The sequence below is a fragment of the Onthophagus taurus genome, chromosome 4, assembly GCF_036711975.1.
Source record: "Onthophagus taurus isolate NC chromosome 4, IU_Otau_3.0, whole genome shotgun sequence".
Taxonomy (NCBI): Eukaryota; Metazoa; Arthropoda; class Insecta; order Coleoptera; family Scarabaeidae; genus Onthophagus; species Onthophagus taurus.
This window is the reverse complement of record NC_091969.1, coordinates 2,469,415-2,541,503: the sequence shown is the minus strand read 5'-3', so window position 1 is coordinate 2,541,503 and position 72,089 is coordinate 2,469,415. Positions and strand designations below refer to the sequence as shown.

Below are 72,089 nucleotides of genomic sequence, written 5' to 3'. Positions count from 1 at the left end.
TACCTCCATACTTTTAGATTAGATCAGAGTGAAGGAACACAAACATTAGTACGCCTAGAAAAAATGTACTTAAGTAGTCGCAAATATTGGAAAATTAATTGTATTGTAATTTATTTAATATTATTTTATTGTAATTAACAACCTTCACGATCTCAACAATGTCAAATGAGAAAATATGTATATATCTTAACTTCTTTCTGAATTCAAAATAATTTCTGAAGTTGTCAAAAAGCCGAAACTAGTCAGACTATTGTATTTTTTTAAATTGCAGACCAGTTCAAACTACGAAGAAAACTTTTTATATTTTTCCTTTAAATTGTATTATCCCTCAGTTCTAGTTAAAAGTTGAATTCCTCTTGCATTATGTTAATTTTAGAACACAAAATTTACGTCGAGAAATTTTGCATAGAACCATAATTTGTCATTTTGAACAACTTTTCTTAATAAAATTTCGAATGATCATGAACAAAAAAGTTACTTTACCTGAACTAAAAATAGTTCTTTTCACTGCCAAGGCCAACTTGATTTTCAAAAAATGATAATATTCTTAAAATTCTGTTCACATCAAGCAGGGCTTAATTCCACATCCTTAAAGTAAAATTCAAAAATATGTAGGTCATTTACCTCTTGTAACATCTGTCCTGGGACATACTGTAAATATATACTTTGAGGAATTAATACAAGAATTATGCAAGATAAATATAAATTTTTGCTAGTTTTACAAGCGTAAATATAAAAGTGACATTTTAGTTTAGATAATTGTGATTTCACGTTCATTGTAGAGAGATAAGTTTAAAAAATACCAAAGGTCTTATGATAAAAAATAGTGTATTTGAAAAACTTAGCTAATCGGTGCACAAGCTGTTTCGGTTTCTATGAAACCTTCCTCAGGCATGACTGAAAAATCAATAATAGAAAAAACCATTTTGCAAATGACAATGTTTAAACTAGATACCGTCAATAACGAAGAATCAAACTAGAAGGAGAATACATAATCAGAACACCAAGCGACTTCGGGAGTAAGAACGTAATGTTTTAATAAGTTACAAAAGATTAAAAGCCAGAAGGGCGAGTTGAAAAATTAAAGAGAACTGTAAAAGAAAGGAAAGTTTAAAATTATATTTAGAATTCAGTAAAGCGGCTTTCAATTACCTATTTTTCATTATAAAAAGATTGTAAACAACAAAATGTCGCAATAAAACTTAAAATATTACCATCAACAAAAAGAACGCAAATTAAAAAAATTCAAAAAGTAAAAACGCGTTATAGCGTGAAGCGCAGTAAGACGACTAACGTGAGTTTTATTTAAGGTTATGTAGGCTATCTGTGTGGTGTTGAAACTGTGAATCATATCACAGTACGAAACGATCCAGATTTAAAAATTTAAAAGGTTTAAAAGATGTGAAAAGTAAATTTTGTTAAGAACTGTAGGCTAAGCGATAAAGTAGATCAGATTCAGTCAGCTACACGTATTTTGGGAAAAGTCGATGGTTATTAAATTCTGTAATATCATTAAACAAAGAATTGTTGTTACTGTCAATTTCACATTATTAAAATATCACTCGAGATCACTCGAGACGACGCGCAATTTCACAGAACGATACACCCTCAATGTGCATAAGCACAAACATTCCTCGCTCAAACTCGCTTAAGTAACGCGATCGCCCATCCATTGCGCACAGAGTACGATAACAATGTGGTTCCTCACACCACACTAAAAACGACCGGAATTTTCCATCCACTTCGGTTTCCATAGCGACGGAATGTTCCACTTGGAAGGGTGGCTCAGACAACAATGCCGCGAATAAAAAAGTCGAAACTCCCTGAATAAACTCGTCTACAGTAATCCTTTGTGCTCCGCAAATATTATGGACTTATCTTCACGCGTTCAGATTATACAGGGTGTGCTCGTGAATTATTTCCAACAATGTCTATACAGGCAAAATAGAAAAGTTTTGTTTATTTCCAAAAATTCAAAATAACGTACAAACAATAACAAATAATGAACTCTAAACTATTAATGTTAGCGAAAAAAAGAAATAACCAAAAAAAAACAATCATCAAAATTATTAGAACCCGCGAAAAATTTAATTAATTTTAGTTTATTAAGAAAATTTAACTAATAACATTAATCTAGATATCCGAGATCGTCAAGTATCTCGCAGTACCTCGAATTATTGGAGATGTACAATAGTTTTTCGTTTATTTGTTTTATTTTGTATGTAAATTTAATTTACAGTAATAATTCGAGTTATTTGACGATCTCGGATATTTAGATTAATGTTATTGATTAATTTTTATTACAATTTTACGCCATCATAAAGAAAGAATACATTGACATTTAAAAAATTTAAGTATTATTCGTTACTCATTTGTTTTCTGAATTTAAAACAATTGAATGGAGTCTAATTAAGGCAAATAAAATATTAAACAAGTTTTGCATAAAATGTTTTTTTATAAAGTTGATACCTACAAAGATATATACTATATTTCATACATAATGGGCACCCATTTCATACATAATTATATTTTTAAAAATATTCCTGACCTTTTTCCCCGATGTAATGTTCTAGGTTCTAGTATCGATGATTTTGTATCTTAACTTTCCGCAGCAACGACCTCTGGTGCGAGGGAAAGGTAAGTATGGATGATGTTATTTTAGAATTTGATGCTTAATGTTTCTTGTAGGAAAGCAACACACCGAAGTGGATGTTTCCAAGATGGCAGAACGAAACGTTTGGTTGAACGAAATTTCGCTCTTAGAAAAATTACCAAATAAAATTGGCTCTTACTAAAACCTGCATGAAAATAATAAAAAGAAATTAGGAAAAGAAGATAAAACAGTTTTAGTATTTAAATTAGATTAAATGGGAAATTAGTTTAGTATGTATATATATATTTTTTAAAGAGTAAGTTAATTAAAGTAGTTTGGAAAAGAGAGAAAGAATGATTACATGAAAGGTTAAAAGAAATAGCAAAAGTTAGAAAAATACACGCTTACCTCTGATGTTCGAAGTTTAAAACCAGAAAGATGAATTTTAATGTAAATACACTAAAAATCCGATGACTTGAAACGTGAAAACACGATTTCAAAAGATATGCAGTGGTGATGAACCCAAAAATGCCTCAATCACCTTACACCACAGTGTATCGTAACTGGTTACTCAAGAAGAGACTCGAGAGGTAAGCCACAATGCTTTTAAATTAAATTTAAAGGGCCCAAAAAATACACCTGCTCGCTCAATATACACATGCACAAAAGAACGAAAAACGAAGAAAAATCAAGAAAAGGAAAAGAAAAATCATCTGAAAGGATAAAAGGGATTTAGGGAGTTGCTGAATCGAGATCGTTGCTAAAAAAATCAAATTAAACAAAAATTAATAAAATTAATTCCAAATAAACACAAATATTTCAATAACCGCCTATATGCAATACAAATTTCCCACCAACATAAAGAAAAGATAACAAATACCTAACATAAATTCCGAACAAAACTCAAGTTACCTAAAGTAAAAAAAAAAATTGAGCTGTAATAATACCTCCCTTTACTAACGAAGAAATTTTCCCAGAAAATTTCTTTTGAAACTCGATTTGTCATAGTAGATATTGATGGATTTCAAAATTCGAATAGACCATATGAGGGTGTACCGGTGGGAAATAATTTGCTTCCGTGGATAAACATAAAAAAAAAAACTTTTGTGTGTAGTTCGAGGACGAACTATTGTCAGGATGGCCGAGTTGTAGCATTAATTTAATTTGATTTTAAAACGCTGATTTTTATTAGTTTGTATATTAATTATTACGCGGCATGCCTTGTGTCCGTGTCCGTTAGAGTCGACATTATGTTATGTTTTATGGTAGTTGTAAGTTTTACATTAGGCGTATGAAAAGTTAATTAAACGTACATTCGAAGAAATTGTGTTTAAATGCACACCTAATCCTAATAAGAGGCTCTCTAAGTCTTACACGTTTAAAATTTTTCTGAGTCGTGCCTTGTCTATGATTTCTGGGAAGAGTGCAATTTCGACTAAAGTGATCTTCTTGTCCACAATTATAACAGCTAAACGACTGTCTTGGCGAATTCCCTTCGGTTAATCTATTACTTATGAGGTTTATAGAATTAAATTTCTGATTTCCTTTAAACTGCGTTGTTTTTTGTCTTTGTTGATTTCTACAATTTCTTGATATGTGACCAATTTCTCCACATTTGAAACATGTAATCGAAGATTCCATCACCCGAACCGATTTGAATCGACGTCTCAAGGCGAATTGATGACTCTCTTCTAGAGTCGCAATTTCCGCCGCCTTCTCCAAAGTCAGACTTTCTCGCATTAATATAATTCCGATGTTTTGAGAAATCTCTCTTCGCAACCCCATCCTAAATTGATTAAGGACGCTTTCGTTAATTTTCTTTTTAATACCTGGCAACTCGGCATCTGTCGCCCTACTTTGGTTATCCTCCAAAATTTTATTAGCTACCAATTTTATTCTAGTCTAGAATTCGGACACAGTCTCATTAGGTACCCGGAAAGTGCGATTCAATTTGTTGTATGCTTCACCTGGAATTCTTCGCGGCTTGAATCTTTGGATAAATTTTTCTTTGAATTCAGTAAACATTACCATTATTTTCAATGTTGTATCACTTTTGTTATATCGATACGCCTCTCCGGAAAGTCGATATTTTACGATATTCAATGTTTCTTGTTCTGTCCACCTATCTAACGTGGTTCTTTGCTCTATTCGTTCAAAATATAATTTCACGTTCCTTTGTCCCGACAACGCTTCTACCGTTGCTGCGATCATCCCGAGTGACACGGGGGTAACGGTCATAGCTTGTATGGCGGCCTCTGCCATGATAATAACGGTTAGTAATTATTCTGATTGGTACGAAATTAAAGGTTCGAAAATTATACAAAAACTATAATGTCCCACTTCTGACACCAATTTGTAAGGAGCGGCTCTACTATGTTGTATGGGCGTGCTAAAGGCGTATGCGACAAGCAGAACTTGTCACGCCGGCTTCAATTTAGGGAGCAAAGTTAAATGAAATTTATAAAAATAAAAGAAATCTAGTTAAATTTAAATAATAAATTAAATGTATTAAAATCAAACCAAAACAATAGCAAAACAATAAAATACAAACTAAAATTAATTAAATTAAAATGAAAGATGAGAATTGTGGAAACGTAATGGTCGAATTTGTTGGTTTGAGGTCAAAGGCTAAAAGGGTCGCTGATGGGCGGATTACCAAAAAATTCAAAGGAGTTAAGAAGGCCGTTGTTAAACATCACATCTCTTTTCAAAATTATTTAGATTGTCTAAATTCGAAATTGGTATTATTTAAACAACAAACATTATTTAGAAGTTTTAACCGCAGAATATTTACTGTATTACAAAATAAATTGGTTCTTTCACGAAATGACTCCAAGCGATATATTTGTGATAACGGAATTAATACATTAGCTTGGGGTCATTATAGCATAACGTGTTAAGTAATGTTAATACAATTTTAAGTAAATAATTATTGTTTAATTTCATATAGATTAACTATATTAAATAAATGTAATGTTAAAAAACTTAAAACAGTTAAATTTATTGTGAGGTGCAAGTAAGTTAAGTAAAGTTCACTTAACCTCGGTGATTTAATAATAGAAACCGCTTTATTCGCATTTTATGTAGCAATAACACCTGTTATTTCTAGAAATTTGTTTTTTCAAGAAATCTGATATGTAATCCGATGTTTCTCTGTATGGAAATAAATATGTAAACAGTAGTTATATTAGAATATTTATGTTTTACTTAACAATTAAATGATAAATGTGTTATCATATAATTGTTATTTCTATTTTTACACCACCGAATTTCTCCGCTAGATGGCGTTACACGAGTTATGCAACCAACAACTCACCCTTGTATGACGTACTCTTCAGGATTTCTCCGATGGATGATGTTACACATATATATATACTCAAGGTTGATAAATATATTCATGTACCTTGTATATACTATCTCCTATATCGCTGACTCAATATTTAAGCAATGAGAGGAGAGCGTTTGCATCAAAGGCAGACGGAATGATGTATTTGTCTGTCTTTGTCATGGCCCAATGTCGCGAAAGCGCTTGCACGAATCGTAAATTTTAAAGTGTTTGAAGTGTTTCGCTCGTATTTTATACAGCTTTAAAATGCAATTATTGTAGATGGTTTTCTTTAACTATAAATTATCATTATAGTTAAAGTTAATTATCACTCAATGTTATTGTTGTCCAAATATCAAGTAGCGGTAGACACGAAAGAAACAATTAAACTTTTTTTGTAATAAACATCTACTTCGTTATTTGGGCAAAAATAACATCGATTGTAAAACAATTCATTCATATTAAAAATCATTGAAAATATGATATCACCATCGTGTGAGAATGTTCTAAAACATATTGCTGCCAAATATTTTGAAAGTAGTACCCATAGTGTGACGACTTCTCTACAAAAAGAAACGACAACACAATCGAACCCTTAAAAATAAGTGCGCAGATCTGCAACACCTCGGCTTCCCAGTGAAGATGGGGTGGGTCTGAATTTATAAGGCGCCACGCAGTTTCAGTTGCAGATCGCTCTAACTGCCAAGAGGGTTGGAAAGGAAAAGGTTCGACGACACCAACATATAACACAAAACAAGAAATCGGCAAAATCATATACCAAAGAAATAAATTTACTAAAAAAATAAATGGTAAACAAAAAAAATAAATGTAAATATAAAAATAAACCAAAAGAAAATATCGAAAATCGGGTAGTAAGTTAATCGGGTAGTGTAAAAATATAAAGGGGGTGGCTACGTTTAGTAGTTTAGAAAAGTGGGTTGAAAGTACAAAGAGGGTCAAAACGTGCCCTATTATGAGTTAAACATATTCCCCAAATTTCGTTTACCTATCGTTTAGGGTTTTTGAGAAAAAAAAATTAAACCAAAATTTTCAGCCATTTTTGGAGGTGTGTAGCTCCTTAGGGGAGCCAAAGTCGCCCATGGTTCATATATCAAAGTATATCATATATATGTATATCATATTATCATATATATATCATATATATATATATATATCATATCATATGTATATCATATTATCATTCAGATACATCCAGTATATGGTATTACACGAGTTATCGAGCCAACAACACATCCGACAAGTCGCTCATGCTGAATACATTGGAGTGTGACGTCACAGGGTTGGAACTGCCCATGCGCTTATTCCTGCGCCAGAACCGGCATTAATACATTACTGTCAGGAATCGTAAATTTCTCTACTTAACTCAATTAAAGTTTGTTTAAGATAACGTAAATCAGAAGCACCAAAAACTGTGTCTAAAATTTCGTTAACTGGTTTGCCAGTGTTATCTGGAAAATCGGAAGAAAGCGTGATCGAATTCTTGACAAAGATAACGTAACGAGCGAAGTTAGAAGTTTGGATGCAAGATCAAACCGTCGCCGCGTTCAAATGTCTAAGCACCGGTCCGGCATTTGAGTAACTCGATGCTGAACCGTAGTTAAACACTGATGGTGTCACATTTAACACTCAAGTACTATACTGGGGTGTTTAGATACCCAGACACCAGTTTTTGCTTCATATCTTTTAAACCAATTTTTTTCAATTATTTGGTTTTAGATATTCTTCTACTACATTATTGTCATTCATAAATCAGACATTTTTTATTTTTAACCATTTTTGAGAAAAGCAACAGTTGGGGTGGTCTGATACTCCACTAGAGCAATTGCGTTACACTTTTTTAAAGGGAGAATTATATTATAAGTACGAAGGCTTTCACGGCCGGTGTTAATTGAACTAAAATTATCGTTTTTCTTAAAAGACGCCCGGCAAAATGCGAAAGTTTCCAGTGTTAGTTCTAGTTTTAGTTCTAATTTTAGTTCAACGAGAATTATATTATTTAGTATTACATCTATGTGAATCAGTCACACTCTTTACTTATTGCGACGTCCTTTCCTGCTTCGGTCCTAGGAAAGGGGTCTTGGTGCCCTATTTTTTATGTTCGGGATGTTAACGGTCTCGGGCGCTACTTTATGTTTACAGAGTTAAGGAACTCTTTCGCCTCCAAGTAGCTTTTGGGGGTTACAGTCGGAGATTCAGGGTGTTTTAGAGAGGGTCAAAAAAATAAAAACATGCGGTTCATAAATTAAGAAATAAAATCAAAATTTATTAATAATAAAAAAAATCAACATAGGAGTTTACGGAGGAAGGTAAAAAAAATCTTTATTTAAATATATAATCGGTAAATGTCTGGCCTAGTGCAATCTTGTGGCACTCGTACTTCGGACGTGATTGAAATAATTATTCATAAGGGAATAATTGGTCTGGATGAAGTGCTACGGAAAACTCGCGATAGCACCAGGTCGGAAAGATGTTGCGGAAAACTCGCAGCAACACCAGGTCGGGGAAAGTATTGCGGAAAACTCGCAGCAGTACCAGGTCGGAAGAGTGTTGCGGAAAACTCGCAGCAACACCAGGTCGGGGAAAGTATTGCGGAAAATAAAATCAAAGTCCCACAATTGTAAGACCAAAACGAAACTTACGATGAAACTCGGTTATTTCCAAAACTCGGAGATTTTTCGGTGAAGTCTGGCGAACTTCTTGAAGACGGTTGATGACGGCTGAAGACTCTTGAAGACTGTCGAAGACTAATCCAGAACGGTCGAAGACTGATCAAGACAGTTGAAGACTGATTCTGACAGTTGAAGACTGGTTGAAAATGAAATTTTGACCGGCTACTTATACTTGTTCGGGGTGAAAACTGGATTTTTCCGAGGGGGGGATCGTATTGAAACAAGTTATCAAAACTAAATTATAATGAGCGGGGCTAATTAATCACAATAGCAAAATTTTAACGGCGCTATCGGATGCGGGGTACAAAATTAACTAAATCCCTTTTTTGAACGGATAAAATTGATTAAGGAATAGCGGAGTGATAATTAATTAAAAATAATTATCGGAAAAATTTATAACATAATTCAAAAGATACCCTTGTTTATGTGGAAATTTACAAAAATATAATTAACAAAATCGGTTAGCGTTTACGGCACTTACCTACATAAACGTTTTCCCGACCGCGTGTTTCACGTTAACTTCGATTAATCAGTATTAATGAACGCGCACTTCAACACAAAGTAGCTTCAGCAGTTGGGCGGTGTCCGGGGCAATCCTATACGTGTAGTATTTTCCATGGATGACCATCAGGAATGAAGTAAATTAATTAATTAAGATGCGGGATGATTTTGGTTAATAATCATGTTAATCATAATCGGATCGTCTTTAGAATCATTCAACGGTTATTTCATGATACTAGTAATTGTTTGAAATCGGTTTGATTGTTCTACGATTTCTAATTCCGCATCATAAAAAAAATAGTCGCTGTACGGTAGCTGAACGGTAGCTCGCTGGCTGCTGAAACTCACACGGGACGGTCGGCCTTGTTTACAGTAACACCCTGATTACTGATTACTGATACTTCTTCGTATTTTACTTCGTTGCGGTGTTATTTAATTATTTTAAATAACAATTTTCAGAAACCATGTGCTTTCGGTAATTACGTCGTTTGGCGATTTCCACTAATTGCTTTTGTTTATTTGAAATTCGGTCAGGAAACGTTTTCAGAAAAAGGTTTAACGGTTTTAAATGAATTAATATGAAAATTTGAAGTTTAATTAAGGAAATTAAGAAATTAAGGAAAATGCGAATAAAGTTGCATAAGTGGGTGGTGATAAGGTATCAATTTTTGGATTTTTCTAAATCGGGCGGAAACTGTAGGAGGTCGGGGTAATGTGGGAAGTATATTCGGATGTTATTAATTTTTCGGAATTAAAAAAAAAATGTTACTTCGTTACATTATTAACGAAGAAACGTAGTTTATTTTTAATTATATTATTTGTATTTTTTTACAATTAGATGACTTATTTCTTTTCAACTAGAACATTTCTTTCGACTGTTTATAATTAACGCGCTCGTACTTCTGCGTCGAGACCATAAGACCGGTACAATATTGTGCTGCTTAAGTTTTATGTGTCGAGAATATTTGACTACACAAATCGTACATACGTGATTCTCCGGTGTTTTGCATTCTATATAGAGCGACTGTAGCGTACACATAGAAATTATAACTTTTATCAAATTACCTTATTATCATAAATTACCTTTGTTACCATTTTTGTTGATTTCGATGTAAATATCATTCGATTATAAGCAACCAACCAGACAACACGTCTGCCTTTGCATTTTAATTTTTAAAAACAGTTAAAATTATTTAATTACTACAACTCTTTAGCGACCAAGAGGTTCTACTTCATTTATTCGCCAATCTTTGTCTTCGCAGATATTTCAGTACTTCCTCACACGTTGTATCTACAACACAAACAGGATTCTACTAAATTCCTTTCGGCTGCTAAGGGAAATTCGATAAATACTAATGACAAAAAATTATTAACGTGATCATTAAATCTTAGAAGAAATTACCCTTTCATATTTATTATAGCCGATGTTAAAAAAACAATTATCTGTGCCGATTTTTTACATAAATACGGTATCTTATTAGATATTAAAAATCGTCCTTTAATTGATTTGGAAACCAATCTATGTTCAATACGTTTAATCCAACGAACTAATTCAACTTCACCAAAACTATTTTCTATTGAAACGAAATTTAAACAACTTTTAAAATGCTACTCAAAATTAATTTCTCCCCCAGATTTTTCTTCCCCAGTGATGCATTCTACAAATCACCATATCATTAAAAATTTAATATTGCTAAAAAAAAATTTGAAACTATCGTATCTTTAGGTATTTTTCATCATTTTCGTCCACAGCTTCTCCATAACATATGGTCCCTAAAAAAGAGTCCAATGGTTGGGGACCCTGTGGAGATTATCATCATCTAAATTTTAACTGTTCTTGATCGTTACCCTCTTCCTCACATACAAGACTTCAACTTGCATTTAAATAACTGTACAGCACTGTTTCTTTAAAAGAGCTACAAAGATTCTTAGGTATGATAAACTTTTATCATATATTCATTCGTTCATTCATTAGCACCACTGTATAATTTAACACCTGGTCTAAATTCTAGTAAAGACAAATCAATCTCTTCATGTTCAAACAAACATGAACTATCATTCACTCAAGAACTTCTTACTTTTACGATAACACTTGCGCATCCATCTATTCATGCGTCGCTTTCGTTAACTACTAATGCTTCAAATATAGGTATGGGAGCAAGGTAAATCGAACATTGTGGCAGACACATTGTCACGAATCAATGTCGATTGCCTTGAAGATCAATACCCAAACTTACAGATGATTAAAAATGCTCAGGACCAAGATCAACAATTACCTTATTTAATCAACAAACAATCAGCTTCCAAATGCAATTATAACTAACTTATATTTTTATCTGAAACAAAAATTGCAGGCTAAAATTTAGTACTTTGGTGCGACATTACTTTGACATCCCCTAAAATATATATACCTTAAAAATATAGAAGAGTAATTTTTAATAAATTTCATTCTTTAACTTATTCAGGTTTTCGTTCTACATTACACAGTGTTAAATCTCGCTTCATTTGGCCTCATATGTCAAAGGACATACAATTTTGGACAAGAATGAGATGTCTCCAGTAGCAGAAAACAAAGATCCATCAACATACCAAATCCCTTGTTGAGAAAATATCCATTCCTAAAGGACGATTTCAGCATATCCATATAGATTTATTAGGACCTTTAGTATCTTTAGGATGTTCTTATGTCCTCACAGTAATCGACCGCTTCACACTTTGGCCTGAAGCTTATCCTATAAATGATATTTCATCTTCTTCAGTAGCAAACACTCTTCTCCGTGAATATCTTTCCAGAATCGGCATACCACAATCTATCACACCCTTTTACAATTTTACAAGCACAGGACTCTCAAAACCGCCATAACAGCCATAGGAAATGTCGATAGGAGGAATCACGAACCACCAATAATCCTGTTGGGACTCTGATTCTCTTTAAAAGAAGATCGGCGTTGTTCTCCCGCTGAGTTAGGCAACTACTTTGTCTTCCTGGAGAATTTTCTATAAATTCACATCATTCTGTTGACACAGAACCTCTCCTATCTAGTTTGCGCAATACATTTTCAAATTTAAAGCCTGTACCAATTTCATTCCGTTCTACTTCTAAACCTTAATAATCAACCTTAAGAACCGTACATAAGAATTTGTTAAATACTAAATTTGTGTTTCTAAAGTTAGAACATCGTCCATCCCTCTCTCTGCAGTTAGAAGGGCCCTTCTAAATTATAAAAATATTGAAAAAAAAGCTTTATTATTTCGCGAAATAACAAAAACTTACTTTTAGTATTCATCGTTTACAACCAACATTTTCTTTAAACGACAACGTCATTAATTTTTGTGACAATGTCACTATTAAACAGAAAATACATAGTCACCTGTCAGTTTTGACAACCTTATTTTAAAATTGTCATTTTGAATTATTTACAGTTTACATGTAGCGTACTTATCTATTAAAAATTATTAGTTTTTTGTAAAAGATCTAGTTTACGTTATTTTGGTTAGTATGATTTTATTTATAAGTACGAAGGCATTCACGGCCGGTGTTAATTAAACTAAAACTAGAACTAACACTAGCACTATCATGTGGCATCCGAACGTCAAACATTTTTTTCAAAAAACGCACGGGTTAGCCCGAAAGTTTCTAGTTGTAGGTCTAGTGTTAGTTCTAGTGATAGTGCTAGTGTTAGTTTTAGTTTTAGTTTAATGATTTTGTTTATTATTTTCATTATGTTTTTCGATTTTGTCAATGAAATAGAACATTAAAAATCAATACGTGTTTATGGCATTGTTAGAGTTGGAAATATTATTTATAATGAATACTAACTCCACAACGGCTTACAAAAGCAGAATCATTTTTCACATAAATTACACCAAATAGTGGTCATGTTTGTTATGAAATAATATTGAATTATAAAGAACATATTGAAATATGTTCTTATTTATACTGTAGTTAGAAACGTGGTGTTACATCTCTCCTTTTTTATTTATTTTTTTATTGATATTGTAGTAATTCAGGCTGATACGAGTATCTGATAGTATCTGATTTCATTTTTAATGAAAAAATATGACTACGTTTTCACCTGTCAGTTGAGAATCGATATTGCTCATGAAATTATCGATAAAACTTCTTACAAAGACTTATTAATGCGATCTTTCACTTAATCAATAATAATCTATGCCGTAATATTTCTAGAAAGTAATAAAATTTCCATATCCATTCCAAAATCTTATTTTAAAAATTCACCGATAATGATAAAGACATTTAAAACCATATTGTTCCTGAAATTGAAGAAATTAACCAACAAATCGATAATAATATCTGATAATCATTATTTTTGGAAAAAAGAAAACATATTTGAACTATTTTGATCGACATTGCATGTCGTTCCGAAATTTTACATAAATTATCTTTTAACGTACTTTGTATAACCAAAATTTATATTATTTTTGAAATAATCCACGATTGTCAGTAGCATAGTCGCTACGCATTTGATAGAAAATTGAAGTACCGACACTTGAAAAAATAACAATAACAATCAAAGTTGAATCGTAGAAGAAGACGCACCCTTTTGTTGTGAACGCGTTCGACAATGAAAATATACTAAAAAAAAAAACATAACCCCGATCATAGTGAAGAAGAAGAAGAAATAACCTAATGTGAGTTTGAATATTAAAAAAAAACTAGCAATTAAAAAAAAAACTAATTTAATCAAGTGTATAAAATTGTTTATTAAAAATTCGTGAACATTTAAAACACTAACTGAGACGATAATCAGAATACAAAAAGGAAGAATAAATTAAAACAATCGATTTGGATTTGGACATCTAGCGTGAGAGTGTGGAATCACCGAGGATTTAAGTTGATAGAGGAGGCGTATATAGAAACCATTATTTGAAGGAGAAACAATTTACTTGTAATTAAGATAAGTCATTGATTAATTTTTTTTGTTGTTCATTAAAAATTCGAATTTTGAAAATTTTATTTTGATTTAGGATATTCAGTCCGAGTTAACAACATCAAATGATATAAAATTTAAGTTCGTATTAATAATTAAATAATTTATTAAGTTGTTTTTTTTGTTTTTTTTTAATTAAATTTTTAATTCATCGATATATATATCATCAATATTCAATCGTTCACCAATACAATATATTTTCATATAAGTACGAAGGCTTTCACGGCCGGTGTGAACCTTCTTCAGAAACTGGTTCGAAGTCACTTCGAGTTTCTGAAGAAGGTTGCAACATGGCATCCGAAACGTCAAACCTTTTATTAAAAGACGCACGGCAAAACCGGAAAGTTTCTAGTGTTAGTTCTAGTTTTAGTTCTAATCTTAGTTTAATATATTTTCAAGTGAAAAAATCGCAAAGTGGACAGTTGGCGGCACACTCAAAAATCGGGTACTTTTTTCATTTACTTCGCGATAAAAAGAAAACCGCGGAGCCGAAAATTCAAATTCACATTCAATGGTACGTAGAAATGTTTAGTAATTACAACAAACTTTACCGCAATCTTTTTCATCAAGCGGTTGCGAAGATATCGATGTCTAAAGTGAGAGGCCTTGACTTTCAGCACGGATAGTAGTGTTCGTGATTTTTATCGGTGTGCATTGGTTGTAGTAAGTCTTAACGTAATTTATTTTAATTTAAGGATTATTATTTGTTAAATATGAACAAAGAATGTGATGTAATGACAACGAGAACATAAGTTTAATACGACAAACCATGTCAAAAATATTTAAGAAAATGTTTAAAAATTGCGAAGGCATATATATATCTTAGCCATTTATGGGTTTAGACCAGAAATTTTTAAATGATTCGTCATAACTTTTAGTCACGTAGTATTTGTGATTAAAAATATCCAAACACTTACAGAAACAGCCTGCATACGCGGTGTAGATTTTGAAATTTCGCACCACAAAGCTTCCCTTTTGTTTGAAATTCTCGTTGGCATAAATCGAATCTTTTACAGTTATTTGTTAATGTTTTTTTTAGTGAATTATGTTGGCACTCAATATGGCGAATGTTAGTAATTATGAAGTTATGTGTGTTATATTAAATATATTAAAACCATACATGCTAACTTGTGAGTGCGGGAAGTTAGCCCCCTATTTTTTGATTTTTAAATATTTTATTGTTGTAGATTGTTCTAGAGTTGTTCTACATTGTACCAAATCGGCAAATCGAAAAAATAAAAACTCCGCGAGAAAACCGAAAAAACGGGTTTTTTTACTAGCCCCCCATCTTTGGAAAAATCAAATTTTCTTTGTTGTTCTGGGTTGTTCTAGCTATTGTTCTAGAAAATCAAAATTAGGGGATACAGCATTACGAAGTTATAATTAAAAATAGGTTTGGCCGCCCAAATGTCTAGTTGATTGCTGTGACCATAGTTTTTCTATTATCAGTTCCATATAACAAATATATACTTATTATAGCTAACGCAATCTGGAACAGCTATTATTTTCACTAGAACAACTCTCTAAAGGGCACTTTACTCTTTGAAAATTAAAATTTTTGGAAGTTTCAGTCAGTAATTCTTGTGACAGCGGTTATATATTACACAATAAGAATTAAAAAACATAGAGCAATCTAAAATAATTCAAACTTTGCCGATTCAAATTGTTCTAGATGTGTTTTGCGTTTAACACGGACATTAATTTTGCAAAATCACATATTTTTTGTTACTCTAAATTGTTCTTGTTGTTCTAGGTACTTAAAATGTTTATTTAATCACTGCGGTTTTAGTTCTTTTAAAGTTTCATATTAAAAATTACTACTTACAACAATTAAAACAATTCAGAACAGCTGTTATTTTCACTAGAAAAACCTTAAATTTTATTAGTTGTTGTGATATCGGACAGGTTTTGTTGAATCAGTGAACCCAACCGTTAATATAATAATAGTTTTAAAAAATTAAAAAATATGGAATAATCTGACCATCTAATTTTCTAAAAATCACCTTTCTATTTAAACTTATAATAATAAAACATAAGATGCGATTTAAAGTGTATTTTATTTTGTAAAACTAAGTAATAAATTAATAAATAAACTAACAAAACAATACCTATTCTTTCACAAAAACTGTACAAAAAATTATTCTAAAGTAAAGTATAAGTAAATAAATTAAATCATCTAAATGGACTAATATCACGGAACTCATTTACACACATATATGCACATTTGTGCATTTATTTCTGTTGCTTCTTCAACCTGTATGGATTTTTTTCTTAAATCATTAAATAATAACTAATTGTTGGGCACAAATGCCGTGTAGTATCCTACATCACTCAAAGAGTGAGTACCTTCGTAGCTGATGATACTTGCGAGGATATAGACTTTGTTCTGGAGTTGTAAATTGCGGGGGTAATCGAGTACGGGAAGTTAGCTCCCCATTTTTTGATTTTTAAATTTTTCATTGTTGTTCTAGATTGTTCTAGAGTAGTTCTACATTGCTCCAAAGCGGCAAATAGCAATAATAAAAACTCTGCGAGAAAAGCCAAAAAAACAGGCTATTTACTAACCCCCATTTTTGGAAAAATGATTTTCTTTGTTGTTCTAGTTGTTGTTCTAGAAAATCAAAATTATGGGATACGGCATTACGAAGTTATAACTAAAAATAGGTTGGGCTATTCATTTAGAAATCATGTTGAGAATGTTTGCACATATTGCTTTAGTTTCCTAAAATTATTTTTAAAAACCGGTTCTAGTAAAGCAACATATAAAAAAAGAGCTGAACTATTAACAGGCATAAATTATTTTGGAAACCAGAATATTGCTGGCCTGATAATAGTGAATGTTGTGTCAAATATTACGTTTCTTTGCACACAACGATTTAAAGAAGAATTTAGTTATTGTAGCACTAAAAACTGCAATAATGCTTTAAACGTTACTTTCCATAAAAACATAATTTTACCAATCGACATTGACATCGTAACAATATTAGGCTATGTATAGCTAAACCAAGTAATAGAAAACTACATGCAAACCCTAAGCAACAATTGCAAAAAATGTGGTCTGTTTATAGAAACAACGAATGGAGAGAACAATAAAACAAAATTGAGTGATTACGTACGCAATTTGTAACTCCACAACAAATTCTATATCCCCGCAGGTATCATCAGTTACGAAGGTACTCAAACTTTGAATGATGTAGGACACTACCTGGCATTTGTGCCCAACAATGCCAATTGGAAATTATTTAAAGACTTACGAAAAGAATCCGTACAAGTTGAAAAAGCTACTGAAATAAATGCTTAAATGTGCATATATGTTTATAATTGAGCAAAGTGATGTAACCGTATTATTCCATGATATTAGTTTATTTACATAATTTAGTTTATTTAGTTATAGTTTACTTTAAAATAAATTATTGTACTAATATAGTAATACTGATCGAATAGTTATTGTTTTATTTCTTAGTTTAGTTTATTTATTAATTTATTAGTTTATACAAAATAAATACACTTTAAATCGCATCTTTTGTTTTACTATTATAAGTTTAAAGAGAAAGGTGAAACTTGTGATTTTTAGATAATTATGATGGTCAGATTATTCTATATTTTTTTAGTATTTTAAAAGTATTATTATATGAAACTTCAAAAGAACTAAAACCGCAGTGATTAAATAAACATTTTAAGTACCTAGAACAACAAGAACAATTTAGAGCAACAAAAAATATGTGATTTTGCAAAATTAATGTTCGTGTTGAACGCAAAACACATCTAGAACAATTTGAATCGGCAAAGTTTGAGTTATTTCTGATTGTTCTATGTTTTTTAATTCTTATTAAAACTTCGAAAAACTTTAATTTTCAAAGAGTAAAGTGCCCTTTAGAGAGTTGTTCTAGTGAAAATAATAGCTGTTCCAGATTGTGTTAGCTATAATAGGTATATATTTGTAATATGGAATTGATAGAAAAGCTATGGTCACAGCAATCAACCAGACATTTCAGCGGCCAAACCTATTTTTAGTTATAACTTCGTAATGCTGTATCCCACAATTTTGATTTTCTAGAACAATAACTAGAACAACTAGAACAACCCAGAACAACAAAGAAAATTTCACTTTTCCAAAAATGGGGGGCTAGTCAAAAAACCTGTTTCTTCGGTTTTCTCGTGGAGTTTTATTTTTTCAATTTGCCGCTTTGGAACAATGTAGAACATCTCTAGAACAATCTAGGACAACAATAAAAAATTTAAAAATCAAAAAATTGGGGGTAACTTCCCGCACTCCTAACTTGTATGTTTAAAATAGACGAAATGCTAAATAAATGTTAATAATAAGTAGAACATTTCGTTTTATGTAATAATAACGTGAATTTAAATTTACCGCCAAAAATATCCAGTGATATTTTTTAATGATATTTCTTATTCTAAATCTAAGTTTTGTATTCAATCCTCCTAGTTTAAAACGAAAGTAAAAGTAAGAATAAACAATGCAACAAATGTCAACAAATCAATGTCAACAATTTATTACAATTTTGAATAAACACATTTATTCATCGCAGATATTAAAATTAAATATAACTATTAAAATTTCATAGTAATATTTTATAGAAAGATAATAAGTGTAGTTCTTTACATTAAGAGGCAGAATTAATACTTTGATAATTTCTTGCAGTTTATAGAAAATATGGGTAGGTTTTATTTCCTTTTATGAGAACAACTCGAAGTTTCTGAGGGCGGGTTTCCGGTTTGTCTGGCGACAGCATGGCGGATGCAAGGTCCGTAAAGCGTATTGTACAATGCGCTTTACGAACCTTGGGCGGATGTAGAAACTGTTAACACGACCCGTATCGATACTTCAATACAAAATCTCGTATCAAAGTTGTAATTAACAACTTTCAATGTAAAATAATGATAGAACCTAATTTTACACTTAATCGAACATTATTCAAGTTTTTCAACAATTTATTCTAGTATTTTCGCTGCTATAAAAGTGTACGTTTTAGCATACAAAGAACAATGTTAATTTCTAAGCCACTCCCCTGTATTACATCGTCAATCCTACCCCTATATAAACCGCAGACGCTTGGCCTTCCAATTCAGTCACCTCACCGATGTTTAGTGTTTGTGTTAAGTTTAGGTTAAGTTTACCCCGCGGAGATGTTTACAACTTATTAAAAATTCTCTTCTTATATCGAAAATTTGTGAGTAGTTTTGGGTTTTATATACTTCATTTTAGTATTTTTTAATTCAGTTGTTCATTGTGACGTTACTGTCAATATTGCCGGCATTGATGAACGAGTTCAATCTATTCAATTCAATCATTAGGGTCTATTGCTTATGAAAATTATATATTTTTATTTGTTTCCAAGATAACAAATATGTATTTATTTTATATACAATTCATTCTGTGTTAACATTCGTATCAATTAGACGTATTTATCTTTGAATAAAAATATGGGCATTTTTCAAGAATCGCTCGGTCGCATAAAAATCGATTCTTTTTAATTGAAGGCAAAACAAAGAAAAAGTGCGGAAAAGTAAAAAAATCACTTTAAAGTTTTGATGTGACGTCACGTTTTGTGACTTCATCAACCATGCTAACCATATATTTTCAAAGCAACACCGTTACACATAAATTTTGAAAAAATTAATATATTTTCGGGTGAAATAACCTTGGGTTATAAATTTCAGGTTAGGTTGGTTTTGTTGACAAAAAAAAACCGTCCACACGAACAGGTGTATGGTAAATAAAGACTTTTAGTCGTTGTATTATATCCGAAAATATGCGTTATAAATATTATTAAATTAATATTAACAAGTTGTTAATTCTTTCATTAAATTTGAGACAATGATTTAATTTTTACTTACTATATTCGAAATCAGATTTTGAGTTAGTTTAATTAACATTTAAACTGGTGTGAATTTCCGAATTGTCGGGTTGGGTACCGGTTGGGTTTGATGCAGGTGGTAGGTGTAAATTCCGGGTTGGATTAGGTCTGGATTAGGTTAGATTGGATTTACTTCAGAATTTTGTATAGAAATTGGATGTTCAGTTATGTTAATTAACATTTAAACTAGTGCGAATTCGCTAAATGTCGAGTTGTAAATTACGGATTGAAGGGTCCATTGAAAGAAAACCGCTAACATTTAGATCCACGCCAGTAGACAGACGGTAAATAAAGACATTTCAGTCGTTGTAGGTTTTTGTATCACTTGACAGACAGTCTATTGATACAGTCTATCTAGGTAGTGCTATGCATCGAAAACTTAAGAAACTAGGGTATTTCATCCGAAAATATATGTTGTAATCTCTACAAGTTAAGTAAAAATAACTTTACTTTTAAGTTTATTAGATTTATTTTGTGCGTGGCTATAAAATAAACAGACAGTCCTTGCAGAACGAGCACACCGAGGATTTTCGCATTGGAATCGACATAATTTTCAGAGATTTCTGTGCAGATCCCGGAGTCACCGAGTTTACATTCAAACCGAATTTGAATAACGTTGAGCGGAAATACATCCACGAAAAGTGCCGCCGTTTGGGTTTGAAATCAAAATCGAAAGGAAAAGAGCCGAATCGAACCTTAACAATGTTTAAAAACGTAACTTCAAATCAAGGTACATTTGAATTTAAAATTGGTAACGACGCTAAGAGTAAATTGAAGCATTTCGTGATGAATAACTGTAACGGGCCCACTGCTACGTTTAACGACCTTCATCAGGTTGTTATTACGAATGGAAGTGAGGGTAATTTATGCTTTGGGGATCCCCCTTTTGTCAATGGCCCGAGTTCGTATGAATTTGCTGATTTTAGAAGTAATCTTCCCGTTTTTGAAATGAGAAATTTTATTTTGGAAACGATTGAAAGGAATTCCGTTACGATTATTTCCGGAGAAACCGGTTCGGGAAAAACCACCCAGATTCCTCAATACCTCTTGGAATACTCAAATTCACTTAATAAACCTTGTAGAATTATTTGCACGCAACCAAGGAGAATTTCCACCGTTGCTGTAGCTGAAAGGGTTTCAATTGAAAGAGGGGAACGAGTTGGCGAAACTTGTGGTTACCAAATAAAATTAGATTGTTGCTTAGGACCCACAACTTCACTAATTTATTGTACAACCGGCGTTTTATTGCGTACATTAATGAGCGGATTCGCCGTTTTGAAGAATGTATCTTACATAATAATCGACGAAATCCACGAAAGAGATAAATTTACCGATTTCGTTTTGATCAGTCTTCGAGAATGTATAAAACAATTCCCGAATTTGCGTTTAATATTAATGTCGGCTACGTTGGACGTGGAATTATTCGAGAATTACTTTGGGAACGTCGCTAAAGTTGAAGTCAAAGGAAGAACATATCCCATACAACATTACTTCCTCGAAAATATATTACTTGAATTAAATTATGAGTCTGAACAGATGAAATTGATTCAGAAAAAAAATAGCAAACAAAACAATGAAATAGCCGAAAGTAATAAAATTAATGAAGTTGTAGTAGTCGATCAAGATGTATTAAGAGAAATGGATGAAGCTTTATTGCATTACATTTCAATTCCTAACGAAGAAAATTTCATTCAAGTCTTACATCTTATTTTATCCGAAGAAGTTTCTGTTAATCATCAGCACAGTGGTGCAGGATACACGCTTTTGATGGCAGCTGCGGCTAATGGTCATATTGAATTTGTTGAAAAATTACTAAATTTAGGTAAAAAATTATTTTTATATCATTTATTTATACTCTCACTTCCGTGAGAAAGACTGATTATTAATTATATATACAAGAATATTAAAAAAAAAATTGTTTAGGTGCTGATGTATCATTAAAATCACAACAAAATTGCACAGCAATCGATATGGCTGAACAAAACTGCCATAACGGCGTAGTAACCCTGATTCGATATTTCGAATACATGAAGAGACAAGTTCACAATGACGTTTTAAGTCTGTACAATCAAACGATTCTTGAAGACATAATCGACCACGATTTAATCGTTGCGATCATCACACATATCCATCAAACTGAGATTAAAAACAATATGGGGGTTCTCGTATTCCTTCCGGGTTACGAAGATATCATGCTTCAACTTGAAGCTTTATCTGCATCTCCTGTTGGAAAGTTTCTCAAAATTTGCGTATTACACGGAAGCATGATGGTTAATGCGCAACACGACGTTTTCAAGCGATCGCAACAACGCAAAGTGATTTTATCAACGAATGTTGCTGAAACGAGTATTACCATTGATGATATTGCCCATGTTATTGATACTGGGAAGGTTAAACAGAAATCGTACGATTCGGTGAGAAAAATTTTGATTAAATAAGTTTTTCTTGATTTATTTTCTTTTGGGGTTTAAGTTGAATGGAACATCTACTTTGGAAACTACATGGATTAGTATTGCTTCTTTAAAACAAAGAGCCGGGAGAGCTGGAAGATGCGCTCCAGGAAAATGTTATCATATATTTTCTAGGACGCGTTATGAGTCGCTTTTAATAAATACCATACCGGAAATACTCACGGTACCTTTACATGTAAGCCTTTTTTTATAATTTTTAATCAAACCGATTTTCCTTAATCTAATTTTTTTGACATTTTAAGGAACTTTGCCTCCAAACCAAACAACTCGCCCCACACGGGATGAAAATAGCCGATTTTCTTTCAAAAGCCCTCGAAGCCCCAAACACTCACGTTATAGTGAATGCGATAAACGATTTAGTTTCGCTTGGAGCTCTCGATTCTAACGAAAGCCTAACCGTTCTTGGTTCTCATTTACTTCGTCTCTGTATCGAACCCCATTTGGGTAAAATGCTAATCTATTCGGTAATTTTTAAATGTCTCGATCCCGTTTTAACCGTCGTTGCTACTTTGACCCATAAAGATCCTTTCGTTTTACCAACGAAAGGTTCCGAAAAAGTCGAAGCTCTGAAACGAAAGAAATCGTTAACTTGCGGGACGTTCAGCGATCATATGGCCCTGTTAATGGTGTACCAAAAATGGCAGGAAGCGAAATTAACTAAGACGGAAAGGAAGTTTTATCGCGAATATTACGTTAGTCCGAGTTGTATGGATATGATTTCGGCGACGAGATGCCATTTGGTTAGCTTGTTAAGGCAGTCTGGTTTGGTGCCGGTTTCCAGTGGCATTAGGAATTTAGTACAATTTAATAGAAGTTGGCCAATTGTTAAAGCAGCGCTATGTGCGGGGTTATATCCGAATGTTGTGTTTTCGCATCACAATAAAGTGGTTTCAAGGTATATACACTCACTTTCACATGAAATACATCACCCATTAAGAATTAGGCTACAATTTTGAAATTTCGGTAAAATAATGCTTTTTTATCAACTAAGAAACGATGAAAGTTTAGTTGAAAAAAACAAAAATTAACATTTTTCAAGAAAAAGCTAGTAGTAGGTTGCATCTCCACGCATGGCTATGCATGCATTAACTCTACCCATGCTCTCAATTAAGGGGGGAAGTACATTTAGACGCGATAAAATAAGTTTGATACCCACTACTATTTAGTGATGCTTTGTTTTATAAAAATATGTATTCACATATTCTAAAACTTTTATAGGCGAACGGCAAATAGTGATCAGATAGGGGAACTTACGGAGTGAGCGGTTCCGTTTCAAACATTCTAGTATTCGCTAGAGTGGTTAGAATTACTTGCGAATGCTTTTAAATTGTTCCCAACATCTTCTATGTGAACCAAAAAAAAGTTAAAAAAAAAATAAGCATTTAAAAAATACAGGTGTTTTAATATAATGTTAAAACTTTTTAAGAAAATATTGATATACAGTAAAACCTCTTAACCCAGATATGCCCATACAAATTTGGTGGTTGTTTATGAGTAGATGTTCTGAGAGGTTAGTGTTTAAGCTATAAATAAACAAATTTTGTAAAACAAATTAAAAATGTATTTTGAAAAATACAAAATTCAAGCCGTATTATATAGTATAGTTCTGCTTATCTTGAGGTATGACGTAGTGGTCCCTGTGATCAAAACGAATATACATCTTCATTATGTGACATATGTCCTCTTGAAGTCGTTTGTTTTTTATTCTGCAATAGCAGTGTGGTGGCAATTCTTCTTCTAAATTTTAGCTGATCAAGTGTTCCATCACTTCTCCTATGTAGTTGCCAGGCGTTGTGGACTGACATGTCAATACAATGCGCTATAAGAGGAAAATACTGTTTTTTCTCTCTGACATACCGTATTTTCTCGAATGTAATCCGCACCTTTTTTACAAATTTTATGTGCTCTAAAATCAAATGCGGATTACAATCGGGTGCGGATTAGATTCGCAGTCGTATAGTTGCAATTTGGAAAATAGTAAAATAAAATCACATTATAACAATAACACTTTATTAAGGGTTTTAGAACGATATTTACATTTTTATGTATCATTTTCTTCCCATATTACGTCATCTTCGGATTATACAAAACTTCTTAAATGATGTTATAATATTGTTTTCAGGGATCGTTTTCCATGTCGCCTACACTCACTGAACAAGTTCAGAAGCTCCTTTAATTGCTCCCGGTTTTGTTAATTCTCGAGTTTGTTAATATACATATACATACACAGGTTGTAGTATGGATGTTATTCCACCAGGTATTATTATTGTGACAAGAAGTCTAAACCAAGGGCAATCATCTATGATTAATTAATATCCTTATTTAATAATCTTCCTGGTCTACGACTCCATACTTGTCTTAATCATTCCATCATCAGCTTTTCAATTATCCATCCTTTTTGTTGTGCCCTAACTAGGACCTCATTCGGGAAGTCTTTCAGATTTCAGAATGGTTTTTTTCTCAATAGTAGTAATGTCAGCAATTTTTCCCTATCACTTGTTACTGCTAGCATCAATGTGATGCGCAATTTTTCGCAACCATTCGTTTATAAAGAAATTTCCCACACACCTCTTCTTTCCAGTGTGTAGTTGGGTGGCATATCCAGATATACTACCATTTTGTTGACATTTACAGTTTGAGACAAATTGAAATTTTCTTGAAAATCATTAGGCGCTTTTGGGAGCTAGTATTAAAAATTCTTTAGTCCCTCTTTTCGTTTTTCTTGAGAGAACTAGAAAACTGCCTCGTCAATTTCATGAAATCGTCTCTTCTTTGGCCCGGTAAATTTTTTGCACGATGCCTCACAGTCTCCAATAGCTACCTGGTCTTTCCGCAACAGCTGCAACGTTACTCTCGTTATCAGCAAAAATTGTACCAGCTTTTCGATTTCCTTAACGCTAACTTAATAACATCTCTTTAAACTTTGCTGTATAGAAGAACCTTTTAGATTTTTGCTACATTTTTTTATAATTACCCTATTATATGTATAATTATTAATTAAGCACACACCACGTTCGAGCTACTACTAGGGCAGTATATGAACGGAATTCGTGCTAGGCATTACTATTTATTTTTAAAATTATATTTATTTTCCAATTTTTTCTGGCTTGGTAAATTTAAAGTCTAGTCTAATAAAAACTCGTCGTAAGCAAGGTTTCTTTAGGTGCATCAGCGTCAGTCAACGGAAAAAATTATATTTATGGTTAACAACAAGCATCGCATCGTTTTGGTGTTGTCGAATTGCTCAAAGAAAGATGCGGATTACATTCGCAAACTAAATTTTTTTACCACTATGCATTTTTAAAATCGGGGTGCGGATTAGATTCGAGTGCGGATAAGATTCGAGAAAATACGGTATATACGATAAAGGCTCAAATTTTGATCATATCTGTCGACACCTCCCATATTGGCGTTGTATAAATTGACTAAATGTTACCCGAATAATTTTCTTTTCTTTTCGAGAAAATCTTTTTGCAGAATGAATTGGATTCACCCCTGCTGAATTTAAACATAAAGTGACAATACTATTGTCATGCCATTTTACAACAATTATATTTTGGACATCAACATTTTTATAATCGTAGCATCCCCTTGGCTCTTTCTTAATTTTTTTAGAATCCATCAGAGGATTAGCTGGTATACTGTTTTCACGAATGGTGCCTGTGTCTCTCAACTTCAAAGTATGGTACCATGGCTTCATCAATGCAATGCATATACTATTTTCTAAAAAATTTTTATTCAGATGTTGGAATAAAGGCCTCACCTTTGCGAATTTGTCTCTTGCTTCTATTTTAGTAGTATCTGCAAGATGAAAATGGGACATAATATATTCAAAATTATTTCGACTTATTGCTTTAGACACCAACACATTTTGACATTTTGTCTCTTTCATACTCCCAGTACATTCTCCTTCTTGGTACTTGCATGTATCCACTGAGTAATAGTACACGTATAAATGCTTTTATTTCTGTTTTCTCTATTCTTAGGTGGTGATTCTTCTGATTTGCATAACCATTACTTTCGATTACTATTAGATCCAGTATTTCATCATCAAAGAAAAGTGAAAATAACTCCAAAGCACTTATATCGTTATCATTTTCATCTACTTGGCCATTAAAAATTATATTATTACGCTCCAAGTCGTTATCCGTCCATTTATAACTTTTCCTTTTTTTCGTATTTTTTCGATCGAATTTAAATTCGTTGAAACTAAAATTATTTTAAACCTATTATTTCTCTACAATTTGCAATAAAGGTGTGTTCCTTAATGTGGCTCTTAGTGATAATCCCGTTTTATTCCCACAGAAGTAAAGAGACGGAGTTATAAAAACCGGGAAGACTTGTAGATTGTTATCTATAACGTACTTGTTAAAGGTTTATAACTTTTACAATTTAAATCATTTGAAATTAAAACTTCATAGAATCAAGAGGTTAAACAAGATATTGCTATAAAAATAATCGATTTTTTTGATCACGTGATCATGCGTGAGTTACTTTAATCACGCGTGAGTCCCGTGGTTCATATGTATAGTAGTAGGGAAAAACGCTATTTTAACGGAAGTACTTAGAATTTCGCCTTAAAATTTTCCTATCACATTCTTAAGATGTTCAGGCAACTTTTTATGGAAAAAAGATTTCCATAAAAAGAATTTCCGCTCTTAAGTGGTCGATGTTCTCCTCGGGTATCTCGTTCCATGCAAACTCTAGATTGTGTCGAAGGTCATCCAGATTCTCAGGAGGCCTGGGTACTTGTCTTAGTCGCCAACCCATCATATCCCAGACATGTTCAATTGGCGACAATTCCGATGACCTTACAGGCCAGGGCAAAATCTGTAATCCAACCTGTTCCAGGAACCTTCTTTTTAACTACAGCAGTATGGGGTCTTGCATTATCCTGTTGTGTGGCATTCTGCAACGTCTTCATGAAAGGTACTAACACCGGTTCCAGAACGTTGTCGATGTAACGACATGTAAAGGTCTTTGCCCACTACACCGTTCCATACTAGGACCATAACAGGAACGCGTCATATATATGCCCGTATGCCACGCGTATTATGCCCGTGTATGCAAACTGTAGATGCCCCGTTCGGATCTCGTTTAGTCACAGTATAAAGTAAATCAGTAGTCTCACTTGCCATATATGGCGTCCTCAGTCTTGCTAAAGTAACGCAAAAACAGCGACGACGGTATTGGATTCACGATGCTCTAAAAGAACGAAAAGCTGAGGGAGAATACTGGACATTATTTAGACACTTAATTGATGATGAAGAAAATTTTTCAGTACTTTCGAATGTCATCATTTCAAATTTCCTTCCAGGCTCTCTCTTTCCTTTGAGTATCCATATCAATTTTGGATGTTGAAAGTTATATAAAAATTCGTATTTACGAACACATTTCATTAGTTTTTCGTCCACCATATTTAACAACCTGCTGAACCTGCTGCAGTGTTCTAGCGCGAAAGGAATAGTAAAACAGATGTTTGCGTAACCACGCGGTTGGGCAGCCTATGCACATCGGTGCGTGCCGTGCACCGAACGTTTCGGCACCTGCAAAATATTCCTCCCTGGGAATTGCTGTCGGGTCGGGCATGGCACGGTACGGCGTTAGTCGGTGCCGGAACGGTCCAGTGGACATTGTCTCATGATAATTCATACAAAGAATATTTTTTTGCATGTGTCGATACGGTTACGCTCATAGTATATATACGGTGTAGTGGGCAAACACCCACGTCCAGCACATATCAGCCCCCAAACTATAACCCCAGGTGTTAAGGCTGTGTGGCGTCTTTGAACGAACTCCAAATGCCGTTTTTCCCCTCGATGTCGCATCCTTCTACTACTATCATTCATCCATAAACAAAACCTTGATTCATCACTGAAGATGATGTCATTCCAATTGATGAACCCACCCTTGCCGTTTTTGACACCATGCAAGTCTGGCTGCTTTATAGGGAGGTGTTAATGGAAGCCGATGGTAAGGACGGTATGAATGAAGCCCAAAGGAAGAAATTCTTCTGTAAACAGTTGAAATCGACAAGTGTCCCTTCAAAGCTCTCGTCCAATCCACAGCAATTGACCTTGTTGTTTAAAATCGATCCCTGGTAGCCATCCGCCTAAGGAGTCGGTCTTCACGTTCGTTGTTTCTTCGGGCGGGTCTTCCAGCAAGACGGCGCCTCTGAATACCTTCTTCTGATCATAAAACCCATATCTGAGCAACTGTAGTGTGGTCCCGATTCATCCTTCTCCCAATTTCGGAGTAAGAGACCCACCTCTTTGATACCAAAATCGACGACCGACGTCGCATTGGGAGCATTGCAAGGCGTCTACTTGGCAGTTTGACAATCAAATTAACTTACAGTACTAGGAAGAAAATATTGAAAGTTGAGTTTTTTCGGCGGAAACTTTCATCGTTTTTTAGTTGATAATAAGGCATTATTTTACCGAAGTTTCAAAGTTGTAGTTCAAATTTTAGTGGGTGGTACATTTCATATGAAAGTGAGCCTATTAAATAATAAATTAAATAATTTAATAAATTATTATTTGATAGAAATGAAAAGAGGGTTTTAATGCATTCGACTTCGTGTCTTCGAGGAACCATGGAATACTCATCAGGATTATGGTTTGTTTTTGATGAAATGTCAAAACTTGGGAATTTGTGCAATTTAAAAGGAGTTACTGCTGTTACTCCATTAACTGTAAGCTAATTATTGGTATTAGACACCCAAATAGAACTAAAACAACTTTTTCTATTTAAAAATTAGATTGTTTTAACCGCTGGTTCAACTTTGCGATTTGATCCGGAATCGTCAATAATGGAAATCGATGATTCTTTAAATGTGAACTTGGGTGGCGATGTAGTGTGGAAATTTCGACTTGCTTTAAACGACATGATTCAACGTCACGTCACGCAACCATCTGCTAAAACTACAAAATTCGAAACGGATCTTCTCGGACTTTTTAATTATGTTCTTGTAATCGAAGAGTCTTATTTTAATCTTGTTCAACCGTTTGAATTTGGAAAAAGGCCACGAGTCCCACCAGGAAGCAATGGATATTTGCATTTTAACACAAACGGCGAATCATCGAACGACTTCGATCCAAATATGGAACCTAATTTCGGTGATAATGTTGAAAGGAATCAGCAGGTTCTTAAAAGAAATTTTAATGGAATTCCAAATGATGCTGATGATAATCATGATCATCAAAGTGGTAGTTCGAAACAATACCAACCTTGTTTGAAAACTGGTTCTTCTAAACGACAAGGTTGCGGACCACATTCAAAACAGCCTGAATTGAGTCATACCAGCGGGAATGGAGCAAACGTTCCAAGCACATCTCAAGATGGTGTTTTTAGTGATCATCGCCGTTTTGGTATTCCAACGAATGTGTTGATTGATATGACAGCGACTATAGGACCAGTATATCGTTTTGGTCCGTCGTCGATATTTTATGTTATCCGTCCATTGGAATTGAGCAATATCATGATTAGTTTATCGCAAGGAATTTGGAATTTCGCCCCGCAAACTGAGCGGAAGGTTTTTAGGAGCTTCTTGGTATATATAATTAAATTTGATTTCATTTATTAATTAATTTTTTTTTTTTTTTGTAACCTAGGAAAATCAAAAGACTTTTCTTCTATACAACGTTCTAGGAACTTCGGAATTTCAAGCTTTAGCCCAATTAATGTCTACTAATGACGGTCAATATAACACACCTGCCAAAATTAATTGGTTAAGTACACAAGGAGTTACATACGATCAAATCAGGTGAGTTTCCTATTAAATATATTGATAATTTTTTATTGTTTAAATAATTTTAGGGGATTTTTTCCAAATGGGATCAATTACTTCGTGGATGGGTATCAAATTAGTAGGGAGATTGGCATAAAAATAGCCACGTTGATGATGGAACGTAACGATCAACCTAACGTTTTCGCACGTCCAATTTTGTTTAGGGGTCTTGATATTTAAGAATAATTTTTAAAGTAAATCTTTTTTATTACCTCATCTTATCCGAACAATATTCTTTTTTCCAAACACTTCTTTTAGAATTTTCTCATTTTGATCGCATTTCTTTTAAAATTATTTATCTACGATGTTCGTACAGTTCCTTTAACAAAAAACATTTTAATAAATTATCCTTTTCTATGTTAGCTTAATAATTGTTACGGTTTAATTATTTTTAACTTAATTTTTTTGCATTTTTTTTTGTGCATGTAGTTTATGTCGTATTGTAAATGTGTTTATTAATGTGTTAAATCCTGATCATGCCACATCATCTCCGCACCATTATCCACATCCGATTATGAAATAAGAAGATTAATTTATTTATTAAGAAGTTACAGGTAAGTTAGAATTAATTTAGTATTAACGTTAATTAATGTTATTACTTTCTTGTAAGTATTAAGTTTTCTTAAAACTCCAGTTGCTTAACTAATATGTTTTCTTTTTTGGGTGATTTTTTCAGAGTTTCCTGAAAGAAGGAGTGGAGGTTATAAGAAACCACGTTGGAGAGGTGGATGGAGAGGAAGAAGAAATAATCATCAGTGGTAATTTTTGTTGTTTGTTGAATTAACTATTAAAAAATGACTTTTATGTTTTATTAGGGTTTATTTATTGATTAAAAAATACTTTCTGATAAAAACTAATTTCTTACTTAAAAAATTTATCATATTTAATAAAATTTCCTTTATAAGTGTTTACAGGTACACAAGATATCAAATATTACAGTAATTAATCTCCTCAATTACCTTTTAGTGTGTGAAAACTTTGAAACATACTTGAAACAATTTGAAGCACTTAACTTCATATTAAATCACTTTCTGTTAGCAGACGTCAGTTACATAATGTCTATAACTATAACAACCATTTTCTGAGTCAGTAATTTTTGCAATTCCCTACTGGGAATTTCATATAACGCGCAATATATGAATGCAGTAACCATAGTTACGAAGCTACTATATGCTTGCACTGTGCCATTGGGTAGTTTTGCATAAGAAAAGTTTAACTTGGAAAAAGGTGAGCCGCACGTCTCTCAAGACGGCTAAACCCGAATGATTCTAGTTCTAGGTCTTGTGTTAGTTCTAGTGATAGTGAAATACTAGAACTAGAAACATTCGGGTTTAGCCGCACGTCTTTCAAGACGGCTAAACCCGAATGATTCTAGGTCTTGTGTTAGTTCTAGTAATAGTGCTAGTGCAATACTAGAACTAACACTAGACCGAGAACTAGAAACATTCGGATTTAGCCGCACGTCTCTCAAGACGGCTAAACCCGAATGATTCTAGTTCCAGGTCTTGTGTTAGTTCTAGTGATAGTGCTAGTGCAATACTAGAACTAACACTAGACCGAGAACTAGGAACATTCGGATTTAGCCGCTCGTGTCTTAAGACGGCTATGCCCGAATGATTCTAGTTATAGGTCTTGTGTTAGTTTTAGTGATAGTGGAATGCTAGAACTAACACTAGACTTAGAACTAGAAACATTCGGGTTTAGTCGCACGTCTCTCAAGACGGCTAAACCCGAATAATTCTAGTTCCAGATCTTGTGTTAGTTCTAGTGATAGTGCTAGTGCAATACTAGAACTAACACTAGACCGAGAACTAGGAACATTCGGATTTAGCCGCTCGTCTCTTAAGACGGCTATGCCCGAATGATTCTAGTTATAGGTCTTGTGTTAGTTTTAGTGATAGTGGAATGCTAGAACTAACACTAGACTTAGAACTAGAAACATTCGGGTTTAGTCGCACGTCTCTCAAGACGGCTAAACCCGAATAATTCTAGTTCCAGATCTTGTGTTAGTTCTAGTGATAGTGCTAGTGCAATACTAGAACTAACACTTCACCCAGAACTAAAAACATTCGGATTTAGCCGCACGTCTCTCAAGACGGCTAAACCCGAATGATTCTAGTTCTAGGTCTTGTATTAGTTCTAATGATAGTGTAAAACTAGAACTAACATTAGACCTAGAACTAGAAAGTATCGGGTTTAGCCGCACGTCTCTCAAGACAGCTAAACCCGAATGATTTTAGTTCTAGGTCTTGTGTGTGAGTTCTAGTGACAGTACTAGTGTAAAACTAAAACTAACACTAGACCGAGAACTAGCAACATTCTGGTTTAGTCGCACGTCTCTCAAGACGGCTAAACCCGAACGATTCTAGTTCTAGGTCTTGTGCTAGTTCTAGCGATAGTGCTAGTGCAATACTAGAACTAACACTAGACCGAGAACTAGAAACATTCGGATTTAGTCGCACGTCTGTCAAGACGGCTAAACCCGAATGATTCTAGTTCTAGGTCTTTTGTTAGTTTTAGTGATAGTGGAATGCTAGAACTAACATTAAACTTAGAACTAGAAACATTCGGGTTTAGTCGCACGTTTCTCAAGACTGCTAAACCCGAACGATTCTAGCTCCAGGTCTTGTGTTAGTTCTAGTGATAGTGATAGTGCAATACTAGAACTAAAACTAGATCGAAAACTAGAAACATTCGGATTTAGCCGCACGTTTCTCAAGACGGCTAAACCCTAATGATTTTAGTTCTAGGTCTTGTGTGTGAGTTCTAGTGATAGTGGAATGCTAGAACTAACACTAGACCGAGGACTAGAAACATTCGGGTTTTAGACGCACGTCTCTCAAGACGGCTAAAGCCGAATGATTCTTGGTCTTGTGTTAATTCTAGTAATAGTGCTAGTGCAATACTAGAACTAACACTAGACCGAGAACTAGAAACATTCGGATTTAGCCGCATGTCTCTCAAGACGACTAATCCCGAATGATTCTAGTTCTAGGTCTTGTGTTAGTTCTAGTGATAGTGAAATGCTAGAACTAACACTAGACTTAGAACTAGAAACATTCGGGTTTAGCCGCTCGTCTCTTAAGACGGCTATGCCCGAATGATTCTAGTTATAGGTCTTGTGTTAGTTTTAGTGATAGTGGAATGCTAGAACTAACATTAAACTTAGAACTAGAAACATTCGGGTTTAGTCGCACGTTTCTCAAGACTGCTAAACCCGAACGATTCTAGCTCCAGGTCTTGTGTTAGTTCTAGTGATAGTGATAGTGCAATACTAGAACTAAAACTAGATCGAAAACTAGAAACATTCGGATTTAGCCGCACGTTTCTCAAGACGGCTAAACCCTAATGATTTTAGTTCTAGGTCTTGTGTGTGAGTTCTAGTGATAGTGGAATGCTAGAACTAACACTAGACCGAGGACTAGAAACATTCGGGTTTTAGACGCACGTCTCTCAAGACGGCTAAAGCCGAATGATTCTTGGTCTTGTGTTAATTCTAGTAATAGTGCTAGTGCAATACTAGAACTAACACTAGACCGAGAACTAGAAACATTCGGATTTAGCCGCATGTCTCTCAAGACGACTAATCCCGAATGATTCTAGTTCTAGGTCTTGTGTTAGTTCTAGTGATAGTGAAATGCTAGAACTAACACTAGACTTAGAACTAGAAACATTCGGGTTTAGCCGCACGTCTCTCAAGACGGCTAAACCCGAATGATTCTAGTTCTAGGTCTTGTGTTAGTTCTAGTGATAGTGCTAGTACAATACTAAAGCTAACACTAGACCTAGAACTAGAAACATTCGGATTTAGCCGCATGTCTCTCAAGACGGCTAAACCCGGATGATTCTAGTTCTAGGTCTACTGTGAGTTCTAGTTTTATTTCAATAAAAATATGCAACATAGTGATATCTCATGTTAACTAGCGCTACCTACCACTGTCACTAGAACTAACATTAGAACTAGAAACATTCAGACATGTTGCATTTTATGTGGGACAAATTTTCTTGTTTAGAGTCTTTTACTTCCAACTTCTAAGTCAGTTAGGCATTAAAAGAGCAAATTTTCCATTATTACAGTTAATTATCTTCTATTGATTGTTGTAGTCTTCCATTAAAAAAAAGCATAAAAACAATTACGTTTGTTTATTTCGCCAATTTAAATTACAATAACACTTATTTATTATGATAATTGTTTACAGTTCATTTCGACTTACTTAAAACACTACATATTATCTAAAATAGCGAAAGTAGAAAAAGAACTTCACCAAAAAGCCCCCTTCTTGGCACCATTTCTTATTTTAATTCAATCACTGTCATCGTCATTTCTTGCCCTATTCAACGGCCTTCTACTTTCATCTTCGGAACCATAAATAACATCTTCGTCGGAATCATTAATCATCGAAAAGGTTGGGTTATCTTTAGTTATAATTGATTCTAAAACGATTTTTTTTAAATCAATCGATTACAAAATGAGATTTTTAATGTTTACCTTGAATGGTTTTAGTATTTGGAGAATAAACATAGGTCATGGCTTAAACGTAGAAATTTAATAAACCGTAAAAAGACATGAATTGAACAGAACTGTTGTAATGGGTGGACAATTGGGCGACGAAGTTATCTTCCAAAACTCCGATTCCAAATCTTAAAACTGTTATTGTTAAGCTTATCGATAAAACCACCAACATTAGTAGTGTCAAAAATTTTAATCTCATATCGAAAAATGGCATTGATCTTAATTCACTATAAGCTCTTAGTAGTAACAATAGTAAATAGGCGATGTAAATTCCGCAAAATGTAAAAAAGATTACTTTTAATGTCTAAAACAAAACATAATGGCACTGATTTATTTAAATAATCAACGTAAAAAAGGAGATGTGTAAAATAACACATTTTCTAAATCGAGTAAGTAAAATGTTCATATTTTAATTCATAAATTTCTTTTTGATTTTCTGTGATTAGTTATGTAAAATTAATGGAGCAACAGAAGTACAAAAAGGAGGCAAAAATGGATTACATTGCAACCAAAGTATGTCATTTTACTCATCTTTTTCTTAAATAGATGTAAGTGATAAACATGAATCACTAATTATTTCATTTAATTAAGTGGAGTGGTCTACACTCAACTGATACAGACGACTTCCATATACAGGTACGTTTAAATACACTTAACCGCAAAATTAACGCACCGTTTATATATTTCGATTTATTATAATTAAAGTCAAAATTATCATACATTTTGTAAAACATATTAAAAATAGAATACATAAACAGAATTATTTCGATAATAACAATAAGTTTGACTTAAATGAATTGTAGGAAATAAACGAAAACTAAAAATAAACAAAATCATGTAAAATATATGTGCTTTAACACGTATAATGTGGTTTCTCGAATGTTACATGTGGAATATCTTTCATTTGGCCTTCTGTACATTCTGTCACTGGCCTTCTGTTACGACGATCAGAACTTACAAGGCAAAACGAAGCATCAAAAATTGATCCTCCACCGCATTTATAGTTCATGGCCTGCCTTGGTCACGTCGTCTAGCATAATTGTTGGTCTCTACAAATCTCTGCAAAACCCTACCGACCGTTGTATGAGCCACGCCAAGTTACACATTCATCACGATTTAAATTTCGTCTAGCACGCTCCATTATGTATTGCACGAATGACAGTTATCTTATCAATTGGTAAAACAATTAAAATGCAATGCCTACTTTTATTTTAGAAGTGAGGCTTATTTACTTAAAAAACAAGCCCCTCATGAAAAGCTGCTATGATTTCAAAATTAAATAAAGAAGACTGACAAATCCTATACAAAAGGCGTAATTGAGTCAATAGAAATATAGCCAAATTAAACTATACTGAAGACTGTCGCTCTTCGTTTAGCAATTTAAAAATCTTTGAATGTTTGAAATATACAATGTTACTTCATTGTCAACTAAAAAAAAATGGTGATTTTCACAATTACAAAACTAGGAGGGGGGGTGACATCCGACATGATGCGTTGAGACTGACCAGATCTAGGAACGCCTATAAATATTATGGAATAAAATTTTTTAATAGTCTGCCTGGTAGTTATAAGTATTTAACATTTAAAGTTTTTGTAACTAGGATTAAAGATGTTTTATTGCGTAAAGCCGCAATTACAATTAATGTTGATGTATTGTACGTTAATGGATTCAGAAAAAAACCTCTATCCAATAACGTGAAGAAAAACATACCTAGCAATTTAAAAATCAAAAGTTGATAATCGCTTGAAATTGAAGATGGCGTTGGAAAAAGTTTATTTGCAGCATGAATCAAACCATTTAATTTGATACCTCGCTCATGAAAATCGAAATGTAAATGACAGAGTTACAGCTTGGGGCGTTTTTTATCTGACACCCTGTATAATATTTCTCGAAATAAAACTAAAAGTCAGAGTGGTGCGTTAATTTTGCGGTTAAGTGTATATCACAGTTACAATATTTTCTCTTTATACAGGGTGTTTTAAAACAACGTTTAAATATTTATAGGGGTAGTGCTACAGTAGAAAACAAGTCGAAAAGTGTTAACCAAGATGGGTCCGAAAATCAACCGTTTTCGCGTTACAGGATGTTCAAATTTTTTGGGACGCTAGGTTTTTTCTTTTAAACTGTAACTACTACAGATTTGATACTTGGGAAATCGATACAGTATGAAACTGTCTCTTTTTGAGAGTAGTATGATGTTTCCATTGCTTCCAGTTAGTATAAGTTATTCCATTACAAAACGTTATGCCATTAGTTACCAAAATTTGGCCATTACAAGGAGTAGGCTTTGCCTTACGTACAATCTGCTAAGATACATTAATTTGACGTTTTGTTGAAATTACGAAATAACCAAACTCCAGTCATTTGATTTTGCGAAATGTGAAGTGAAATCGTTTGCAATGGTCTTGTATTCAAATGCTGAAATGAGCGATATGGTGTTTATGTACGGCCGTGTCAATGCAAATAGTTTGAGAGCACATCGTTTCTATGCTGAAACATTTTCCAATCGCCGGCTAACAGGGTTGCCAAACAATTCGTGAAAACTACGGGCTATTTGAAAGAGTTCGGGCTTCCTTTGAACGTAGAATGAGAAACTGTATTGATGTTGCAGGTCGACATTTTGAACATCTTCAGTAAAAAGCTTCGTTTTGATTAATGTTAGTATTACGTTGTGTCAATTCAATTTTTCTAATAATTTATTTTTTAAAATGTTTTCTTTTTCGGAAACCTTAAGGAGTACAATTCCTTTTTTCGAATTAATGTTGTTTAGAATTAAGCTATCTGACTAATTGTTAAATAAAATTTTTGAATTTTCTGAAAAATAGTGGTATTTATTTTCACTTCCGGTCTAACCGGAAGCAATGGAAACATCATACTATTCTCAAAAAGAGACAGTTTTATACTGTATCGATTTGCCAGGTATCAAATCTGTAGTAGTTATAGTTTAAAAGAAAAAATGTAATGTCCCAAAAAATTTGAACCCCTATACCCCTATAAATATTTAAACGTTGTTTTAAAACACCCTGTATACATTGTATATGTGAGTGAAATAATCTGAATCAGAATGAAATAATTATTGATTAGAGTAAACCATACAGTTATTGGACAGTTAAGGGATTTTTTGTAGTTACTTATCTGATTTCGTAGATAATACACGAATTACATTTTTAATTATTTATTGCAAAAAAGTACAAATAGTCATTGGGCGGTAATGTTACAGTTATTGGACATATGTTAATTGTAATACATTACTGTTGAAACTTGATTATACACACAATGCGCTTATTTAGGATAAATTTTTTCATCTTCATCCAATCCTTCAAGTTATATTTTGACACCTTGCTGTTGTTTCTTGTCTTACTGATTTTGCAAGGATCATTATTAATGTTCTTATCCTGGCCAGTTTCAAGTTGTTAAAATTTGTCTGTATTTAATAAGTTTTCATCATAGGAGTTCTTATAAAGTTCATTTTCTGGGCTCTTCGCTGTAACAATTATGGCATAGATAAGTATTCATATCAGGAATAAGAATTCGATGAGATTTTGGAACGTATTTCTTATGGAAACTATGTTTAGGTTCCTAACACTTCAAGTTGATCTTATTTTGACACGTTTTTCCGTAAACAAAACATTTGAGTTTAGTATCTCTTTATGTCTTCGTTTCTCCTCTTTTTATCGTTCTGTTTCTATCTGTAATGTAATATTCTTTTTTGATCAAGTCTGTTTAATATTGTACATGTTTTTTTTGCTCCTTTTTCCGCATTGACCTTCCCTATGGACGGACATATACAGGGTCATCCACGACGATCGTTCATTAGAACTTTACAGGGTTCTAGCTAAAACAAAAATTTGAAAATTCAGATTTAAGTATTATTAATTGCGTTCTCTTCGACTAAAATATTTTCAGATTTCTAGCAATTCCGGTTATACCGGAAGTCGACACCTACTTTATTTTTTTAAATGGAACACCCTATATATTTTTACATATTTGGATTTGTCTATTTTCAAGGTTTATGAATAACTTTACTTTTTGCAATTTCATTCGGCCGTTCTCGAGTTATTCGAATTTTTCTAGAAAAATCTGCTCCAGCAGACATTTGTTAAAAAAATCAGAGAACACTCGATTTTTGGGATATCAATTTAGGATTCAGAACATGCGTAAGCAACATGATGGAGTATGTTTTGGTGCCGAGTACGTCCGTCTAGAACGTTTGGTTACTTTACTTCGGCACGATAACTTTTCGAAATTTGGAAATTTCATAACTTCATTTTTTTAAATGGCACCCCCCATATTTTATTACTTAGTCGTCTTGGGTGTCTCATTTTACATCTTTTATATCCCATATGCTCTATACCTAACATTTATAGTTTGGAAGATAATTAGGGTTTTTTGAAAAATGCACACATATCATATCGATATTTAACCTAGTGTGCCATGAATAGCTAGTGTGACCTAGTGTATAACCATATGAAGTGGCCTTTTGAAAATTTACAGACTTCTGATGTTTGATGCCAGCTTTTTAGTCAAATATTTTCAGGTTCCGGGTACTTGCGGTTACACCGGAAGATGTGACAACTTTCATATTTCAAATGAAACACCTGTATTTCATTACATTTTTGAAATTTTTGTTCAATTTTTTTAGGCCATTTGTAGGTTGCAGCCGACACGTATATGGCATTATTTGGTTACACTCTCAACAGAAATAAACCATAGCTTTAGCAAATGTCAAACTGTTTACTCTTTCCTTACTGATCCTCTGATTACACTCCAACAGAAATAAACCATAGCTTTAGCAAATGTCAAACTGTTTACTCTTTCCTTACTGATCCTCTGATTACACTCCAATTACACTCCAACAGAAATAAACCATAGCTTTAGCAAATGTCAAACTGTTTACTCTTTCCTTACTGATCCTCTGATAATACATAACCACAACAACATTCCACAACACCAAATTTTTTTTCCGGCGGTAAACTAGATGATTTATAAATTATAAAAAGTAACGTTGTAGTTGACATTTTTGATTGAAAAATGTAATAAAACTCAGGGTGTTCCATTTGAAATATGAAAATTGTCACCTCTTCCGGTGTAACCACAAGTACCCGGAACCTGAATATACTTTAGTTAAAAAGCTGGCATCAAACATCACAAGTCTACAAATTTTCAAACTTCCACTTCATCCGGTCATTCACTACATGACGGTATTCATGACACACTAGGTTAAATATCGATGTGTGTGCATTTTTCAAAAAACTCTAATTATCTTCCAAACTATAAATGTTAGGTATAGGACATATCGGATATAAAAGATGTAAAAAGAGACACCGAAGACGACTAAGTAATAAAATATGGGGGGTGCCATTTAAAAAAATGAAGTTATGGTACTTCCAAGTTTCGAAAAGTTAACGTGCCATAGTAATGTGACCAAACGATCTAGACAGCTGTTCTCGGCACCAAAACATACTCCATCATATTGTTTAAACATGTTCTGAATCCTAAATTGATATCTCAAAAATTGAGTGTTCTATGATTTTTTTAACAAATAACCGCTGGAGCAGATTTTTCTAGAAAAAATCGAATAACTCGAGAACGGAAGAATCAAATTGCAAAAAGTAAAGTTATTTATAAAGCTTCAAAACAGACAAATCCAAATATGTAAAAATATACAACAGTTGGGATGGTCTGATACTCCACTAGAGCAGTTGCGTTACACTTTTTTAAAGGGAGAATTATATTATAAGTACGAAGGCTTTCACGGCCGGTGTTAATTGAACTAAAATTAGCGTTTTTCTTAAAAGACGCCCGGCAAACTGCGAAAGATTCTAGTGTTAGTTCTAATTTTAGTTCAACGAGAATTATATTATTTAGTATTACATCTATGTGAATCAGACACACTCTTTACTTATTGCGACGTCCTTTCCTGCTTCGGTCCTAGGAAAGGGGTCTTGGTGCCCTTTTTTTTATGTTCGGGATGTTAACGGTCTCGGGCGCCACCTTATGTTTACAGAGTTAAGGAACTCTTTCGCCTCCAAGTAGCTTTTGGGGGTTACAGTCGGAGATTCAGGGTGTTTTAGAGAGGGTCAAAAAAATAAAAACATGCGGTTCATAAATTAAGAAATAAAATCAAAATTTATTAATAATAAAAAAAATCAACATAGGAGTTTACGGAGGAAGGTAAAAAAAATCTTTATTTAAATATATAATCGGTAAATGTCTGGCCTAGTGCAATCTTGTGGCACTCGTACTTCGGACGTGATTGAAATAATTATTCATAAGGGAATAATTGGTCTGGATGAAGTGCTACGGAAAACTCGCGGTAGCACCAGGTCGGAAAGATGTTGCGGAAAACTCGCAGCAACACCAGGTCGGGGAAAGTATTGCGGAAAACTCGCAGCAGTACCAGGTCGGAAGAGTGTTGCGGAAAACTCGCAGCAACACCAGGTCGGGGAAAGTATTGCGGAAAATAAAATCAAAGTCCCACAATTGTAAGACCAAAACGAAACTTACGATGAAACTCGGTTATTTCCAAAACTCGGAGATTTTTCGGTGAAGTCTGGCGAACTTCTTGAAGACGGTTGATGACGGCTGAAGACTCTTGAAGACTGTCGAAGACTAATCCAGAACGGTCGAAGACTGATCAAGACAGTTGAAGACTGATTCTGACAGTTGAAGACTGGTTGAAAATGAAATTTTGACCGGCTACTTATACTTGTTCGGGGTGAAAACTGGATTTTTCCGAGGGGGGGATCGTATTGAAACAAGTTATCAAAACTAAATTATAATGAGCGGGGCTAATTAATCACAATAGCAAAATTTTAACGGCGCTATCGGATGCGGGGTACAAAATTAACTAAATCCCTTTTTTGAGCGGATAAAATTGATTAAGGAATAGCGGAGTGATAATTAATTAAAAATAATTATCGGAAAAATTTATAACATAATTCAAAAGATACCCTTGTTTATGTGGAAATTTACAAAAATATAATTAACAAAATCGGTTAGCGTTTACGGCACTTACCTACATAAACGTTTTCCCGACCGCGTGTTTCACGTTAACTTCGATTAATCAGTATTAATGAACGCGCACTTCAACACAAAGTAGCTTCAGCAGTTGGGCGGTGTCCGGGGCAATCCTATACGTGTAGTATTTTCCATGGATGACCATCAGGAATGAAGTAAATTAATTAATTAAGATGCGGGATGATTTTGGTTAATAATCATGTTAATCATAATCGGATCGTCTTTAGAATCATTCAACGGTTATTTCATGATACTAGTAATTGTTTGAAATCGGTTTGATTGTTCTACGATTTCTAATTCCGCATCATAAAAAAAATAGTCGCTGTACGGTAGCTGAACGGTAGCTCGCTGGCTGCTGAAACTCACACGGGACGGTCGGCCTTGTTTACAGTAACACCCTGATTACTGATTACTGATACTTCTTCGTATTTTACTTCGTTGCGGTGTTATTTAATTATTTTAAATAACAATTTTCAGAAACCATGTGCTTTCGGTAATTACGTCGTTTGGCGATTTCCACTAATTGCTTTTGTTTATTTGAAATTCGGTCAGGAAACGTTTTCAGAAAAAGGTTTAACGGTTTTAAATGAATTAATATGAAAATTTGAAGTTTAATTAAGGAAATTAAGAAATTAAGGAAAATGCGAATAAAGTTGCATAAGTGGGTGGTGATAAGGTATCAATTTTTGGATTTTTCTAAATCGGGCGGAAACTGTAGGAGGTCGGGGTAATGTGGGAAGTATATTCGGATGTTATTAATTTTTCGGAATTAAAAAAAAAATGTTACTTCGTTACATTATTAACGAAGAAACGTAGTTTATTTTTAATTATATTATTTGTATTTTTTTACAATTAGATGACTTATTTCTTTTCAACTAGAACATTTCTTTCGACTGTTTATAATTAACGCGCTCGTACTTCTGCGTCGAGACCATAAGACCGGTACAATATTGTGCTGCTTAAGTTTTATGTGTCGAGAATATTTGACTACACAAATCGTACATACGTGATTCTCCGGTGTTTTGCATTCTATATAGAGCGACTGTAGCGTACACATAGAAATTATAACTTTTATCAAATTACCTTATTATCATAAATTACCTTTGTTACCATTTTTGTTGATTTCGATGTAAATATCATTCGATTATAAGCAACCAACCAGACAACACGTCTGCCTTTGCATTTTAATTTTTAAAAACAGTTAAAATTATTTAATTACTACAACTCTTTAGCGACCAAGAGGTTCTACTTCATTTATTCGCCAATCTTTGTCTTCGCAGATATTTCAGTACTTCCTCACACGTTGTATCTACAACACAAACAGGATTCTACTAAATTCCTTTCGGCTGCTAAGGGAAATTCGATAAATACTAATGACAAAAAATTATTAACGTGATCATTAAATCTTAGAAGAAATTACCCTTTCATATTTATTATAGCCGATGTTAAAAAAACAATTATCTGTGCCGATTTTTTACATAAATACGGTATCTTATTAGATATTAAAAATCGTCCTTTAATTGATTTGGAAACCAATCTATGTTCAATACGTTTAATCCAACGAACTAATTCAACTTCACCAAAACTATTTTCTATTGAAACGAAATTTAAACAACTTTTAAAATGCTACTCAAAATTAATTTCTCCCCCAGATTTTTCTTCCCCAGTGATGCATTCTACAAATCACCATATCATTAAAAATTTAATATTGCTAAAAAAAAATTTGAAACTATCGTATCTTTAGGTATTTTTCATCATTTTCGTCCACAGCTTCTCCATAACATATGGTCCCTAAAAAAGAGTCCAATGGTTGGGGACCCTGTGGAGATTATCATCATCTAAATTTTAACTGTTCTTGATCGTTACCCTCTTCCTCACATACAAGACTTCAACTTGCATTTAAATAACTGTACAGCACTGTTTCTTTAAAAGAGCTACAAAGATTCTTAGGTATGATAAACTTTTATCATATATTCATTCGTTCATTCATTAGCACCACTGTATAATTTAACACCTGGTCTAAATTCTAGTAAAGACAAATCAATCTCTTCATGTTCAAACAAACATGAACTATCATTCACTCAAGAACTTCTTACTTTTACGATAACACTTGCGCATCCATCTATTCATGCGTCGCTTTCGTTAACTACTAATGCTTCAAATATAGGTATGGGAGCAAGGTAAATCGAACATTGTGGCAGACACATTGTCACGAATCAATGTCGATTGCCTTGAAGATCAATACCCAAACTTACAGATGATTAAAAATGCTCAGGACCAAGATCAACAATTACCTTATTTAATCAACAAACAATCAGCTTCCAAATGCAATTATAACTAACTTATATTTTTATCTGAAACAAAAATTGCAGGCTAAAATTTAGTACTTTGGTGCGACATTACTTTGACATCCCCTAAAATATATATACCTTAAAAATATAGAAGAGTAATTTTTAATAAATTTCATTCTTTAACTTATTCAGGTTTTCGTTCTACATTACACAGTGTTAAATCTCGCTTCATTTGGCCTCATATGTCAAAGGACATACAATTTTGGACAAGAATGAGATGTCTCCAGTAGCAGAAAACAAAGATCCATCAACATACCAAATCCCTTGTTGAGAAAATATCCATTCCTAAAGGACGATTTCAGCATATCCATATAGATTTATTAGGACCTTTAGTATCTTTAGGATGTTCTTATGTCCTCACAGTAATCGACCGCTTCACACTTTGGCCTGAAGCTTATCCTATAAATGATATTTCATCTTCTTCAGTAGCAAACACTCTTCTCCGTGAATATCTTTCCAGAATCGGCATACCACAATCTATCACACCCTTTTACAATTTTACAAGCACAGGACTCTCAAAACCGCCATAACAGCCATAGGAAATGTCGATAGGAGGAATCACGAACCACCAATAATCCTGTTGGGACTCTGATTCTCTTTAAAAGAAGATCGGCGTTGTTCTCCCGCTGAGTTAGGCAACTACTTTGTCTTCCTGGAGAATTTTCTATAAATTCACATCATTCTGTTGACACAGAACCTCTCCTATCTAGTTTGCGCAATACATTTTCAAATTTAAAGCCTGTACCAATTTCATTCCGTTCTACTTCTAACCCTTAATAATCAACCTTAAGAACCGTACATAAGAATTTGTTAAATACTAAATTTGTGTTTCTAAAGTTAGAACATCGTCCATCCCTCTCTCTGCAGTTAGAAGGGCCCTTCTAAATTATAAAAATATTGAAAAAAAAACTTTATTATTTCGCCAAATAACAAAAACTTACTTTTAGTATTCATCGTTTACAACCAACATTTTCTTTAAACGACAACGTCATTAATTTTTGTGACAATGTCACTATTAAACAGAAAATACATAGTCACCTGTCAGTTTTGACAACCTTATTTTAAAATTGTCATTTTGAATTATTTACAGTTTACATGTAGCGTACTTATCTATTAAAAATTATTAGTTTTTTGTAAAAGATCTAGTTTACGTTATTTTGGTTAGTATGATTTTATTTATAAGTACGAAGGCATTCACGGCCGGTGTTAATTAAACTAAAACTAGAACTAACACTAGCACTATCATGTGGCATCCGAACGTCAAACATTTTTTTCAAAAAACGCACGGGTTAACCCGAAAGTTTCTAGTTGTAGGTCTAGTGTTAGTTCTAGTGATAGTGCTAGTGTTAGTTTTAGTTTTAGTTTAATGATTTTGTTTATTATTTTCATTATGTTTTTCGATTTTGTCAATGAAATAGAACATTAAAAATCAATACGTGTTTATGGCATTGTTAGAGTTGGAAATATTATTTATAATGAATACTAACTCCACAACGGCTTACAAAAGCAGAATCATTTTTCACATAAATTACACCAAATAGTGGTCATGTTTGTTATGAAATAATATTGAATTATAAAGAACATATTGAAATATGTTCTTATTTATACTGTAGTTAGAAACGTGGTGTTACATCTCTCCTTTTTTATTTATTTTTTTATTGATATTGTAGTAATTCAGGCTGATACGAGTATCTGATAGTATCTGATTTCATTTTTAATGAAAAAATATGACTACGTTTTCACCTGTCAGTTGAGAATCGATATTGCTCATGAAATTATCGATAAAACTTCTTACAAAGACTTATTAATGCGATCTTTCACTTAATCAATAATAATCTATGCCGTAATATTTCTAGAAAGTAATAAAATTTCCATATCCATTCCAAAATCTTATTTTAAAAATTCACCGATAATGATAAAGACATTTAAAACCATATTGTTCCTGAAATTGAAGAAATTAACCAACAAATCGATAATAATATCTGATAATCATTATTTTTGGAAAAAAGAAAACATATTTGAACTATTTTGATCGACATTGCATGTCGTTCCGAAATTTTACATAAATTATCTTTTAACGTACTTTGTATAACCAAAATTTATATTATTTTTGAAATAATCCACGATTGTCAGTAGCATAGTCGCTACGCATTTGATAGAAAATTGAAGTACCGACACTTGAAAAAATAACAATAACAATCAAAGTTGAATCGTAGAAGAAGACGCACCCTTTTGTTGTGAACGCGTTCGACAATGAAAATATACTAAAAAAAAAAAACATAACCCCGATCATAGTGAAGAAGAAGAAGAAATAACCTAATGTGAGTTTGAATATTAAAAAAAAACTAGCAATTAAAAAAAAAACTAATTTAATCAAGTGTATAAAATTGTTTATTAAAAATTCGTGAACATTTAAAACACTAACTGAGACGATAATCAGAATACAAAAAGGAAGAATAAATTAAAACAATCGATTTGGATTTGGACATCTAGCGTGAGAGTGTGGAATCACCGAGGATTTAAGTTGATAGAGGAGGCGTATATAGAAACCATTATTTGAAGGAGAAACAATTTACTTGTAATTAAGATAAGTCTTTGATTAATTTTTTTTGTTGTTCATTAAAAATTCGAATTTTGAAAATTTTATTTTGATTTAGGATATTCAGTCCGAGTTAACAACATCAAATGATATAAAATTTAAGTTCGTATTAATAATTAAATAATTTATTAAGTTGTTTTTTTTGTTTTTTTTTAATTAAATTTTTAATTCATCGATATATATATCATCAATATTCAATCGTTCACCAATACAATATATTTTCATATAAGTACGAAGGCTTTCACGGCCGGTGTGAACCTTCTTCAGAAACTGGTTCGAAGTCACTTCGAGTTTCTGAAGAAGGTTGCAACATGGCATCCGAAACGTCAAACCTTTTATTAAAAGACGCACGGCAAAACCGGAAAGTTTCTAGTGTTAGTTCTAGTTTTAGTTCTAATCTTAGTTTAATATATTTTCAAGTGAAAAAATCGCAAAGTGGACAGTTGGCGGCACACTCAAAAATCGGGTACTTTTTTCATTTACTTCGCGATAAAAAGAAAACCGCGGAGCCGAAAATTCAAATTCACATTCAATGGTACGTAGAAATGTTTAGTAATTACAACAAACTTTACCGCAATCTTTTTCATCAAGCGGTTGCGAAGATATCGATGTCTAAAGTGAGAGGCCTTGACTTTCAGCACGGATAGTAGTGTTCGTGATTTTTATCGGTGTGCATTGGTTGTAGTAAGTCTTAACGTAATTTATTTTAATTTAAGGATTATTATTTGTTAAATATGAACAAAGAATGTGATGTAATGACAACGAGAACATAAGTTTAATACGACAAACCATGTCAAAAATATTTAAGAAAATGTTTAAAAATTGCGAAGGCATATATATATCTTAGCCATTTATGGGTTTAGACCAGAAATTTTTAAATGATTCGTCATAACTTTTAGTCACGTAGTATTTGTGATTAAAAATATCCAAACACTTACAGAAACAGCCTGCATACGCGGTGTAGATTTTGAAATTTCGCACCACAAAGCTTCCCTTTTGTTTGAAATTCTCGTTGGCATAAATCGAATCTTTTACAGTTATTTGTTAATGTTTTTTTTAGTGAATTATGTTGGCACTCAATATGGCGAATGTTAGTAATTATGAAGTTATGTGTGTTATATTAAATATATTAAAACCATACATGCTAACTTGTGAGTGCGGGAAGTTAGCCCCCTATTTTTTGATTTTTAAATATTTTATTGTTGTAGATTGTTCTAGAGTTGTTCTACATTGTACCAAATCGGCAAATCGAAAAAATAAAAACTCCGCGAGAAAACCGAAAAAACGGGTTTTTTTACTAGCCCCCCATCTTTGGAAAAATCAAATTTTCTTTGTTGTTCTGGGTTGTTCTAGTTATTGTTCTAGAAAATCAAAATTAGGGGATACAGCATTACGAAGTTATAATTAAAAATAGGTTTGGCCGCCCAAATGTCTAGTTGATTGCTGTGACCATAGTTTTTCTATTATCAGTTCCATATAACAAATATATACTTATTATAGCTAACGCAATCTGGAACAGCTATTATTTTCACTAGAACAACTCTCTAAAGGGCACTTTACTCTTTGAAAATTAAAATTTTTGGAAGTTTCAGTCAGTAATTCTGGTGACAGCGGTTATATATTACACAATAAGAATTAAAAAACATAGAACAATCTAAAATAATTCAAACTTTGCCGATTCAAATTGTTCTAGATGTGTTTTGCGTTTAACACGGACATTAATTTTGCAAAATCACATATTTTTTGTTACTCTAAATTGTTCTTGTTGTTCTAGGTACTTAAAATGTTTATTTAATCACTGCGGTTTTAGTTCTTTTAAAGTTTCATATTAAAAATTACTACTTACAACAATTAAAACAATTCAGAACAGCTGTTATTTTCACTAGAAAAACCTTAAATTTTATTAGTTGTTGTGATATCGGACAGGTTTTGTTGAATCAGTGAACCCAACCGTTAATATAATAATAGTTTTAAAAAATTAAAAAATATGGAATAATCTGACCATCTAATTTTCTAAAAATCACCTTTCTATTTAAACTTATAATAATAAAACATTAGATGCGATTTAAAGTGTATTTTATTTTGTAAAACTAAGTAATAAATTAATAAATAAACTAACAAAACAATACCTATTCTTTCACAAAAACTGTACAAAAAATTATTCTAAAGTAAAGTATAAGTAAATAAATTAAATCATCTAAATGGACTAATATCACGGAACTCATTTACACACATATATGCACATTTGTGCATTTATTTCTGTTGCTTCTTCAACCTGTATGGATTTTTTTCTTAAATCATTAAATAATAACTAATTGTTGGGCACAAATGCCGTGTAGTATCCTACATCACTCAAAGAGTGAGTACCTTCGTAGCTGACGATACTAGCTATTCATTTAGAAATCATGTTGAGAATGTTTGCACATATTGCTTTAGTTTCCTAAAATTATTTTTAAAAACCGGTTCTAGTAAAGCAACATATAAAAAAAGAGCTAAACTATTAACAGGCATAAATTATTTTGGAAACCAGAATATTGCTGGCCTGATAATAGTGAATGTTGTGTCAAATATTACGTTTCTTTGCACACAACGGCAATAATGGTTAACAAAAACTGTAACGGTAACAAAAACTGCAATAATGGTTTAAACGTTACTTTCCATAAAAACATAATTTTACCAATCGACATTGACATCGTAACAATATTAGGCTATGCATAGCTAAACCAAGTAATAGAAAACTACATGCAAACCCTAAGCAACAATTGCAAAAAAATGTGGTCTGTTTATAGAAACAACGAATGGAGAGAACAATAAAACAAAATTGAGTGATTACGTACGCAATTTGTAACTCCACAACAAATTCTATATCCCCGCAGGTATCATCAGTTACGAAGGTACTCAAACTTTGAATGATGTAGGACACTACCTGGCATTTGTGCCCAACAATGCCAATTGGAAATTATTTAAAGACTTACGAAAAGAATCCGTACAAGTTGAAAAAGCTACTGAAATAAATGCTTAAATGTGCATATATGTTTATAATTGAGCAAAGTGATGTAACCGTATTATTCCATGATATTAGTTTATTTACATAATTTAGTTTATTTAGTTATAGTTTACTTTAAAATAAATTATTGTACTAATATAGTAATACTGATCGAATAGTTATTGTTTTATTTCTTAGTTTAGTTTATTTATTAATTTATTAGTTTATACAAAATAAATACACTTTAAATCGCATCTTTTGTTTTACTATTATAAGTTTAAAGAGAAAGGTGAAACTTGTGATTTTTAGATAATTATGATGGTCAGATTATTCTATATTTTTTTAGTATTTTAAAAGTATTATTATATGAAACTTCAAAAGAACTAAAACCGCAGTGATTAAATAAACATTTTAAGTACCTAGAACAACAAGAACAATTTAGAGCAACAAAAAATATGTGATTTTGCAAAATTAATGTTCGTGTTGAACGCAAAACACATCTAGAGCAATTTGAATCGGCAAAGTTTGAGTTATTTCTGATTGTTCTATGTTTTTTAATTCTTATTAAAACTTCGAAAAACTTTAATTTTCAAAGAGTAAAGTGCCCTTTAGAGAGTTGTTCTAGTGAAAATAATAGCTGTTCCAGATTGCGTTAGCTATAATAGGTATATATTTGTAATATGGAATTGATAGAAAAGCTATGGTCACAGCAATCAACCAGACATTTCAGCGGCCAAACCTATTTTTAGTTATAACTTCGTAATGCTGTATCCCACAATTTTGATTTTCTAGAACAATAACTAGAACAACTAGAACAACCCAGAACAACAAAGAAAATTTCACTTTTCCAAAAATGGGGGGCTAGTCAAAAAACCTGTTTCTTCGGTTTTCTCGTGGAGTTTTATTTTTTCAATTTGCCGCTTTGGAACAATGTAGAACATCTCTAGAACAATCTAGGACAACAATAAAAAATTTAAAAATCAAAAAATTGGGGGTAACTTCCCGCACTCCTAACTTGTATGTTTAAAATAGACGAAATGCTAAATAAATGTTAATAATAAGTAGAACATTTCGTTTTATGTAATAATAACGTGAATTTAAATTTACCGCCAAAAATATCCAGTGATATTTTTTAATGATATTTCTTATTCTAAATCTAAGTTTTGTATTCAATCCTCCTAGTTTAAAACGAAAGTAAAAGTAAGAATAAACAATGCAACAAATGTCAACAAATCAATGTCAACAATTTATTACAATTTTGAATAAACACATTTATTCATCGCAGATATTAAAATTAAATATAACTATTAAAATTTCATAGTAATATTTTATAGAAAGATAATAAGTGTAGTTCTTTACATTAAGAGGCAGAATTAATACTTTGATAATTTCTTGCAGTTTATAGAAAATATGGGTAGGTTTTATTTCCTTTTATGAGAACAACTCGAAGTTTCTGAGGGCGGGTTTCCGGTTTGTCTGGCGACAGCATGGCGGATGCAAGGTCCGTAAAGCGTATTGTACAATGCGCTTTACGAACCTTGGGCGGATGTAGAAACTGTTAACACGACCCGTATCGATACTTCAATACAAAATCTCGTATCAAAGTTGTAATTAACAACTTTCAATGTAAAATAATGATAGAACCTAATTTTACACTTAATCGAACATTATTCAAGTTTTTCAACAATTTATTCTAGTATTTTCGCTGCTATAAAAGTGTACGTTTTAGCATACCAAGAACAATGTTAATTTCTAAGCCACGCCCCTGTATTACATCGTCAATCCTACCCCTATATAAACCGCAGCCGCTTGGCCTTCCAATTCAGTCACCTCACCGATGTTTAGTGTTTGTGTTAAGTTTAGGTTAAGTTTACCCCGCGGAGATGTTTACAACTTATTAAAAATTCTCTTCTTATATCGAAAATTTGTGAGTAGTTTTGGGTTTTATATACTTCATTTTAGTATTTTTTAATTCAGTTGTTCATTGTGACGTTACTGTCAATATTGCCGGCATTGATGAACGAGTTCAATCTATTCAATTCAATCATTAGGGTCTATTGCTTATGAAAATTATATATTTTTATTTGTTTCCAAGATAACAAATATGTATTTATTTTATATACAATTCATTCTGTGTTAACATTCGTATCAATTAGACGTATTTATCTTTGAATAAAAATATGGGCATTTTTCAAGAATCGCTCGGTCGCATAAAAATCGATTCTTTTTAATTGAAGGCAAAACAAAGAAAAAGTGCGGAAAAGTAAAAAAATCACTTTAAAGTTTTGATGTGACGTCACGTTTTGTGACTTCATCAACCATGCTAACCATATATTTTCAAAGCAACACCGTTACACATAAATTTTGAAAAAATTAATATATTTTCGGGTGAAATAACCTTGGGTTATAAATTTCAGGTTAGGTTGGTTTTGTTGACAAAAAAAAACCGTCCACACGAACAGGTGTATGGTAAATAAAGACTTTTAGTCGTTGTATTATATCCGAAAATATGCGTTATAAATATTATTAAATTAATATTAACAAGTTGTTAATTCTTTCATTAAATTTGAGACAATGATTTAATTTTTACTTACTATATTCGAAATCAGATTTTGAGTTAGTTTAATTAACATTTAAACTGGTGTGAATTTCCGAATTGTCGGGTTGGGTACCGGTTGGGTTTGATGCAGGTGGTAGGTGTAAATTCCGGGTTGGATTAGGTCAGGATTAGGTTAGATTGGATTTACTTCAGAATTTTGTATAGAAATTGGATGTTCAGTTATGTTAATTAACATTTAAACTAGTGCGAATTCGCTAAATGTCGAGTTGTAAATTACGGATTGAAGGGTCCATTGAAAGAAAACCGCTAACATTTAGATCCACGCCAGTAGACAGACGGTAAATAAAGACATTTCAGTCGTTGTAGGTTTTTGTATCACTTGACAGACAGTCTATTGATACAGTCTATCTAGGTAGTGCTATGCATCGAAAACTTAAGAAACTAGGGTATTTCATCCGAAAATATATGTTGTAATCTCTACAAGTTAAGTAAAAATAACTTTACTTTTAAGTTTATTAGATTTATTTTGTGCGTGGCTATAAAATAAACAATTTGTGGGTTAGGTGTTGACCGGTTGAATACGAAAAAGCATGTTTACAAAAAAGTTAAATGTTTAAAAAGCATTGCTTGTGACGTCACAAAAGTGAACACACTTTTTTTATTGTTAACGTCATTTTTAGGTCAGTACCTATCGATTAAAAAGAATCGTCGATTTTTAAGCGACCGGGCGATTCTTGAAAAGTTAGAAAATATATTTTAATTTTAATAATCATTTGAATCGTCGTTTAATTTTTTCGGAAAAGTATAGTAATTGCATGAAATTTCTGTGATCTTAATAACGTTTTTGTTTAACAAACTTCATTGCTTTTTTTTTATTAACTTCATGTACTTACACTAACATTCATAATAACGTTTTAACTATCTATAATAATAATAGCCTATATTTTTTTGTTATTTCTAGGAGGTGACCATAGATCATTTTACTCACTATTTCCTGATAATGGTAATACTGTATATTCTAATTATCGATATTATATCGATGAGGCATTGAAATTGAGACGACCTTGTATCTCTTAAACTGTCAATTTTATCGTAAAAAGTTTCAGGTAAAACTTTCATGATATAAAGGGTGAAAATATTCTGCATAGTTCCCATTTGTCCCATTACATTTCAGAAGCGTCTCGATCTGTCTTTCATTTGTCAAGTAAGATTTTTTAAATAGATACTTACCCTTTTTTAATCATTATGGTATTCTCCATAACAAACACAATAAAACAAATAAGCTTCAATTAAAAATAAAATGTAAAGGACACTACGTTGGGATACCGTACAGCCTCGAGAAATAGCGAGAGAATAAATGTGGATTATTACGAACAGCAGCTTAAACGTTGATTGTACTATTATCACTCATCGTCGTTTATCTTGAGCAAAATTTTTCAAGGCAAAAATTAAAAATTTTTCACAAATTTTTTTTTAAATTATTTCACAATACGATAAAATGAAGCACGGGACGGAATGTTTCTGTAGGAAATCTTCGCATAAATTTCGAGCATCATTGATAACTCTGATGTTTCTCATAAACTAAAATTATTTAAATCGTTTCAGTAATCATATGTCCTTCCAAGCTTAATTAGTGAAACGTGACGAATGAATTAGGTAGCTACGGAAAGACTTTGTTTCTTTTTGTTTTATGTTGTTGACTTGTCTTTGTTGTGAATTATGAGTTGCATAATTTTGGGATGCATATATTTTACATTGTTTTTTTTAATTAAGATTTTTTTACAGCAGCATACTCCTGGTAATCCTCAATATTCCTTTCTTCTCTTTTCCCTTAAAAGATTCCTAATTCTTTGAATTTCTTCCTTTCATTTCGAGACCGTGTTGTGACTTTATTTTTGCGCAGGTGTAATTTTTTCTCATTCGTATAAAAGTATGTTCAAAAGCCTTCTCGTTCTCTTTCAAGTATAGAAAAGCGAAGTCACAGTTTTGTGAGTTTTTTCAATCCAAATTTTTGGGATTCATTATTCGTGATTAATTGTGAGAAAAGTGATTTTCTTTTCTCGAATTTATCGATACATCCGGATTTCAACGTATTTTCTTATTCCCAAATTTTTCTTTGCTTAAAACCTAGACCACCTGAGGAAAGCATTTGCTTAATTACTATTCATTCAACCCATTCATCTATTCACACATCCTTTCTAGTACTACAAAACTACTATCCTAAAACTATTCTACAAAGAAAAATTAAAAAACCGTCCTAAAATTTAATCTTTAGTAATGCTTCTTAATTTTCTTTACTATTCTTCTTTAATTTTCTTTTAACCAGGTTTTATTGTGAGGAGCTATATTATTCTCGATTTACTTTTGTGGAATAATCTCATTTCATTACTTCTTCGGTTACCAATATTTTGGAGACAACTTTGGTCCGAGAGGAATTACTATTTCGTTACTGACTGGAAACAACTGCATCAATTAAGAAAAATTGTTCAATAAAAATAAATTTTCCTATAGAACACCAAAAGTTGCTGGTGTAGATAAGTTCCTTCAGATCAGATCGGAATAGTCAACGAACATAAGGTCAGATAACATCAACATTTTATTTCTGCCGGAGAATCGTGCACTAATCTTGTTCTCACTGAGGAATTTTCATGTAGTGTTTCATTCAATTATTTTTTTGATTAAAAGCAATTCATTGATTAAATTAAATTCATTTTATATCCTTCGTACATTTTTGTTGGCGAGTTTCAATTTTCTTGCCACATTTTATTTTTTTGCTTGTTTTCTTTTGCGAACCATTGACAACAAATTCTGTTTTTAGTATATTATCCTTTGAATTACATTATCTATTACAATACCTTACCTGTATTATTTTTTGATTATATTTTATGCGAGTATTATTTTATTTCAATAAAATTATTGCAACTCAGAATTCCGGCCGGTCGAGGACTCGCGTGTGTCCTTAGGTGTAAACATATTTCTTTTCTCTTTGTCTAGATTTTATTTTGTTAAAGTTAGATATTTAGGCGTTACAACTTAACAATTGAAAGACATATATAGCGCTTCTAAAATGTAAACTGAATACCATACAGAATATTTTCCCCTTCATATGATGAAAGTTTTATCTGAAACCTTATTCGATAAAATTGACGATTTATGAGCTATAGGTAGTGTCAATTTAAATGCCTCAAACGGTATATGCATTATAATAATTTTTTATAAGTACGAAGGCTTTCACGGCCGGTGTGAATTAAACTAAGATTAGAACTAAAACTAGAACTAACACTAGAAACTTTCGGGTTTTGCCGTGCGTCTTTTAATAAAAGGTTTGACGTTTCGGATGCCATGTTGCAACCTTCTTCAGAAACTGGTTCGAAGTGAGCTTTTGACATGGCATCCGAAACGTCAAACCTTTTATTAAAAGACGCACGGCAAAACCCGAAAGTTTCTAGTGTTAGTTCTAGATTTAGTTCTAATCTTAGTTTAAATAATTTTTTATCTTTCCCTTTTTGTACAGATAAATGGTGGGAATGTCACCGGCTGCATATTGAAGAAAAATCTACGGGATGGAGGTGAGATACTTTTATGATTATTTAGATCGAATTTATATTTATTTTACGTTATTTTTGTATTCATGTAAACAGAAATGACTAACACATTTTCCGTATTTTATACAGTGAATACTCCAAACATTCCAACTGATGCTTCAGTAACAGCTTCAAAGCCACTCTCTGCCAATCATCAAACTACTGAAAAGATTGATAGCTACAAAGGAATTCCTGATAAATGTCCATCACGTTGTCATTTGTTAATTAACAACAAAAACCCTGATATATTTTCCTGTTCGCTCTGTCACCAGACCACCAGCATCTATAACATTCCTTTTAAATATTCATCAGAAGAGATCATAGTTAGCAATAATCAACCAATGGATTATTACGTGACAAAAATGAAAGAGGTATTTTTAAGACAACCTATCGCCAAACAGGAAGATAATCATAAGTGGGATAATTTTCTCAATGGAAACAATTCTACCGTAAACGGGTGGTCAAAAGCCATATCAACAAGAACTTGTACGTTTTGTCGAAGAAATTCAGAGGGGCGAGAATTTTATGAAAGTCATTCGTTGAAAGATTCCACAGGTAAAGTTTCATGTCCGGTTTTGAGAGCGTTGAAGTATCCGTATTGTTATGCAGATGGTTATAATGCTCATACTAGAAAGTATTGTCCACTGTATAAATCCGTCAATGAAACACTACCAGAACCTAGAAGGTTGGCTAATGGCACGTTGGCATCAGCTAGCAATCACAAGTAATGAACTTATTGTTCTGAAGAACAATATTCTTGAATTTCCGAAGTGATTCAACATTTCTTACTGAATATTTCTAGTAAATGCATGAATGTAGTTCGTATAGTTTTGTCAAGGTTAATTTTGATTTAATTTTTAGAGATTTAATAATTGTTGTTTGGAATGAGTTGTTTATGAATATGTTTCGATTATTTGCAGTATTATTACAATTCTTGGCGATTTACATAATTTAGTTTCACTTATATATTAGATTGTAAGTGCAATATATACTTTATTAGAGTACTTATTTTATTTGCTATTGTTGATTAATTACGTCGTTTCGTAATATGTTTATATTTATTGTACTTCTTGTTAGGGATATTTGGTGTGCGGGAGATTTTGGGTTGGTAGTGCGGAGCGTAGGGTGGCAATGGAGTGATTCCCGCGCTCGAAAAGGTTCCGAGACGTTAGATAAAAACATACAGGTTTGAACAAGATTGAGAGAGAGTCGAACATGAGAGTTGGTGCGTGGTAGAGGTAAAAAGACGGGTATCGCGAGAAAAGACGGACAAACGGGTGTGTTTTGAGAAGTATAAACGCTGAACTGAATTACATTGTTATTTTGTTTGAAGTTTCAATAAAGTTGTTGATTAGTTAAATTTACGTTAGTGTATTTACTTTATTCTTAATAATTTTCTGTCAAATTTTAAGTTCATGTGTTTGAATAAACAATTACTTATTTGTTTTTTGAATAAAGTGAATACTCCAAACATTCCAACTGATGCTTCAGTAACAGCATTTACTCGTTATTTACTCGTTTTTTGAATAGGTTTAATTTGTTATTTTTTCGGATGTAATTAATAATAATGAGCATTACATTATGTGGCTAGAATAAATATCTATATTTTTCATTGATGTTTCAGAATTTCATTGATTTCATTTTATATTTTTAACAATTTAATATACCTATTAAATATGAAGTGTGTCCCAGTATAGATGTTACAAGAGGTATGACCTAAAAATTTAGAAAGATTGGGGATTAAACTCTGCTTGGTGTGAAGAGAACTTCAAGAATATTTTCATATTTTGAAAATCAAGTCGGCGTTGACAGTGAAACTATTTTTAGTTCAGTTAGAGTATCCTTTCTGTTCATGATAGGGCAAAATTTCATCATGAACAGTTGTTTGGAATGTGAAATAATGGCACTATGAAAAATTTCAGAAATCTAATCTTCACTCTGATCTACCTCCATACTTTTAGATTAGATCAGAGTGAAGGAACACAAACATTAGTACGCCTAGAAAAAATGTACTTAAGTAGTCGCAAATATTGGAAAATTAATTGTATTGTAATTTATTTAATATTATTTTATTGTAATTAACAACCTTCACGATCTCAACAATGTCAAATGAGAAAATATGTATATATCTTAACTTCTTTCTGAATTCGAAATAATTTCTGAAGTTGTCAAAAAGCCGAAACTAGTCAGACTATTGTATTTTTTTAAATTGCAGACCAGTTCAAACTACGAAGAAACCTTTTTATATTTTTCCTTTAAATTGTATTATCCCTCAGTTCTAGTTAAAAGTTGAATTCCTCTTGCATTATGTTAATTTTAGAACACAAAATTTACGTCGAGAAATTTTGCATAGAACCATAATTTGTCATTTTGAACAACTTTTCTTAATAAAATTTCGAATGATCATGAACAAAAAAGTTACTTTACCTGAACTAAAAATAGTTCTTTTCACTGCCAAGGCCAACTTGATTTTCAAAAAATGATAATATTCTTAAAATTCTGTTCACATCAAGCAGGGCTTAATTCCACATCCTTAAAGTAAAATTCAAAAATATGTAGGTCATTTACCTCTTGTAACATCTGTCCTGGGACATACTGTAAATATATACTTTGAGGAATTAATACAAGAATTATGCAAGATAAATATAAATTTTTGCTAGTTTTACAAGCGTAAATATAAAAGTGACATTTTAGTTTAGATAATTGTGATTTCACGTTGATTGTAGAGAGATAAGTTTAAAAAATACCAAAGGTCTTATGATAAAAAATAGTGTATTTGAAAAACTTAGCTAATCGGTGCACAAGCTGTTTCGGTTTCTATGAAACCTTCCTCAGGCATGACTGAAAAATCAATAATAGAAAAAACCATTTTGCAAATGACAATGTTTAAACTAGATACCGTCAATAACGAAGAATCAAACTAGAAGGAGAATACATAATCAGAACACCAAGCGACTTCGGGAGTAAGAACGTAATGTTTTAATAAGTTACAAAAGATTAAAAGCCAGAAGGGCGAGTTGAAAAATTAAAGAGAACTGTAAAAGAAAGGAAAGTTTAAAATTATATTTAGAATTCAGTAAAGCGGCTTTCAATTACCTATTTTTCATTATAAAAAGATTGTAAACAACAAAATGTCGCAATAAAACTTAAAATATTATCATCAACAAAAAGAACGCAAATTAAAAAATTCAAAAAGTAAAAACGCGTTATAGCGTGAAGCGCAGTAAGACGACTAACATGAGTTTTATTTAAGGTTATGTAGGCTATCTGTGCGGTATTGAAACTGTGAATCATATCACAGTACGAAACGATCCAGATTTAAAAATTTAAAAGGTTTAAAAGATGTGAAAAGTAAATTTTGTTAAAAACTGTAGGCTAAGCGATAAAGTAGATCAGATTCAGGGAGCTACACGTATTTTGGGAAAAGTCGATGGTTATTAAATTCTGTAATATCATTAAACAAAGAATTGTTGTTACTGTCAATTTCACATTATTAAAATATCACTCGAGATTACTCGAGACGACGCGCAATTTCACAGAACGATACACCCTCAATGTGCATAAGCACAAACATTCCTCGCTCAAACTCGCTTAAGTAACGCGATCGCCCATCCATTGCGCACAGAGTACGATAAAAATGTGGTTCCTCACACCACACTAAAAACGACCGGAATTTTCCATCCACTTCGGTTTCCATAGCGACGGAATGTTCCACTTGGAAGGGTGGCTCAGACAACAATGCCGCGACGGAAAAACTCGAAACTCCCTGAATAAACTCGTCTACAGTAATCCTTTGTGCTCCGCAAATATTATGGACTTATCTTCACGCGTTCAGATTATACAGGGTGTGCTCGTGAATTATTTCCAACAATGTCTATACAGGCAAAATAGAAAAGTTTTGTTTATTTCCAAAAATTCAAAATAACGTACAAACAATAACAAATAATGAACTCTAAACTATTAATGTTAGCGAAAAAAAGAAATAACCAAAAAAAAAACAATCATCAAAATTATTAGAACCCGCGAAAAATTTAATTAATTTTAGTTTATTAAGAAAATTTAACTAATAACATTAATCTAGATATCCGAGATCGTCAAGTATCTCGCAGTACCTCGAATTATTGGAGATGTACAATAGTTTTTCGTTTATTTGTTTTATTTTGTATGTAAATTTAATTTACAGTAATAATTCGAGTTATTTGACGATCTCGGATATTTAGATTAATGTTATTGATTAATTTTTATTACAATTTTACGCCATCATAAAGAAAGAATACATTGACATTTAAAAAATTTAAGTATTATTCGTTACTCATTTGTTTTCTGAATTTAAAACAATTGAATGGAGTCTAATTAAGGCAAATAAAATATTAAACAAGTTTTGCATAAAATGTTTTTTTATAAAGTTGATACCTACAAAGATATATACTATATTTCATACATAATGGGCACCCATTTCATACATAATTATATTTTTAAAAATATTCCTGACCTTTTTCCCCGATGTAATGTTCTAGGTTCTAGTATCGATGATTTTTTATCTTAACTTTCCGCAGCAACGACCTCTGGTGCGAGGGAAAGGTAAGTATGGATGATGTTATTTTAGAATTTGATGCTTAATGTTTCTTGTAGGAAAGCAACACACCGAAGTGGATGTTTCCAAGATGGCAGAACGAAACGTTTGGTTGAACGAAATTTCGCTCTTAGAAAAATTACCAAATAAAATTGGCTCTTACTAAAACCTGCATGAAAATAATAAAAAGAAATTAGGAAAAGAAGATAAAACAGTTTTAGTATTTAAATTAGATTAAATGGGAAATTAGTTTAGTATGTATATATATATTTTTTAAAGAGTAAGTTAATTAAAGTAGTTTGGAAAAGAGAGAAAGAATGATTACATGAAACGTTAAAAGAAATAGCAAAAGTTAGAAAAATACACGCTTACCTCTGATGTTCGAAGTTTAAAACCAGAAAGATGAATTTTAATGTAAATACACTAAAAATCCGATGACTTGAAACATGAAAACACGATTTCAAAAGATATGCAGTGGTGATGAACCCAAAAATGCCTCAATCACCTTACACCACAGTGTATCGTAACTGGTTACTCAAGAAGAGACTCGAGAGGTAAGCCACAATGCTTTTAAATTAAATTTAAAGGGCCCAAAAAATACACCTGTTCGCTCAATATACACATGCACAAAAGAACGAAAAACGAAGAAAAATCAAGAAAAGGAAAAGAAAAATCATCTGAAATATAAAAGGGATTTAGGGAGTTGCTGAATCGAGATCGTTGCTAAAAAAATCAAATTAAACAAAAATTAATAAAATTAATTCCAAATAAACACAAATATTTCAATAACCGCCTATATGCAATACAAATTTCCCACCAACATAAAGAAAAGATAACAAATAACATAAATTCCGAACAAAACTCAAGTTACCTAAAGTAAAAAAAAAATTGAGCTGTAATAATACCTCCCTTTACTAACGAAGAAATTTTCCCAGAAAATTTCTTTTGAAACTCGATTTGTCATAGTAGATATTGATGGATTTCAAAATTCGAATAGACCATATGAGGGTGTACCGGTGGGAAATAATTTGCTTCCGTGGATAAACATAAAAAAAAAAACTTTTGTGTGTAGTTCGAGGACGAACTATTGTCAGGATGGCCGAGTTGTAGCATTAATTTAATTTGATTTTAAAACGCTGATTTTTATTAGTTTGTATATTAATTATTACGCGGCATGCCTTGTGTCCGTGTCCGTTAGAGTCGACATTATGTTATGTTTTATGGTAGTTGTAAGTTTTACATTAGGCGTATGAAAAGTTAATTAAACGTACATTCGAAGAAATTGTGTTTAAATGCACACCTAATCCTAATAAGAGGCTCCCTAAGTCTTACACGTTTAAAATTTTTCTGAGTCGTGCCTTGTCTATGATTTCTGGGAAGAGTGCAATTTCGACTAAAGTGATCTTCTTGTCCACAATTATAACAGCTAAACGACTGTCTTGGCGAATTCCCTTCGGTTAATCTATTACTTATGAGGTTTATAGAATTAAATTTCTGATTTCCTTTAAACTGCGTTGTTTTTTGTCTTTGTTGATTTCTACAATTTCTTGATATGTGACCAATTTCTCCACATTTGAAACATGTAATCGAAGATTCCATCACCCGAACCGATTTGAATCGACGCCTCAAGGCGAATTGATGACTCTCTTCTAGAGTCGCAATTTTCGCCGCCTTCTCCAAAGTCAGACTTTCTTCTCGCATTAATATAATTCCGATGTTTTGAGAAATCTCTCTTCGCAACCCCATCCTAAATTGATTAAGGACGCTTTCGTTAATTTTCTTTTTAATACCTGGCAACTCGGCATCTGTCGCCCTACTTTGGTTATCCTCCAAAATTTTATTAGCTACCAATTTTATTCTAGTCTAGAATTCGGACACAGTCTCATTAGGTACCCGGAAAGTGCGATTCAATTTGTTGTATGCTTCACCTGGAATTCTTCGCGGCTTGAATCTTTGGATAAATTTTTCTTTGAATTCAGTAAACATTACCATTATTTTCAATGTTGTATCACTTTTGTTATATCGATACGCTTCTCCGGAAAGTCGATATTTTACGATATTCAATGTTTCTTGTTCTGTCCACCTATCTAACGTGGTTCTTTGCTCTATTCGTTCAAAATATAATTTCACGTTCCTTTGTCCCGACAACGCTTCTACCGTTGCTGCGATCATCCCGAGTGACACGGGGGTAACGGTCATAGCTTGTATGGCGGCCTCTGCCATGATAATAACGGTTAGTAATTATTCTGATTGGTACGAAATTAAAGGTTCGAAAATTATACAAAAACTATAATGTCCCACTTCTGACACCAATTTGTAAGGAGCGGCTCTACTATGTTGTGTGGGCGTGCTAAAGGCGTATGCGACAAGCAGAACTTGTCACGCCGGCTTGAATTTAGGGAGCAAAGTTAAATGAAATTTATAAAAATAAAAGAAATTTAGTTAAATTTAAATAATAAATTAAATGTATTAAAATCAAACCAAAACAATAGCAAAACAATAAAATACAAACTAAAATTAATTAAATTAAAATGAAAGATGAGAATTGTGGAAACATAATGGTCGAATTTGTTGGTTTGAGGTCAAAGGCTAAAAGGGTCGCAGATGGGCGGATTACCAAAAAATTCAAAGGAGTTAAGAAGGCCGTTGTTAAACATCACATCTCTTTTCTAAATTATTTAGATTGTCTAAATTCGAAATTGGTATTATTTAAACAACAAACATTATTTAGAAGTTTTAACCGCAGAATATTTACTGTATTACAAAATAAATTGGTTCTTTCACGAAATGACTCCAAGCGATATATTTGTGATAACGGAATTAATACATTAGCTTGGGGTCATTATAGCATAACGTGTTAAGTAATGTTAATACAATTTTAAGTAAATAATTATTGTTTAATTTCATATAGATTAACTATATTAAGTAAATGTAATGTTAAAAAACTTAAAACAATTAAATTTATTGTGAGGTGCAAGTAAGTTAAGTAAAGTTCACTTAACCTCGGTGATTTAATAATAAAAACCGCTTTATTCGCATTTTATGTAGCAATAACACCTGTTATTTCTAGAAATTTGTTTTTTCAAGAAATCTGATATGTAATCCGATGTTTCTCTGTATGGATATAAATTTGTAAACAGTAGTTATATTAGAATATTTATGTTTTACTTAACAATTAAATGATAAATGTGTTATCATATAATTGTTATTTCTATTTTTACACCACCGAATTTCTCCGCTAGATGGCGTTACACGAGTTATGCAACCAACAACTCACCCTTGTATGACGTACTCTTCAGGATTTCTCCGATGGATGATGTTACACATATATATATACTCAAGGTTGATAAATATATTCATGTACCTTGTATATACAATCTCCTATATCGCTGACTCAATATTTAAGCAATGAGAGGAGAGCGTTTGCATCAAAGGCAGACGGAATGATGTATTTGTCTGTCTTTGTCATGGCCCAATGTCGCGAAAGCGCTTGCACGAATCGTAAATTTTAAAGTGTTTGAAGTGTTTCGCTCGTATTTTATACAGCTTTAAAATGCAATTATTGTAGATGGTTTTCTTTAACTATAAATTATCATTATAGTTAAAGTTAATTATCACTCAATGTTATTGTTGTCCAAATATCAAGTAGCGGTAGACACGAAAGAAACAATTAAACTTTTTTTGTAATAAACATCTACTTCGTTATTTAGGCAAAAATAACATCGATTGTAAAACAATTCATTCATATTAAAAATCATTGAAAATATGATATCACCATCGTGTGAGAATGTTCTAAAACATATTGCTGCCAAATATTTTGAAAGTAGTACCCATAGTGTGACGACTTCTCTACAAAAAGAAACGACAACACAATCGAACCCTTAAAAATAAGTGCGCAGATCTGCAACACCTCGGCTTCCCAGTGAAGATGGGGTGGGTCTGAATTTATAAGGCGCCACGCAGTTTCAGTTGCAGATCGCTCTAACTGCCAAGAGGGTTGGAAAGGAAAAGGTTCGACGACACCAACATATAACACAAAACAAGAAATCGGCAAAATCATATACCAAAGAAATAAATTTATTAAAAAAATAAATGGTAAACAAAAAAAATAAATGTAAATATAAAAATAAACCAAAAGAAAATATCGAAAATCGGGTAGTAAGTTAATCGGGTAGTGTAAAAATATAAAGGGGGTGGCTACGTTTAGTAGTTTAGAAGGGTGGGTTGAAAGTACAAAGAGGGTCAAAACGTGCCCTATTATGAGTTAAACATATTCCCCAAATTTCGTTTACCTATCGTTTAGGGTTTTTGAGAAAAAAAAATTAAACCAAAATTTTCAGCCATTTTTGGAGGTGTGTAGCTCCTTAGGGGAGCCAAAGTCGCCCATGGTTCATATATCAAAGTATATCATATATATGTATATCATATTATCATATATATATCATATATATATATATCATATCATATGTATATCATATTATCATTCAGATACATCCAGTATATGGTATTACACGAGTTATCGAGCCAACAACTCATCCGACAAGTCGCTCATGCTGAATACATTGGAGTGTGACGTCACAGGGTTGGAACTGCCCATGCGCTTGTTCCTGCGCCAGAACCGGCATTAATACATTACGGTCAGGAATCGTAAATTTCTCTACTTAACTCAATTAAAGTTTGTTTAAGATAACGTAAATCAGAAGCACCAAAAACTGTGTCTAAAATTTCGTTAACTGGTTTGCCAGTGTTATCTGGAAAATCGGAAGAAAGCGTGATCGAATTCTTGACAAAGATAACGTAACGAGCGAAGTTAGAAGTTTGGATGCAAGATCAAACCGTCGCCGCGTTCAAATGTCTAAGCACCGGTCCGGCATTTGAGTAACTCGATGCTGAACCGTAGTTAAACACTGATGGTGTCACATTTAACACTCAAGTACTATACTGGGGTGTTTAGATACCCAGACACCAGTTTTTGCTTCATATCTTTTAAACCAATTTTTTTCAATTATTTGGTTTTAGATATTCTTCTACTACATTATTGTCATTCATAAATCAGACATTTTTTATTTTTAACCATTTTTGAGAAAAGCAACAGTTGGGGTGGTCTGATACTCCACTAGAGCAATTGCGTTACACTTTTTTAAAGGGAGAATTATATTATAAGTACGAAGGCTTTCACGGCCGGTGTTAATTGAACTAAAATTATCGTTTTTCTTAAAAGACGCCCGGCAAAATGCGAAAGTTTCTAGTGTTAGTTCTAGTTTTAGTTCTAATTTTAGTTCAACGAGAATTATATTATTTAGTATTACATCTATGTGAATCAGTCACACTCTTTACTTATTGCGACGTCCTTTCCTGCTTCGGTCCTAGGAAAGGGGTCTTGGTGCCCTATTTTTTATGTTCGGGATGTTAACGGTCTCGGGCGCTACCTTATGTTTACAGAGTTAAGGAACTCTTTCGCCTCCAAGTAGCTTTTGGGGGTTACAGTCGGAGATTCAGGGTGTTTTAGAGAGGGTCAAAAAAATAAAAACATGCGGTTCATAAATTAAGAAATAAAATCAAAATTTATTAATAATAAAAAAAATCAACATAGGAGTTTACGGAGGAAGGTAAAAAAAATCTTTATTTAAATATATAATCGGTAAATGTCTGGCCTAGTGCAATCTTGTGGCACTCGTACTTCGGACGTGATTGAAATAATTATTCATAAGGGAATAATTGGTCTGGATGAAGTGCTACGGAAAACTCGCGGCAGCACCAGGTCGGAAAGATGTTGCGGAAAACTCGCAGCAACACCAGGTCGAGGAAAGTATTGCGGAAAACTCGCAGCAGTACCAGGTCGGAAGAGTGTTGCGGAAAACTCGCAGCAACACCAGGTCGGGGAAAGTATTGCGGAAAATAAAATCAAAGTCCCACAATTGCAAGACCAAAAAGAAACTTACGATGAAACTCGGTTATTTCCAAAACTCGGAGATTTTTCGGTGAAGTCTGGCGAACTTCTTGAAGACGGTTGATGACGGCTGAAGACTCTTGAAGACTGTCGAAGACTAATCCAGAACGGTCGAAGACTGATCAAGACAGTTGAAGACTGATTCTGACAGTTGAAGACTGGTTGAATGTGAAATTTTGACCGGCCACTTATACTTGTTCGGGGTGAAAACTGGATTTTTCCGAGGTGGGGATCGTATTGAAACAAGTTATCAAAACTAAATTATAATGTGCGGGGCTAATTAATGACAATAGCAAAATTTTAACGGCGTTATCGGATGCGGGGTACAAAATTAACTAAATCCCTTTTTTGAGCGGATAAAATTTATTAAGGAATAGCGGAGTGATAATTAATTAAAAATAATTATCGGAAAAATTTATAATATAATTCAAAAGATGCCCTTGTTTATGTAGAAATTTACAAAAATATAATTAACAAAATCGGTTAGCGTTTACGGCACTTACCTACATAAACGTTTTCCCGACCGCGTGTTTCACGTTAACTTCGATTAATCAGTATTAATGAACGCGCACTTCAACACAAAGTAGCTTCAGCAGTTGGCCGGTGTCCGGGGCAATCCTATACGGGTAGTATTTTCCATGGATGACCATCAGGAATGAAGTAAATTAATTAATTAAGATGCGGGATGATTTTGGTTAATAATCATGTTAATCATAATCGGATCGTCTTTAGAATCATTCAACGGTTATTTCATGATACTAGTAATTGTTTGAAATCGGTTTGATTGTTCTAGGATTTCTAATTCCGCATCATAAAAAAAATAGTCGCTGTACGGTAGCTGAACGGTAGCTCGCTGGCTGCTGAAACTAACACGGGACGGTCGGCCTTGTTTACAGTAACACCCTGATTACTGATTACTGATACTTCTTCGTATTTTACTTCGTTGCGGTGTTATTTAATTATTTTAAATAACAATTTTCAGAAACCATGTGCTTTCGGTAATTACGTCGTTTGGCGATTTCCACTAATTGCTTTTGTTTATTTGAAATTCGGTCAGGAAACGTTTTCAGAAAAAGGTTTAACGGTTTTAAATGAATTAATATGAAAATTTGAAGTTTAATTAAGGAAATTAAGAAATTAAGGAAAATGCGAATAAAGTTGCATATGTGGGTGGTGATAAGGTATCAATTTTTGGATTTTTCTAAATCGGGCGGAAACTGTAGGAGGTCGGGGTAATGTGGGAAGTATATTCGGATGTTATTAATTTTTCGGAATTAAAAAAAAAATGTTACTTCGTTACATTATTAACGAAGAAACGTAGTTTATTTTTAATTATATTATTTGTATTTTTTTACAATTAGATGACTTATTTCTTTTCAACTAGAACATTTCTTTCGACTGTTTATAATTAACGCGCTCGTACTTCTGCGTCGAGACCATAAGACCGGTACAATATTGTGCTGCTTAAGTTTTATGTGTCGAGAATATTTGACTACACAAATCGTACATACGTGATTCTCCGGTGTTTTGCATTCTATATAGAGCGACTGTAGCGTACACATAGAAATTATAACTTTTATCAAATTACCTTATTATCATAAATTACCTTTGTTACCATTTTTGTTGATTTCGATGTAAATATCATTCGATTATAAGCAACCAACCAGACAACACGTCTGCCTTTGCATTTTAATTTTTAAAAACAGTTAAAATTATTTAATTACTACAACTCTTTAGCGACCAAGAGGTTCTACTTCATTTATTCGCCAATCTTTGTCTTCGCAGATATTTCAGTACTTCCTCACACGTTGTATCTACAACACAAACAGGATTCTACTAAATTCCTTTCGGCTGCTAAGGGAAATTCGATAAATACTAATGACAAAAAATTATTAACGTGATCATTAAATCTTAGAAGAAATTACCCTTTCATATTTATTATAGCCGATGTTAAAAAAACAATTATCTGTGCCGATTTTTTACATAAATACGGTATCTTATTAGATATTAAAAATCGTCCTTTAATTGATTTGGAAACCAATCTATGTTCAATACGTTTAATCCAACGAACTAATTCAACTTCACCAAAACTATTTTCTATTGAAACGAAATTTAAACAACTTTTAAAATGCTACTCAAAATTAATTTCTCCCCCAGATTTTTCTTCCCCAGTGATGCATTCTACAAATCACCATATCATTAAAAATTTAATATTGCTAAAAAAAAATTTGAAACTATCGTATCTTTAGGTATTTTTCATCATTTTCGTCCATGGTTGGGGACCCTGTGGAGATTATCATCATCTAAATTTTAACTGTTCTTGATCGTTACCCTCTTCCTCATATACAAGACTTCAACTTGCATTTAAATAACTGTACAGCACTGTTTCTTTAAAAGAGCTACAAAGATTCTTAGGTATGATAAACTTTTATCATATATTCATTCGTTCATTCATTAGCACCACTGTATAATTTAACACCTGGTCTAAATTCTAGTAAAGACAAATCAATCTCTTCATGTTCAAACAAACATGAACTATCATTCACTCAAGAACTTCTTACTTTTACGATAACACTTGCGCATCCATCTATTCATGCGTCGCTTTCGTTAACTACTAATGCTTCAAATATAGGTATGGGAGCAAGGTAAATCGAACATTGTGGCAGACACATTGTCACGAATCAATGTCGATTGCCTTGAAGATCAATACCCAAACTTACAGATGATTAAAAATGCTCAGGACCAAGATCAACAATTACCTTATTTAATCAACAAACAATCAGCTTCCAAATGCAATTATAACTAACTTATATTTTTATCTGAAACAAAAATTGCAGGCTAAAATTTAGTACTTTGGTGCGACATTACTTTGACATCCCCTAAAATATATATACCTTAAAAATATAGAAGAGTAATTTTTAATAAATTTCATTCTTTAACTTATTCAGGTTTTCGTTCTACATTACACAGTGTTAAATCTCGCTTCATTTGGCCTCATATGTCAAAGGACATACAATTTTGGACAAGAATGAGATGTCTCCAGTAGCAGAAAACAAAGATCCATCAACATACCAAATCCCTTGTTGAGAAAATATCCATTCCTAAAGGACGATTTCAGCATATCCATATAGATTTATTAGGACCTTTAGTATCTTTAGGATGTTCTTATGTCCTCACAGTAATCGACCGCTTCACACTTTGGCCTGAAGCTTATCCTATAAATGATATTTCATCTTCTTCAGTAGCAAACACTCTTCTCCGTGAATATCTTTCCAGAATCGGCATACCACAATCTATCACACCCTTTTACAATTTTACAAGCACAGGACTCTCAAAACCGCCATAACAGCCATAGGAAATGTCGATAGGTGGAATCACGAACCACCAATAATCCTGTTGGGACTCTGATTCTCTTTAAAAGAAGATCGGCGTTGTTCTCCCGCTGAGTTAGGCAACCACTTTGTCTTCCTGGAGAATTTTCTATAAATTCACATCATTCTGTTGACACAGAACCTCTCCTATCTAGTTTGCGCAATACATTTTCAAATTTAAAGCCTGTACCAATTTCATTCCGTTCTACTTCTAAACCTTAATAATCAACCTTAAGAACCGTACATAAGAATTTGTTAAATACTAAATTTGTGTTTCTAAAGTTAGAACATCGTCCATTCCTCTCTCTGCAGTTAGAAGGGCCCTTCTAAATTATAAAAATATTGAAAAAAAAGCTTTATTATTTCGCGAAATAACAAAAACTTACTTTTAGTATTCATCGTTTACAACCAACATTTTCTTTAAACGACAACGTCATTAATTTTTGTGACAATGTCACTATTAAACAGAAAATACATAGTCACCTGTCAGTTTTGACAACCTTATTTTAAAATTGTTATTTTGAATTACTTACAGTTTACATGTAGCGTACTTATCTATTAAAAATTATTAGTTTTTTGTAAAAGATCTAGTTTACGTTATTTTGGTTAGTATGATTTTATTTATAAGTACGAAGGCATTCACGGCCGGTGTTAATTAAACTAAAACTAGAACTAACACTAGCACTATCATGTGGCATCCGAACGTCAAACATTTTTTTCAAAAAACGCACGGGTTAACCCGAAAGTTTCTAGTTGTAGGTCTAGTGTTAGTTCTAGTGATAGTGCTAGTGTTAGTTTTAGTTTTAGTTTAATGATTTTGTTTATTATTTTCATTATGTTTTTCGATTTTGTCAATGAAATAGAACATTAAAAATCAATACGTGTTTATGGCATTGTTAGAGTTGGAAATATTATTTATAATGAATACTAACTCCACAACGGCTTACAAAAGCAGAATCATTTTTCACATAAATTACACCAAATAGTGGTCATGTTTGTTATGAAATAATATTGAATTATAAAGAACATATTGAAATATGTTCTTATTTATACTGTAGTTAGAAACGTGGTGTTACATCTCTCCTTTTTTATTTATTTTTTATTGATATTGTAGTAATTCAGGCTGATACGAGTATCTGATAGTATCTGATTTCATTTTTAATGAAAAAATATGACTACGTTTTCACCTGTCAGTTGAGAATCGATATTGCTCATGAAATTATCGATAAAACTTCTTACAAAAACTTATTAATGCGATCTTTCACTTAATCAATTATAATCTATGCCGTAATATTTCTAGAAAGTAATAAAATTTCCATATCCATTCCAAAATCTTATTTTAAAAATTCACCGATAATGATGGACATTTAAAACCATATTGTTCCTGAAATTGAAGAAATTAACCAACAAATCGATAATAATATCTGATAATCATTATTTTTGGAAAAAAGAAAACATATTTGAACTATTTTGATCGACATTGCATGTCGTTCCGAAATTTTACATAAATTATCTTTTAACGTACTTTGTATAACCAAAATTTATATTATTTTTGAAATAATCCACGATTGTCAGTAGCATAGTCGCTACGCATTTGATAGAAAATTGAAGAACCGACACTTGAAAAAATAACAATAACAATCAAAGTTGAATCGTAGAAGAAGACGCACCCTTTTGTTGTGAACGCGTTCGACAATGAAAATATACTAAAAAAAAAAACATAACCCCGATCATAGTGAAGAAGAAGAAGAAATAACCTAATGTGAGTTTGAATATTAAAAAAAAACTAGCAATTAAAAAAAAACTAATTTAATCAAGTGTATAAAATTGTTTATTAAAAATTCGTGAACATTTAAAACACTAACTGAGACGATAATCAGAATACAAAAAGGAAGAATAAATTAAAACAATCGATTTGGATTTGGACATCTAGCGTGAGAGTGTGGAATCACCGAGGATTTAAGTTGATAGAGGAGGCGTATATAGAAACCATTGTTTGAAGGAGAAACAATTTACTTGTAATTAAGATAAGTCTTTGATTAATTTTTTTTGTTGTTCATTAAAAATTCGAATTTTGAAAATTTTATTTTGATTTAGGATATTCAGTCCGAGTTAACAACATCAAATGATATAAAATTTAAGTTCGTATTAATAATTAAATAATTTATTAAGTTGTTTTTTTTGTTTTTTTTTAATTAAATTTTTAATTCATCGATATATATATCATCAATATTCAATCGTTCACCAATACAATATATTTTCATATAAGTACGAAGGCTTTCACGGCCGGTGTGAACCTTCTTCAGAAACTGGTTCGAAGTCACTTCGAGTTTCTGAAGAAGGTTGCAACATGGCATCCGAAACGTCAAACCTTTTATTAA

The 72,089-nt window shown here is 32.5% G+C and overlaps 2 protein-coding genes and 3 long non-coding RNA genes across 5 annotated transcripts; 3 read left to right on the top strand and 2 right to left on the bottom strand.

The window, feature by feature from the left end:
* The first annotated feature begins 20,642 nt into the window (after positions 1 to 20,642).
* On the top strand, positions 20,643 to 29,114 carry LOC139429689 (3'-5' RNA helicase YTHDC2-like). The gene is made up of 5 exons (XM_071195622.1): positions 20,643 to 21,762; positions 21,864 to 22,354; positions 22,413 to 22,586; positions 22,654 to 23,306; positions 28,958 to 29,114. Exons 1-5 carry the CDS (start codon positions 20,643 to 20,645, stop codon positions 29,112 to 29,114), a joined length of 2,595 nt encoding a protein of 864 aa, XP_071051723.1.
* LOC139429644 (uncharacterized) lies at positions 26,138 to 26,590 on the bottom strand. Its single transcript, XR_011640203.1, has 2 exons — positions 26,430 to 26,590; positions 26,138 to 26,212 (listed from the first exon to the last, which is right to left on the bottom strand). It is a non-coding gene; the product is annotated as an uncharacterized lncRNA (long non-coding RNA).
* A 336-nt stretch (positions 29,115 to 29,450) lies between the features above and the next one.
* On the top strand, positions 29,451 to 31,011 carry LOC139429643 (uncharacterized). Its single transcript, XM_071195599.1, has 4 exons — positions 29,451 to 29,963; positions 30,025 to 30,176; positions 30,230 to 30,754; positions 30,877 to 31,011. The coding sequence occupies exons 1-3, from the start codon at positions 29,514 to 29,516 to the stop codon at positions 30,378 to 30,380; spliced, it is 753 nt and encodes a 250-aa protein (XP_071051700.1). The 5' UTR covers positions 29,451 to 29,513; the 3' UTR covers positions 30,381 to 30,754; positions 30,877 to 31,011.
* Positions 31,012 to 34,328: 3,317 nt separating this feature from the next.
* LOC139429662 (uncharacterized) lies at positions 34,329 to 34,731 on the bottom strand. The gene is made up of 2 exons (XR_011640216.1): positions 34,690 to 34,731; positions 34,329 to 34,634 (listed from the first exon to the last, which is right to left on the bottom strand). It is a non-coding gene; the product is annotated as an uncharacterized lncRNA (long non-coding RNA).
* A 16,785-nt stretch (positions 34,732 to 51,516) lies between these two features.
* Positions 51,517 to 57,178, top strand: LOC111424108 (uncharacterized). The gene is made up of 3 exons (XR_011640242.1): positions 51,517 to 51,597; positions 53,192 to 53,233; positions 55,745 to 57,178. It is a non-coding gene; the product is annotated as an uncharacterized lncRNA (long non-coding RNA).
* The last annotated feature ends 14,911 nt before the right edge of the window (positions 57,179 to 72,089 follow it).

Bases quoted from the DNA above. Each gene is read 5' to 3' on its own strand.
- LOC139429643 (XM_071195599.1), top strand. From the start codon at position 29,514: ATGGAACCTAATTTCGGTGATAATGTTGAAAGGAATCAGCAGGTTCTT. The intron at 29,964-30,024 runs GTATATATAATT...TTTGTAACCTAG, and splicing joins AGGTTTTTAGGAGCTTCTTG to GAAAATCAAAAGACTTTTCT. The intron at 30,177-30,229 runs GTGAGTTTCCTA...AAATAATTTTAG, and splicing joins GTTACATACGATCAAATCAG to GGGATTTTTTCCAAATGGGA.
- LOC139429689 (XM_071195622.1), top strand. From the start codon at position 20,643: ATGTTTAAAAACGTAACTTCAAATCAAGGTACATTTGAATTTAAAATT. The intron at 21,763-21,863 runs GTAAAAAATTAT...AAAATTGTTTAG, and splicing joins TGAAAAATTACTAAATTTAG to GTGCTGATGTATCATTAAAA. The intron at 22,587-22,653 runs GTAAGCCTTTTT...TGACATTTTAAG, and splicing joins TACTCACGGTACCTTTACAT to GAACTTTGCCTCCAAACCAA.